This window comes from Amphiura filiformis, chromosome 7 (assembly GCF_039555335.1).
Source record: "Amphiura filiformis chromosome 7, Afil_fr2py, whole genome shotgun sequence".
NCBI classification, from domain to species: domain Eukaryota; kingdom Metazoa; phylum Echinodermata; class Ophiuroidea; order Amphilepidida; family Amphiuridae; genus Amphiura; species Amphiura filiformis.
In genome coordinates, this window is record NC_092634.1 from 5292682 (window position 1) to 5364770 (window position 72089).

General features: G+C 36.9%; 3 protein-coding genes across 3 annotated transcripts in view; 2 read left to right on the forward strand and 1 right to left on the reverse strand.

Moving 5' to 3' along the window:
- The first annotated feature begins 10034 nt into the window (after positions 1-10034).
- On the forward strand, positions 10035-34814 carry LOC140156578 (organic cation transporter protein-like). The gene is made up of 11 exons (XM_072179517.1): positions 10035-10187; positions 12292-12474; positions 13199-13429; positions 14102-14298; positions 14758-14906; positions 16832-16928; positions 19527-19661; positions 20765-20850; positions 26561-26681; positions 32118-32190; positions 34319-34814. Exons 1-11 carry the CDS (start codon positions 10035-10037, stop codon positions 34559-34561), a joined length of 1668 nt encoding a protein of 555 aa, XP_072035618.1. The 3' UTR covers positions 34562-34814.
- Positions 34815-48846: 14032 nt separating this feature from the next.
- On the reverse strand, positions 48847-59664 carry LOC140156664 (dimethyladenosine transferase 1, mitochondrial-like). The gene is made up of 7 exons (XM_072179602.1): positions 59464-59664; positions 57615-57769; positions 56312-56420; positions 54392-54543; positions 52684-52803; positions 51221-51348; positions 48847-49693 (listed from the first exon to the last, which is right to left on the reverse strand). Exons 1-7 carry the CDS (start codon positions 59576-59578, stop codon positions 49516-49518), a joined length of 957 nt encoding a protein of 318 aa, XP_072035703.1. The 5' UTR covers positions 59579-59664; the 3' UTR covers positions 48847-49515.
- A 10059-nt stretch (positions 59665-69723) lies between these two features.
- Positions 69724-72089, forward strand: part of LOC140156665 (ADP-ribosylation factor-like protein 6) — an 8168-nt gene continuing 5802 nt past the window's right edge. Inside the window, exon 1 of the mRNA XM_072179603.1 lies at positions 69724-69847. Coding sequence (XP_072035704.1) covers positions 69801-69847 — 47 coding nt within the window. The 5' untranslated portion in view covers positions 69724-69800. The remainder of the gene's footprint in view (positions 69848-72089) is intronic.

The window sequence follows — 72089 nt, forward strand, 5'->3', positions numbered from 1 at the left end:
AACGTCGCACACCGACATCGCCTGGCTAATAATTATTTGGTGCAGCAGAGACACTAAAATGAATACACGGGATCGATACACTTGAATTGCTATGCACGATTTTGATATCAGACGAAAATCTTCGGATACCGGGTTAGAAAATGATGAATATCTCCCGTAAATGATTTCGTCTCAAGAAACCAGATCTGGTCTCATACACTTGAAAATACGTGTTGAACAGATATGATAGTCGTTAGTTTGCGCTTTGAGAAACGGCCGTGAGTCTTGAACTCAAAATCTGACCAAAATCGCTAATTTTATATTGCGTTGGTCTTGTATGGACTACAGCGCGCAGGCTATAATCTGCACTCACTACTCCAGTGGAGGCAGTATGACAATTGACCGCAATGTCGTATACAAGCTTACTCACACAGCGAGAAATCAATTACCCCGGCTATTGTCAGTAGCCTTAGTCAGGTCACTTGGCTAATTATATGCGTCTCATAAGGTCGGAATAAAATGACCTTTCGTGGCTGTGGATTCAACCTACCATGGCGATTTCTACCATGGAGATATCGGGGCGATGACACTGTGCGTCGCTGTGTGAAAAATAACCAGCCAATATTAAAAGTATTCTTCTTAAATTCTAGAAAATATAGTTTTGTAACATGTCCTAAATTTTTAGCTAATTTAGATGTTTGGAAATATTCGTACTTTGGTGTTTTAGGAAGGATATGTAAACGACAGATAACACCAAAAAATATGAAGAAATTATTTCCAAACCGTATTAAGTCAACAATCATTATGTTGCTCATTTTCAAGAATGCTGGTTAACAAAAAGCAGACCATTGTCTCATTTCGTGAACAAAGGCCAACATACCATTGTTACCTTGCGTTTCCTTTATAATCGGTTACCCAACTGAAACCATCATACCAGCTCATTGCGATACCGCACAGGTAAAACCAGAGAAGATGAAAAAACAATTCTCATCTTCTCTGGTAAAACAGACACATGTGCACAAGCATGCAGAGAAGATCTGATTTAATCAGTTGAGCTGTTTTCAATGAGTGTTATCTTGGTTTAATAGCTTTAATGGGGTTTAAGTCCTGCAAAGGTCCTAGTGAATTCTACTATAGACATGACTGCATCATGTTAGGATTTTTTGATTGCAAATATTTGCGTATTTGGTCGTATTATAAAGTTTATATGCCGAGTCGGGACACCGTGGAGAAGGGAGAACTCAGTTAGTAATTACTGACTACGTGTTACAGACTAGTGAAAACACGGAGATCCCAGGTCCAAGTGATGGCGACGTGTCATCTCTCAAAGACTGCATAAATTATCATTTATTACGTTAATTATTCTTTACTATTTATTTGTCATGTTAACTAACCATTCCTTACTAAATATTAATATTTCTAATTATTACCATAACATTCCGGCCATACCATCATGTATAACCTGGCACTAAAAGGAATAATCATATAATCCGGGCACATAATTAGCCAAACATCATATAACAAAAAAGGGGATAAGACAAATCACTTAATAAGGGGATAAGATAAATCTCTGCTTTGTAGAGATTTACCTTGGTTTAACATATTTATATCATCAATTAGTAAGACTTTATGAACACGGAAGTAAAACGTTGGGACTTAAGGGGGTACTACACCCATTGATTTTTTTTTGCATTTTTTTGCATTTTGTGAAGAAATTACACACACAAAAATGGACAAAGTGGTATGCAAAATGAAGGGGCAAATCTTCTCGTTTTATTGGTGGCATCGGTATCAACGTAGCTTACATGCTTTTAAAAGTAGAAGCCAAAAGGTGGTACATCACTGATGATTTAAATTCACTTCATTTTGGAAAGCTTACTATCAACGGATTTCGTTAAAATTTTGGATATGTGTTGCTAACACGTTAGGGAAATAAAGTTGATATGTAAAATGGGAATAAGTGGTTCCTGATTTCTTTTATGACTTCATGAACTTGGTGCTCCACAACTATCAAAAAGGAACTGGTTAAAATGCTTCTATTTTCAATGTTGAGCTATATTTTGTATTTTTAACTTGCGACATTATTTCACTGAAACTTAATTAAGCCACAGGTAACAGGTTACCACAACCATACTACAGCAATGTTGAAAAAATTGTATTTCTTGTCACCTATACCACCATATTGGGTAGTTTTCCGTAAGCTTAACGTTTGTGATTTTGGTAACTATTTTATATTTATTTGTGAAATCCATCGCAACTAGGCATTCTAAATTGTACTCACCATTTACATCCCAAGGTATATTAGTATATCCACCTTGCACTTCTCGATATATATCCAGTTAAAGACAGAATATCAAAATTATTCCTCATTATGATATCACAAACTCTCACATGTGTATTCAAAATTGATGCTTAAATTTGACCTGAACCAATTGACCTATAACCTGACATACGGTGACCTAATAGCCTTTTCTTCTCCTAACAACACATTATAATATTATTGACTAATGACTATACATCCATTGTGTAAGTGTTTATATTTTTTGCATGCACCACTAGATTTTCTATAGAGAGTATAACAAAGGATTTAATGTATTCTATTCATGTACCCTACTTGAACATGCTGAATAGAATAAATCATGGTTTGTTATGAAACACGCATCTGAGTAACTAGGATACAGTAAACTAAATATATATAGGGCTAAAATGACTTACTACAATTGTTTAAAAGCACTTTTTTCTTCTTTTTTTCATATTTTTTTTTATTTCACATGATCCGTGCATATATCGCCTAGCTATAAATGAAAAAATATTTATTTAGACCAATCAAACCAATATATGGGTGTAGTACGCCCTTAAGAAATACATGAAAGGGAAAGATAACGCTCCGCGTTACAGTATTAAGACACTTTGAGAGTCTGGATTTCCAGCAATAATAACTGGTCAAAAAGTCCGAAAACTCCTCTATAAGGGTGTGCATTTATTACCTGGAATAGCCTGATAACTTGAGGAGATACTAACACAATAACATCTGGCCTATTAGTGCTCAGCTGAATTAAGAAGTCGTAACAACAAAAGATTCACCATGTTTCATATGGAAGATGCGAGAAATAAACGACTAATGAGGAACATAAGTAAGGATGCATTAGGAATGGACCCGTTGTCTTCCTACAGTGATCTGAAGAATGACATTGATTATGTTTGGATGCATCTTGTAAGATACTATTTGTTTGTTTGTTTGTTTGTTTGTTTCTTCGTTGAAAATACTGAAACTTACAGTGCAAGCATTGCCAAGCATCGCTAGCATAAATAATGCTTGGCGAGTGGTTGATTCACTCTCTATAGTGGTCGAATCACTCTCCAGGTCTGAAAGATCACACTAACTCACTGTATTTTACGATGAATCAAATACATGGAAAGTGCTGAAACTTGAATGTAATTGGATTCCATTTTGGGTGATTCGCAGCGAGCGATATTTAGTGTCTATGGCGGGTGGAAAATTGCTAGAAATTGAGTTTTTGTGAGCGATCGCTCGCCTCAAACGGCCTGTAGTTTAAGACAAGCAAAGTGTCAAGATATAATTGAGTAAACAATAAAAATGAAACTATAGATGATGATAATTAAGTATATGTAATGTAAGTAATGTTTCTATCCTGGCACGATTTTCATTGTAAACATTGAAAGTAGCTGTCGGATAATTCCATCCGTTCGACATATCTCGTTGTTTCTGTTCAACCTGGGTCCCGTCAGCAAAAATTAAAATAATGGATGCGTATGATCACACACACAAACAAAAGATACTTGGATTTTAAAAGGGCATTTCGTGATCCACAGCCTCATCCCCCCACTTTTCTCAATGTTTATGTACAAAATATTTCTTGCAGATTAATTCGTTTAGCAAAGATATCGCGAAATTTGAATTTCGTTCTGGTGCACCAGAACGAAATTACAACGTATTGTCTATGGAGCAGTGTAATACACATAATCATGCATAACTCGCAAACGCAAAATAGGAATCAACTGAAATTTTGGGAATATGCTTTTTTCGTGGATATGTACTGAAAAATGTCATAAAAAGAGGATGCTAGGATCACGAAATACCCCCTTTAATAATGCTCTGCATGCTAATCATAGGTTTCAACATAAAAAGTTTTCACAAAATATCAAGAGCTATCTTAAGAACCACTGAACCAATATTTTTCATTCTGTTTCACATATGGTCATGAAAATGTAGAATGAAAACAGAAAATCGAAACTTGTCGTCTGCAGTCAACACCCGCGTGGACATAGTTAAACAAAGTTTTAGGTTACCATTTATTGTACGATTACTTCGTCTATGAATCACCTTTTACTTTCATTAATCATGTTAAACAAACAAATGAAATATAATTCTCTCTATTTTTTGTTCGTTTTATATCAAAACAGACAATTGCTGCCAGGAAGAGGCAAGGTATCGCTATCGTAGAATCTTTGACATCAGAAAAGACAGAAACGCAGGGAGACTGCAAACAAGAGGAGACGAACGTTACGCAGAATATTAACAAAATCAGGTTTTGGTTGTGTGCCATAAAGGATTTGAAAAGTCGGTTGATGGTCAGGAGATGAAGTTTATATTAAAACTATTGTGTATAATAATGAAATGGCGTGCAAGTTTTGCCACAGACTATATCAATAACGTCTTGGCAGCGAGATGCGGAGATTTGGGAAATAATGCTGCTGATTTTGTTTTCTTCTTCAAACTATTTGTGGACGCGTGGATATGGATAATAATTTTTGAATTGAACACTCAGATTTCAACAATCTTAATTAATGATTTTAAACTTTTGATCTCAACACAACATTAGACATACCTCAAAATTTCGGTCGTAACTTCGACCTTCATTGGGAGACTGGCAATCCAAGTTTGGGATCAATGACCTTTTGGACACTTGACCCCAACACTTGGTCGTAGACTCTTGGTACCTGGTATCGGCCCCGTCACGGTTGAGTGATGGTTAGTTGACTTTGACATGTCTGATGTAGATGGCCTCTTTAACCCCCCTTTCGAAATACTTTAGTTCCCGGTCGAGGATCTTGACTTTGTCCAAGTCCATTGGTGTCCCAGGGATTCGACATGGATGTGCCTGGAGACTTCTGACGAACTGGAGCTTGGACAACAGTGCTCAAGGAATCTGGCTTTCAAAGATCGTTCTGTTTCGCCAATTTCAGATTACAAGCACTGACCTTTAAGTGTTTTACACTTGAACAATCTTGTTCAACTTCATAATTTCTGAGAGTGTAGAGATTTATACGTGTTGGTAGTAGACATCAAATAAAAGTTTAAAACTAGTCAATAACACTCACGTTTTTTTTTCGAATAATTTCAGAGTTAACATACTCCGTCATCAGCGGTGCACAGTGTCATCGCCCCGATATCTTCATGGCAGAAATCGCCATGGTAGGTTGAATCCACAGCCACGCATGGCCATTTTGTGTCGACCTTTAAGACGCATAATGAGCCGAGGGACATCCCGACTAAGGCTACTGTCAATACCTCGGTAATTGACTTCTCTAGTGTGTAAGTGAACATGTATACGCCATGTGAGTGAGTGCTCACATCAGAAAATCATAATATTTTGTCAGTTTATGAGTTCAAGACGCACGCTTCTTTCTCAAGACGCAAGCTAACGACTATCATATCCGTTGAACATATATGTTCAAGTGCAAGGAACCAGATCTGGTTTCTTTATACGAAATCATTTACGGAGATATTCATCATTTTCTACCCCGGTATCAAAAGATTTATCGTCTGAATATCAATCGTGCATAGCACATTTACGTGTATCGATCCCGGGTATTCATTTCAGTGTCTCTGGCTGTATAATGTAATTATTAACCGGGCGATGTCGGTGTGCGGTGTGATACTGGTGAATGACATACATCAGGCATTCACCAGTATCACACCGCTGATGACGGAGTATGTTAACTCTGAAATTATTCGGACAAAAACGTGAATGTTATTTACTAGTTTTAAACTCACAATTGCTGTTTAGATTACATGTTGGACTTGTGGAAAGTAACATACTGAGTAAATATAGAAGTATAATTTCCATTACTGGCACTTCCACTTAAGGAGACTCCCAAAGAGGACAGACAAGAGGACAAGAAAATTATGTAAAGCATTAACAAAATCAGGTTGGGCTGTGTGCCACTGAAGAGTCCGTTGACCAGGAGATGATGAACTGTTTTGCAGAGAGGTCCATGAGCTTCAATGGGCGTAGATCATCGGGGGAGGGTGATGACCCCCCGCCCCCAATATTTTGATCAGGGGGGACGGTCCATACAGTTAACCCCCAGATCAGAGCTTCGCAAACTGTGGGTCGCGAACCAAAATTGGGTCGAAAGCACTTCATCATCGCAGATATTTACTAAAAAGAAACAAAAAATAAATAAATGAATAAATAAAAAAAAAATTTCAACAGCAAAAAAAAAAAGCCTCAATTTGATATAAAGAATGCGTTATATTTAAATTAAAATAATTATGGTTTCCGTTTCAGATTCTCGGAACTTTGTTATCGGAAGCAGGCATATAAACAGGCATACAATTCATATTAGTTTCGGCCATAACAACATTTGTATTATATAGACGTGCAGTGTGGCCATATTTTTCTCATGAATTTGGGAGTCTTTTGGGTCACAGCAAAAACAATTTCGGAAGCCCTGCAATAGACCTATACTTTGAGCGTGTGGTGCAAGAAAAACCTAGTTGGGAAAATTGTCTATAGGGCAGCTATATTGCAGATAGGCATTTTTTGCACCAAAAAATAGACTTAGGTGGGAAAATATTTCCCGTCCCATCGTGGTAAACAGACACGCGTCAAGCGGGATATATCCAATACGTGAAGTGATACGTGGCCTAATTTTGATATGATAAACATCGATTACAGAACTTTGTACCGGTTTGTGTTTAATATGTCGACTGATAAACAATAATTTTAATGTGAAAATCATCAAACAATTGACAGGCTTAAACCAGGTTAAACAAATAAAGATGATATTTACAAATGATCACTTATCCGATTTCGTGATCTATAGGCCTACATACAGTCATTTTAAACAGGCCTAGGTTATTCTCATCGCGCCGTTAAATCCGAGTCAAGTCGGGAGTCAAGGTATATAGTGTATATGATCAAGGTATAAGGCAACTATATAAACCTTAAAACTGCGTCACATGGGCTTTCTATAAAGCAACCAACCTTCAAGCTACGCCGCCGTGCCACATGGGTTTTTCTACACATGGTAGACTGCTTTGCTGCAAATTTTCGTCTAATAGATGTCAATCTTCTCAGCTTGGTGAAACATTTTCAGAATACTAAAGTGGCTATCATTGGAAGTTGTTCATCGTGTGGACTACATAAATTATTCATTGCGAAAACTGCGATTGTGAGTATTGCTAATATAGTATATAGATAAGCTTAGGTATGAACAGCTTCTGGGAATGTAGCATCAAATTTGATTAAAATCCTGACGAATTAATATCAAGAAGTTTCAAGTTTTACGGAAAATTTTCGATTCAACTCAAAATTACCTGCCAAGTTCAAGAGATAGGCCTATAATGAAAGACAGAGATAAGAAGGCTAGTTTGCGTCTGACGTCAGGGCAAAGGCGCGCCGTGATTGGTTGCCGACCTGCGCAGTACGTCATTTTCTGTCTTGTTGTCAGAATTTCAGACGCGAACTAGTCTTCTTATCTCTGTCTTTCATTATAATCTCGCTTCTTAATCGTAATAATAATATTTGCAGCAATTCATTGCTATACATCTTTGCGAATTTTGGCGGGCCGAGAGAGAGGGGAAAAGCGATTTTTGGCGAGCCGTTTGAAATTCCCCCAGGCTCATAATTATTGCACAGCCCTTAGCCCACCAGAGTTGATGCAGGTTATGCCAAGTATATAAATTCTGCGGGGTTAGATTGTATTTTTTGGAAATACACTCTGTTCACCTTTTTATTCGTAAAATAATGTCTTTTATAATAAATAGCTCTTTATTTTGGCTTATTTCTAGATATACTACAACATTAAGGCTTTCCACGGTCTATATTATTAGCACAAACAGGAGTAAGATTTGAATTCTGTATCAGTGTGTGACCCTCAACACTGCACGCAAACGCCTCAAATTGGAGGATATGCCATACTAACTAATGTGAATCACTTGGGGGCAGTGTTAATGTCCACTCGGAATTTCCAGGTGGTGGCGGATGCGATATCGCCATTTTTGAGGTCGCCATTGGATTAACACACAATCATGAAATCTTCACAAACAATTCTAAATTTGTTATGTGGTGTCAAAGCAAAATTATCTTACTCTAAAACCGTTGGGGTACGACAATGTACCACACTGTAAGTATGTTGTTTTTCAATTTATAACTGCTAACCGTATATTTTGAATGGGGCTATACCACCTGCGGAATTCAAATATAATTTCCACTTGTGCATAATACAAACAGTTGAAAGATTTTGCAGTATTTCCAGAAACAACCCAAAATATAGAGCTATTTAATTATGATATAAATTAAAACAATAAACTAAATAGAATTGGGTACCGTTTTCCCAGAATAACACTCCGGAAAATATACACTTGGCATGGAAAAAGTATTGAAAGGTCATTTGAACTTGATCTAATCATGGACTAAAGAGCAGTACCCAGCAAACACAAAAACGTTTTAAAACGTTTTAAACCAGTTATATTTTGGGTTTTGGTTTAAGCAAAAACGTTTTAATAACAATAAAATAATGTCGGGTTATAAAACATTATTGAAAGAGTATTGAAAGGTCATTTGAACTTGATCTAATCATGGACTAAAGAGCAGTACCCACCAAACACAAAAACGTTTTAAAACGTTTTAAACAAGTTATATTTTGGGTTTTGGTTTAAGCAAAAACGTTTTAATAACATAAAAATAATGTCGGGTTATAAAACATTTTAAAACGTTTTGTATGAAAAAACACTACAACAATATTTTTAAAATGTTTTCAAAATGTTATTGTAAAACTATTTTTTGCAAACATCTTTTTGCCAAATATTTAAATAACATTATGTTAAAATATTTGCAGAAGGTTATCAACAAATGTTTTTTAATGTTATGAAAACGTTTTATACCCTTTATATACCCTTTACATAACCCAACATTTAAACGTTTTCTGACAACATTTTATAACCTTTATAACGATTTATGTCGAAAACGTTTTGTGTTTGCTGGGTAGTCTGTTGTAATGCGACCTAATCTGCATTAACTCCTGTCAGCCATGTGAACTTCACCTTTAATGTTTTTTTAGTGACGAAAGAGTACAACCTGGCTGGTTGTGACCGAAACTACAGTCATTACCATTGACCTATACATACCCTCAAATCAAAAGACTTGTCAAATGTTCACTTTTTTTTTATTTGATCGAGTTCAAGTAGGAATAGAACTGGGGTGATCTGTAATGTAATGTAAAGCACCTGCCACGGCATACACTATGGACCACAATGTCCTCATCTCAATGACATAGTCCAATAACCTCAATAAAACAATCATAGTACAAAATTTGGCCTCAAGTTGCAGAGTATGAGTTTTTGCACCCACATTTTCAAAGGTCATTCAATGAATGTGTAAATGTATTGGGGTTAAGAACTGTGCCCTGATAGATGAACATGTTGTGGGTCCTAGTGTATTATGCATCTACAGTTTAGTAACCACTAACCCTGATCATTGTAGTAATGTTTTCAGGTTTTTATCTGTATTTTCGTCTCAGGTTTTTATATAGAAACGAGAGAGAATCGACCGGTGTTTTGTCACTTGACTTTTTTTATCATATTTCAGATAACCTTGAGTGACTGAAACAACTTATAAAGTTGAGTTTGATGAAAAGCACTGAAAAGGATTTGAAATACATTATGTCAAACTGCATCATTTGAACTAGAACTTTACAGTTATCACAAGCGTATGGTATCGCATTTTTTGAACCAGAAAGGGTCTCTTGCTTGGATTTTATTAAACATTTAGATTATCAGGTGATTCAGCTCTAATGATAAAACAATGGATGTGGATGCAATTTATCGCTATCTTGGTAATTTTGGGAGATACCAAATAATGGTATGGCTATTGTTGACGATACCAGGAACATTTCTACCAGCATGGCAGATGTTTAGTTTAGTATTTACAACAGATGAACCGCCGTTTCATTGCAAGGTAAGTTTTTAGATATGTTTTCTAAACTATCCCATGAACTACTGAACCAGTACTAGGCATGTTTGTACTGTACAATTCTGACATTTCAAAATTATTTTTAAAAGAAAATTTGGAATTTTGATCTGGTCCAGGCCCCCAAAAATGTATCAAAACTATCCCAAGAACTACTGAACCAATACTAGGCTTGTTTGTACTGTATATTTTTTAATTATTTTTTAAAGAAAATTCGGAATTTTGAACTTTTGATCTGGTCCAGGCCCCAAAAAATGTAAATCCGGCCCTAAAATAATAGTATGGCCATAATTGTTGACGATACCAGGAACTATTCTACCAGCATGTCAGATGTTTAGTTTAGTATTTACAACAGATGAACCGCCGTTTCATTGCAAGGTCATAACAATTGCATTTCTATTATTTTATTCGATAAAAAAGAAACCATTAAAATACTATGAAACTATACTGTTTAAAATAAATAAAAGAATTGAGACAGACATGTAGGCTATTATGGCCATTTCCTTGCAGGCGCGAAGCCACTAATTTAGGATTGGTGGGATCACCAAAGTATGGCCGCGAAGCAGGGGGTGTCTGAGGGGGGATGTGGCCCCCCCCCCTCAGGATTGGAAACATTTTCATAATGAAGGTCCGATTGAGACCATTTGGTGGGTCTTTTTTACACTATTTATGTACGCAATTTCGTGTGCAAAACCGAAGCGAAAACTGGCATGCACTTGGTTTTTAATCCTACAGAGGGGTGTCTGAGGGATAAAGTTTAAAAATGAAGGTCCAATTGAAACCATTGTTACATGCATGCTTTAACTGTAAAGGTGTCCAAAACAGAATAGGATTTCGGTACGATCAAGTCGTATGGAGCATGGTGGCCTAGCGGAACGGGCACTGACTCAAAATCGGAAGGTTGCGGGTTCGAGCCCCGGCGAGTCGACGCCATCGTGTTGTGCCCTTAAGTAAGGCACTTTATCTCGATTACTCCTCTCCACCCAGGTGTTTAATTAAATGGGTACCGGCATTCTTAAATGCTGGGAGGGTAACAGACTCGCTGTAGAGGAGGTGTAGCGATCCCCCTATAGCAACATTACATGGAGGTGTCTGGCCCAATCGCCAATGAAAGAGAGATGGGCACTCCGATCACTGTTTATACAGGATCGTCTCCGTTACGTTTTACGATCAAATCTCATTGCGAAACTTCACCATTCTGGAGTGGTCATGAGCGATCTTACGAAGAGAAAACAATAATTATGTTGAGTTCAATAATGAATTAAATTTCATTTGTGTAGGCCTCTGTGTTCCTCAAGGCTCAATATTGGGTGCCCTTCTTAGCCCTTCTTTTTATTATTTTTCTTAATGATATTGTATGTTCTTCGAAAGATTTGTCTTTTTTTATCGAATAGCACGAGCGAAGCGAACCTGCCGCAGCCGCGACGCCCCTCAATAATATATAATTGAAGACTGAATTAAAAAGACTAGTTTGTGTATGACGTTCTGTCAGGCAGACTAAAAATGCCAAACTGCGCAGGTCAGCAACCAATCAAGTCGCGCCTTTGCCCAGACGTCAGACGCAAACTGACTCCTTTTCTTGTCCATTAAAGCCAGACACCAGGGATAGACCGATTTTTCCCTTTTTGTACTGTAGGATGTACAGATCTGTATAGCAGATGTTGTTTATGTACATGTATTATGTGGCCCATCTGCATTCTGGACACCTTTGACATGTTTGATCACAAATTCTAGATATACCATGTTGAATAGGCTTGGAGAAATGACGCATCCTTGTCTCGCATCAATTACTACTTCAAACCATGGGCGACTGGTAGATTCTTTCTTTTAGTTCGCCAATAGGTGCTTGGTTCAGCATAATCCCTTAACTTGACCATGAGCATATTTTGCTCTCTTAAAACATTTTGGCGTTGTAGCGGCTTATGTGGCCAGTAATTACACAAGTGTTACACAAAACGTTCAGGTGCTGTAAGGAAACATAATTTAAGGAAGACTGCAAATATCTCTTCGGAAATTGAGTAATTTAGTTTTCGATAATGAGGCACAATTGGTTTTCTTCGATAAAAAAATTCCATTCTTTTGTTTTTATCAGGAAACCCCAGGGTACACACTTGATGAAAGTATTCCAGCAGACATTTCTAATGGCGACCCTGAATACGCAGAGTGTAAGATGTATGAGGTCCAGAATGGTACTATATCAGACAATAGCACTGTAGCATGCGGCAATGGATGGCAGTATGAACCGCTATATAATGAGACTACCATTGTTATGGAGGTATGTTGTATAAATCAAATTGTGTAACAATTATTAGTCCGAAAAGGGTTCAGGTTATGGTTGGGGCATTTGAAGGTTAGCACAGAACACGTGCAGGGTTACAAAGAAACAATTTTAAAATATAAATTAGTCCCAGGGCTTGAAGAATGAGGGAAAATATGGGATACATGTTGGAACTCCATTTGTAAAGAACTCAACTACTATGGGAGTCTCCGGCCTCGGGCCTGACTGCCCTGTGGCCTTGATGTTTTTTGTTGCCAGTATCAACAAATAACATCAAGGCCGCAGTGCTGGCAGGTCGAAGCCTTAGACTCACTTAGTTGAGTTCTTTACTAATGGAGTTTCAATATAGAATGGCCCCGCAGGGCAAGATAACAGGAGTAACCTTAGTGTAACATTAACCAACAGAGTGGGTACAGAAGGTGCCTTTTACACTGCTTGCAAGCGGCCCGGCAAGCGGCTTAGCCTTCGCCTTTTATAGTGCTTATAAGTGTAATGAATGTATCAGCAAACGGTCTGTAATCAGCGTGATGGGTAAAGCAAAAGAGGGTGGCATACAGGGCTTGCTAACGGTGCAGCGCAGTACGGTCGACGATGATCACCGTTAAAAAATGATATGCTGCCCTTGTTCGCTAATTCCCAAATAAAATCATGCGGAACATAAACTCAAAACGGATTCATGTCGGCATGTAGTACATAAAACTCACCAACCACTCTGTTTCAGCTGGACCTTGTGTGTCATCGTGGTTTACTCGCTGAGATGTCGCAGTCAATATTCTTCATTGGCGTCTTATGTGGCTCTATTTTTACTGGTCAGATATCAGACATCATCGGCAGGAAGAAGGTTCTTCTTGGCGCTCTTCTGTTTGAAGCAATATTTGGTACAGCTTTGGCTTTCACCCATTCCTACCCATGGCTTGTTATAATATGGTTTTGTATCGGATTTTTTGAACAAGTAAGTAAAACTAAAACCCCATGAGAACTACCTGCCGATTGGCCAAAAAGAACTTTTCATTATTAATTGGCCCAATCAGCAACATTGTTGGAATAATTTCACCACGCAAAAAAAAAGTGGGTGAATTATTTGCAAAGCTCCATTCTGATTGGTGATTAAAGTGAAGATATCATGTAATTGACCAATCAGAGGCAATGTAAGATCGGCAGGTAGTGCCCAGGGGGTTAAAATTGTGAGAAAAAAACAGGAGTAAATTGAGCAACTTTTTGCAACTATTGCTACGTTGCGTCTGGAACCACCAGACTTCATCAGGCAACTGACCCGCTGGACTGGTCATGTGATAGACGTGTCAGTCTAACGGGTCAGTTGCCTGATGAAGTCTGGTGGTTCCAGACGCAACTTAGCAATAGTTGCAAAAAGTAAGTTCCAGTATTAGATTTAATTCCAAAACTCTGTTTGAAACTACTGGATGACTAAGAACATTCACTCATTTGTATCCAAAATCGTTGGCCGACTATATACAACCAATAATACATTTAAAAACGTGCATACAAACGCACGTTTAAACGGGCGGTTCACGTGCCGCGTATGAAATATCGCAATCTCTCTATTAATTTAGCATATTCCCAAAATTCATGACAATAAGACTGTTAAATAACTAATTTATTGCAGGGTGTTGAGTTAACACAGTTCGTAATGGTCATGGAACTGTTCTCTACTGAAGCACGCCTCATAATGGGCTCATTAAACACCGTGTTCTGGGGAATTGGTGTGTCTAGTCTGGCAGGCATTGCATATGTAATACCAAACTGGCGCAAAATGCATATAGCTATTTCAGTACCATGTCTTATTTGCATACCGTATTATTGGTAAGTAAATATATCCAGTGCAGTTCTCAAACCACAAATGTTGCCTCCTTTCGCGATTAATTTATCCAACAAGTTTACCTTTGACCTTTGACCTCAGTGACCCTGTACTACACCACTATATTTAAGTTCCCATATTGCAGCAATAACTCAAGTTTGGTTGCAAGTAGATTTGAACTGTTCATGTGAGACAATTTTTTCACTTTCAGCCTTTTTTACAAGTTGACCTTCAATGACTTTTGACCGCACTATTATACATGCATTATTTTTACTATTTATCTGTCATGCTCAGTGGTGTAGAGCCATGATACTGGTCGCTACGACATTTTAGATTTTCGACATATTTTGGCCATTTTCATCAAATGTTGCCCCCCCCAAAAAAAAAAGTCACTTTGCCCCTTTTTCCACTCTGTAAAAATCCTGTAAGACACTGGTCACTCTAACACACTTTTATTATTTAAGGTTGATTTTGGAATCCGTTCGGTGGTTGGTATCAACAGGAAAACATGAAGATGCTGCAAAGACGATACGTAGAATTGCTTCCATCAACAAAAAGACAATACCAGATGAGATGCTAACACCAGATATACAAGACAAGATTGATGAAAAAGGTAGATTGGTAGAGATTTTGACGAATCAGAGGCCAGGGGCAGGGGTGTCTGGTTAGGATGAGATGAGATGCTTACACCAGATATACAAGACAAGATAGATGAAAAAGGCAGATTGGTAGAAAATTTTTCTAATCAGAGGCCAGGGGCAGGGGGTGCCTGGTTAGGATGAGATGAGATGCTTACACAAGATAAACAAGACAAGATAGATGAAAAAGGTAGATTGGTAGAGATTTTGTCTAATCAGAGGCCAGGAGCAGGCGGTGCTTGGTTAGGATGAGATGAGATTTTGGAATCTGTTCGGTGGTTGGTATCAACAGGAAAACATGAAGATGCTGCAAAGACGATACGTAGAATTGCTTCTATCAACAATAAAAATTCCTTTAAAAGGAATAGGGTGGGCAAATGAAAAATTGTCAAGAGAAATGAAAGAATGAGTAAGTCAAGTTCACAATTAAAAACAGGGAAAATATGACACAACATCGATTTCCAATGGACTTACACAAAACGTATAAACAAAGTTAAAAGAGTTCTTAACTTTATACGTTTATACGTTTGTTATTCCCCATTGGAGGTTGTGTCATATTTTCCCTGATTTTAATCTGATCTATTGCTTATCCTTTGTTCTCTGCTGGTCAGTTGGAACAGATTTTCCCTGTTTTTATATTAACCCTTCACATCATAACACAAGACGTTTTATGCCATTTTATATAAAACATGGTTATAAAACTTTTGTAGATAATAGTTATGTAAAACATTTTCGTAATCATACCTTGAGTTTTTTTTTTATCATCAGATAGAAAGACTTCTGCTCATCTTCTCTGGTGAGACAACAGGGCTGGGGTATCTTTACATATCAAAGTTTAAAAATCTGTCATATCAATTTCCTCAATATGTTGTATTGCAACTTATGAGGGGAAATGTTTGATTTTACAATATTTCGATATTATTTTTTATTTTTGTAACTTTATCATGATTAACATAACTGTATTTCAAAGCGTCAAACTATATCATTATTTTGTCCCAACAAAAATAATCCAGGGAATAAAATATTCATTCATATGTTTATTTATTTTATTCAACCTGGGCCATTTCTACTGGTGCACATGCATTCTAATAATTTGTCTATAATACCTTATACAAGCATCAAAGATTTGAAAAGTAAATAGCCTATGTACACACTGAACACAATGCACATACAAGCTGTATATAAGTACATGCCAAAGCTGTCAGTATAAAATGATATATATGACCTTCACGATGCTATTAATTTAGCCCAAAGATTAGGAAAACTAGCAAAACTGGTGAACTGGTACTGTTCAAATAAAAACATCTGCAAATCTTGCTGCAATTTCCAAATAGTATTTCTATTACTTAAATAATTATTTTTGTTATTTCTTTTAATACAAACACATTACTGCCTATGACGACTTTATCGTATTACTTACATATCAAAATCAAGTAATAATTACAAAACTCGCCGTAAACTATCACCTCTGTGGGTGTTTGGGATATAACCGGCACGAATATTTTCTCAACACTGCGGCATGTGAAAAAGTAGGTCAATAGTCAGAGAATACAGGGTGGGTGCGGCACGCCGCACCCACCCAAAAAGACAATACACCAGATATACAAGACAAGATAATTGAAAAAGGTAGATTGGTAGAGATTTTGTCTAATCAGAGGCCAGGGACAGGGGTGTCTGGTTAGGATGAGATGAGATGCTTACACCAGATATACAAGACAAGATAGATGAAAAAGGTAGATTGGTAGAGATTTACATTAGAGATAACAAAAATGGTTTATACAACAAATTAGCAGTCACCTGACGATTTGTGATTAAATAGTTGAAACCTTTTTATAATAATCTATTTTAATTTGATATTCATGTGATGTATGGTCTTTTGAATTCATTTTCTTCCCATCAGATTTTGCTGATAACACAGATTCAACCAAGTATAGTGTGTTGGATTTATTTCGCACACCTAAAATACGCCAACATTCATGCATTATGTCCTTTGTGTGGTAAGTCAAAACTAATTCACTCGATTTCCTGACATTAAATTGATACTGTTTTGTTTCATTAAGGGCTGGGGTATGAACGTTTGGACAGTATTTATTGTGGGACATGAGAGCACATCAGACATATCGAATTGCATTCTGAATACGAAGAATGTCATTCAGATATCAAATAATTTTGATTTTTTTGAAATTCGCAATTTAATACTGTGATGTGCCCTCAGTAATTTATTTTGATGATTTATCTTTGTTTACAAAGTTACATGAGTTATGACATTTTGGGGGAATTCCCCTCTCAAGTTGAGCAAAACAAGTTGAATCATATCTAATTTGGAATATTTGGAAACCCCATGAGGTTGTAAAGGGAAAGTGATGTAATGGAATTCCCCTAAGGAAGTGATGTAATGAGAAAGGTTAATGTTATAAGTAAGACTTGGGAATTTCCCAGATTGAGCATAGTGTGAAGGCAGTAAATGGCCCAGAATAGAATGGGGTTTTTCCCAGGCTTGGTATATAATAAGAAAATGTAAACAATGATTCACAGTTGATAGTGTTGATCTGGGCTAGGTAGCTAAAATGCTTACAGTCCAATTCCTTCAAAGAAAGGAAATTGCAAACCAGAAATATTTTATGTAGTCAAAGTACTACTATTTGCCAGTGTTGTCCGAGAAGATCTAGAATACGTCAGAGAACGTACTTCTTCCAAGAAAGGAAATATATTCTTCTGTTGACTTGCTGAAGTCTGTTATTTTGATTCAACGCAACTGTCAAAATAAGTGGGGACAACTGCATCGCAGTCCTGCTTCCTGAAGATATTGTGTGAAAGGTGGAAATAGCACCATCCAGTTTGGAGAAAGCAGCGCAAGGAGTTTAGTATTGGAGAACGGCGCAAGGAGTAAAGTGATTTGGAGAACTGCGCAAGGAGTTTAGTATTGGAGAACAGTGCAAGGAGTTACGAATGTGTTTGGAGAACGACGCAAGGAGTTTAGTACTTGGGAGAATGTAACACCATTTTCGTATGAGGATTTTATACGCAAGGATTTATCAATGCAAGTGTACAAAGGACTTCGCTGATTGTCGCAGGACAAGTGAATAAGGATATATTACATCAGTCGTCCAGAACATTGCAAGAACTTTATGATCACCAAGAAGAAGAATGCTGGCTAAGTACTAAATAGTTAAAGAGTGATTATATTTGATTATTATGCATGTGCATTTGTTGTCATATATTGTACCAATCATAACTGGCTTTCAATTAAAGACTTAGATTTTGTAAGCTTAATCAAACAGTGTATTTGTGTTGTGCATTCGTGTGAATTTGGGTAAAAGGTGATATTGGCCTTGAGTCAAGTACGGCTCGTAACAATACACATTTTATGGCAAACCATTAAAATTGATATTTTTGATATTTAACAGTACTTGAAGTAAACTTTATAAATCTGATGATTTATACTTAAAGTGTATGTAGGTGGGATGAAAAACCGACGATCAATTGAAAATTTTGACCTTTCGTATTGAAGATATGGATTTTTCCCCAAAACACCAACAAAAATTAGGTCTTTTTGGGAAAAAAATCCATATCTTCAATATGAACGGTCAAAATTTTCAATTGACCGTCGGCTTTTCCTCCTGCTACATACACTTTAAGAATATGTCATTAGATTTATATAATTTACTTCGAGGACTGTTATATATCAAAATTTGAAAAATATCAAATTTTTATAATTTGTCATAAAATTTGTATTATATTGTGATTTTAAAACAATGAAAATTATTTGATATCAGAAAGACATGCTTCGTATTCAGAATGCAATTCGATAGGTCTGAGGTGCTCTCATGTCCCACAAAAAATACTGTCGAAACGCAATAAACGCTCATTTTAGATCCCTTAAAGCCATATGATTTAGGTGAAATTTAAAATTTGTTATATTTCACTACAAATTATGAAATAATATTTGTAATGACTCTCATGAAGGTTTTCTGTCCATTATAAGTCGTAATAAGTAGATCAAATGAAAGAAACCCCACATACTAGTTTTGATCTTGTTGGAGTGGCGCAATATGAGTGTTGGTATGCATTACAATGTATTCTACACCAGGCACAAAAAGAAACTCGTCAGTTATAGTCCTCCTTGCTCTTCAACAACCTGATAATTTGTTAATTGAACTTTGCTTTCTCATTTGACATCCTGTTCATGAAAATCAAGCAAGAATTGACCAAGATGCGCCTCCATACCCTCAAATCCCAAAATCAAAAGTTAAAATTTATCGATTCAACTGTGCCTGCCTGTTACATTGTGTGCTTTATTGATTGGTATGTGGTGTTTGTGTGCAATACAACAATGTATTTTCATTGAAAATCGTTGAAATTGCAACTTTTGATTTTGGGATTTGGGGAGTTGGAGGTGCATATCTTGATCAATTCTTGCTCGATTTTCACGAACAGGGTGTCAAATGAGAAAGCAAAGTCCAGTTAACAAAATGTATATTTGCCAAATTTTGTAATTATTTTTCTTGCATGCAGGGTTGTAAACAGTGTAGTCTACTTAGGAGTGTCACTCTATAGCGCTAAATTAGCATTCTGCTTATTTTTCTTGCACACAGGGTTGTAAACAGTGTGGTCTACTTTGGATTGTCACTCTATAGCGCCAAATTAGCAGGAAACAAATACTTCAATTTCTTTCTGCTTGGTTTGGTAGAAATTCCAGCTTTTCTTATAATTCTCTTTATCATGATGTGGTAAGTACTAACCCAGCAAACATAAAACATTTCAGAGAATAAAGTAGGTCCAAAAAATTAATCTCGGACTATATAATGGGTATGTTAAGGTTGTTAAACGTTTTAATAACATTCAAAAACGTTTTTGAAAACTTGCTGCAAAATATTCTAAAATAATGTTATTCAAGTGTTGACAAAATAATCTGCAAAAATGTTTGCGAAAAAAACTACCATTTACAACTTATTGTATGATACTGCACACAAAAAGTATCCATACACTTAAGGGCTGGGGTATGAACGTTTGGACAGTATTTATTGTGGGACATTAGAGCACATCAGACATATCGAATTGCATTCTGAATACGAAAAATGTCCTGATGATATCAAATAATTTAGATTTTTTCAAATTCGCAATGTAATACACATTTTATGGCAAATTATTAAAATTGATATTTTGATATTTAACAGTACTCGAAGTAAACTTTATAAATCTGATGATTTATACTTAAAGTGTATGTAGGTGGGATGAAAAGCCGACGACCAATTGAAAATTTTGACCTTTCGTGTTGAAGGTATGGATTTTTTTCCCAAAACAAAAAAAAAGGTTTTTTGAGGGGAAAAATCTATAACTTCAATATGAAAGGTCAAAATTTTCAATTGATCGCCGCCTTTTCCTCCCAGCTACATACACTGTAAGAATATGACATTATATTTATAAAAATTTACTTTAGGACTGTTATATATCAAAAATGTGAAAAATATCAAATTTTAATAATTTGTCATAAAATTTGTATTTCAAAAAATGAATGCAATTCGATATGACTGATGTGCTCCCATGTCCCACAAAAATACTGTTGAAACGCTCAAAACGCTCATTCCAGATCCCTTAAAACAAAAGCAATATCTTTAAAGACACTAAACCTAAGTTACCAAATAAAGTAATCAATAGACGGATCAGTTTTTTTCTGCACAACTTGACATTTGGCCGAGATGTGAATTTTAATACATTTTTAAATTCATTTTAATATCTTTATTTTAAATTTTTAAATAACGCCTAATTGAATTGAATTGAATTGAATTGAAAAAGTATAATCTCTTCTTATCTTTTCCCTCCACAATCCCAGGTGGGGAAGGCGACTGCCAATGTTTGTATTCATCATCGGTGCTGGCATTTCTTGCATAATTACAGCTTGTCTTCCAGATGAAACAGGTAAAATCTTTTCAAATGTTTAATTTTTTGGCTGCTTTCTATATACTAGCCATAGTTTGTGGATAGTATACTAAAGCAACAATCTCTGGATAGTATACTAAAGCAACAGAGGAACCGAGCAACAGAGCCCGAAAGTAGTTCGGCCACATAAAAACACTCTGCATTTGTCTCAAAAAATAACTACATACTGGTGACAAATGTTATGTATATTATAGGGGCAAGGAATCCAATTACTTCACTTAAATTTCAGTGATTAAAGAAAAGTGGTTCATTATAATGTTAAGAAATGGGGTACATTCTAGCATTCTTTTCTTATTATAAACATCGTACCGTTTGTCTTGAGTCACTGAAATTCCAGTGTAGTAGCTGGATTCCTTGCCCCTATAATAATTTTTTATACATAACTTTTGTTACCAGTGTGTTATTATTTTTTGTGAAATATGCTAAAATAGTCACAAATTTATCAAGGGTGTATCACCAGTGGCGTACCGTTGCCGCTCCTACCCGGGGGGCTGAAGAAAATCCAATTTTACCACCCCTTCCCCAACAGCCCAAAAAGGTTGAAAAAAAAAAAATTTCGGTCGTTTGAAAAAGTGAAGTGCAAAAAAAAAAGGAATTTAGGCGCTAGCGCCCTAAAGGCAACACAATTTTGATGTATAGTACACTTTTTACAAAATTTTCCGCCCTTTTTTCTTTACTTATTCTTTTTGCCGCCCCTTCGTTTTTGCCGCCCCTGCTTTTGCCGCCCCTTCTTCTTCCGCCGTCCCTTCGTTTTGGCCGCCCCCTGCTTTTACCCCGGAGGGCTGGTGCCCCAAAGCCCCCCCCCCCAAATAAATATGCGCATGACCACCTTAACTAAACAAATGTCAGGGTGGAGTCGGCCCATAAATTGCTGGCCCGTAATATTCACTTTTGTGTTAATGTTTGCGCCAGTTTATTTGCACGTTGTTTCTGATCAAAATTAGTAATTATTGTATATGGCATACGTTTGTGAAGATTATCATTCATCCAGGTAGTAAACAGTATTAATATTAAACTATAATCTAGTCAACTGGACTTACTATTTTTGAGTGGGAAATTTTCACGTCAATCCTGAACGCATCATCAGCCCTACTGATGTTGTGGCGGCAAAAGTTCATTGACCTGTGAAACGGATGTTGTAGTATCACAGGTCACCACCTTTGAGTTCAACGGTAGGAACATCACTATCCCCTACATCTCCGGACTTTCAGAGAAACTCCGTCGGATTTTTCGTGACAAAGGGGTACCGGTATCTTTCAAACCCAAGAACACTTTACGTCAAGCGCTAGTCCACCCCAAGGATAAACAACCTAAAGACAAGCAAAGCAACATCGTTTACGCGATTCAGTGTCAAGACAGTGGATGCGAAGAGCTGTACATAGGGGAGACTAAACAAACGCTTGCTAAACGCATGTACCAGAGCGTGTTTCTACAGAGCCAAATACCGTTTTGGAAACGGTATGGAACCGCTAATCACTCCTGTGGAAACAGCCTCCAACGCCTTTTTGCAACGCCTTTTCATCGCCAACGGAAACCTCGTTAGAGTAGGTTTTTGCCGTTGACGAAGCGGGTAGATTTTCTGTAGAAACAGACCGAAGCGGTAACTTGCCGATTATTGAGCAAAATCAGGCAAAATGGCTGTTAATCAACAGGTTAATCATATTAATTGGACGGACGACATGACAAAAACCTTAATAACCATGATAACAGTCTGGGCAACATAACAAGTCCAAATTATTATGTAAAGCCACGATTTCTCCGTGATACAGAATTCGGGGTTTGCTCACGGAAATTTGTAAATGCCACAAAATAGTGAAAAACTGTGTAAAATGTCAAACTTTTCTGTTGATTTTGCAAAATATAACAAAGAAAGGTGATTATTTAGCAGTAATCAACCAATTAAACAACCCATTCTAGCATTAATTCTAGCCCTACGATGCAAGATTCTGGCCATACTACAGGAAAGGTATACACTTTTAAAACATGTTTATTGGTACGATGCAAAGGGTAGAAGGACATTACATGATTAAACGGTATGAACACGCCAACGGCAAAAACCTGTCTGTGGAAACAGCAGGTTAAACGGTAAGATAACGGTAAGATAGCGTTATCCATTTAGCGGTAACTTAGCGGAGCGCCTGTAGAAACACGCTCAGACGAGCCAGCACTGGTTGCGGGGACTCCGCCGTCTATACGCATTTGGACATTACAAAGCATTCTTTTGATAACAAGGATGTGAAAATCTTGGACAGAGAAAGCAGATGGTTTGAGAGAGGGGTCAAAGAAGCGATTTACGTGAAACGGGAGGAGCCTTCACTTAACAGGGGAGGCGGCCTACGTCACAACTTGGCCGGGGCCTACAGTTCAGCGATCAGGAAGATACCTCTCAGGTTGAACTCAAAGGTGGTGACCTGTGATACTACAACATCCGTTTCACAGGTCAATGAACTTTTGCCGCCACAACATCAGTAGGGCTGATGATGCGTTCAGGATTGGACGTGAAAATTTCCCACTCAAAAATAGTAAGTCCAGTTGACTAGATTATAGTTTAATATTAATACTATTGTATATGGCGTAAATATGACAAGCCTGAGTACTAGTTACATTCATTTGCCAGGTATCGGCTATTAAAACGATATGCCAGGTGTTTTGATTGTATATACCCGGAAAGACACCCCTTTTTGGATATCGCAGCTCCAAAAGACCCCTATAGTTGACCAAAATAGAGCTCCGAAAGACCCTTGATTCTTGATTTCAAAATTTTTGTTGTGCCCCTGTCCCCCCCCCCAGTGTATATATTTCTAACTTTTTTCTTGTGGGTCATACCTTGCAGCTTTTTGAGATACATGTATGTCCATTTAAAGACCACAATGGTGGTCACTAAATAAGTAAGCAAGTAACGTACACGTCTATAGGGTGTACCTTCAATTCACCAAAAAATACCGATTTGGGAATCTTCCACTTTATTATAAAATGATTTATGATCATGATGATGAAAAAAGTCAACTACCTCGGATGTGGGGAACAAGCTAGAACCAAAACAACACTCACTGTTATCACAACAACACTCAGTATCATCACAACAACAAGTGTTATTATAACAACACCCAGTATTATCACATCAAATTTTGTGTTGAAATTCAACTCAAATGGTGGAAGACAAACCCGTCACTGATGGACAGGCCGGTGTTAATTTTCATTATATAAATTATATGAAGCTATATCATGTGTCTCAATTGTGTTTTGTTTGGAAATATTCGTACTTTGGTGTTTTAGGAAGGATGTGTAAACGACAGATAACACCAAAAAATATGAAGAAATTATTTCCAAACCGTGATCGGTCTTCAAACCACCATGCTTCTCATTTTCAAGAATGCTGGTTAACAATAAGCAGAGTATTGTCTCATTTCGTAAACAAAAGCCCACACAGAATTGTTCTCTAGCGTTCGCTTTATAATCGTTCACCCAACTGAAACTATAATACCAGCTCATTACTCCATTGTACATGTAAAGCAGAAACATATGTTGTGTGTATTTAACCAGAGAAGATATGATTTAATCAGTTGAGCTGTTTTCAATGAGTGTTATCTTGGTTTAATAGCTTTTAATGGGGTTTAAGTCCTACAAAGGTTGTGGTGAATTCTACTGTAGACATGACTGCATCATGTATTGTTTATCCATTTGGGAAAGAATGTGTTTGGATTGGAAAAATTGTGAAAAAGATGAAGTTTCATCTGCATTCAAGGTGAATGAGTTTATCATAAGACTTAATTTTTCTGACCCCTTCTTCCGTCGACCGTATGGTCCTATTAGCAATGTTAGAAATGGCCCCTTGGGCTACAGAGCACTTCCAACAATGCATTTCTTCCATTTCAATTTTCTGTACTCATTTGTGGTTTAAATTTAGAACAACATGGGTCGATAGTGACAAAGTGTATACTTCACATATCAAGATCAAAATATGGCTATTTTATGACTATCGATCTATGTTGAGCCCGTCTATTCTCAAAATGAAAACAAAGGGATGCATGAACAAAGTAACGGGAGTGTCATTTAATGAGGTGATGAATCATGTTGCATGGAATTCTGGGAAGGGAAAGATAACTCAACTTGAGCAGGTGAAAATCATTGCAGTGCTGCTCATATCTAGGGACAGGTAAATGGCGAGTTAAGAATGGGCGAGTTAGATGAAAAGCGAGTTAGATTGACGAGTTACCCCCTGCGGAGATTAAAGAGTGACCCCTGCTGAGAATACGACAAGTCCCATCGGCGAGTTAAGATTTACAACAAGTCCTGCCGGCGAGTTACGACAAGTCCCATAAGCGAGTTAAGATTTTTACGGCAAGTCCCACCGACGAGTTACGACAAGTCCCATTGGCGACTTGATGGTGTTGTCGTAACTCGCTTGCAGGACTTGATGGTGTTGTCGTAACTCGCTTGCATGACTTGACGTTGTTGTTGTAACTTGCCGGTGGAACTTGTTGGTGTTGTCGTAACTCGCCTTTAGCTTACTTCGTGGGGGGTAATTGACAAAAAACCTAATCTCTGTGGGGGGTAACTCGCTTTTCTTTAACTCGCCTTAACTCGCCTAGTTACAGCTCCCTCATATCTACCCTGTAAGCACGCAGAGCCTGTGATTTTTTGGTTACCAAAGTCACAACTTAGACGAATCCAGACTTCAAAATAAATCCTTCCTTGCTTGTTGTTGATTTGACTAGGATCCACAACATGCTCATCTATCAGGGGCACAGTTCTTTAATCCTAATACATTTGTACATTCATAGAATGACCGAAAATTTGGGTACACAAACTCATATTCTCCAACTTGAGATGACTTTTGCACTCTGATTGTTTAATTGAGGTTATTGAACTATGTCATTGGGATGAGGCCATTGTGGTCCATAGTGTTGCAAGTGTCACGAAAAGTGGACCGATATAACGTTAAAACCTCATGTGTCAATATTACAATTGAGCTCGGACCTGTTAAAATTTCTGAGGGCCTGTAGATTTTCTTACCTATGGGCCCTTTGGATATATGTTGGCTTATTTGTACACTGATTACAAGATTCTTTATGCCATGGCATGGGTGTGGCGACCACTACCATAAAACCTCGTCTACAAGCATAGTGCTACTGAAGAAATGAATGAATGGAAATGATACTGGATATTTTAAATCTTCTTTTTCGTACAGTGGGTTGAAGTTTGGCACAAGCTGAGTAATGAATTAAGAAGCTCAACAAATATGCAGACTTTCAAGCAAAGATTCAAGTCCTAAAAGTTTGTGCATATACTTGTAGCTGATGTGTTCTTATTTGAAAATTGTATGTATTTTTGTATTTTAAATTTGTATCTACTAGTTGTATATACTATATAAATTGTATGTTGATAATTGTTGCTTTTAAATTATTGTATATATGTGTAGCAGGGTAGAGCTATTTGGCAGAATTGGGCTACCCTGGATAAATATGATTAAAATAAATAAGAAAGCTAAATTAATACAGGTGCCATTATGGAATTTGAGCAAATAAAGCCACAATTGTTTCTTACTTGAAATTTAGTTTAATTTTATTTAAAAAATCAGTTTATAAAAAGTATTTCAGTTTGCAGAGTCATTTCACTGAAATTAATTATTATCAAACAATAGGTCTATAATCTAATAACAAATATTCTGCAACTTTTTTAATTCCAGCATCAGGAACAGACCTCTCTATGGCCATTATTGCTACTGCTGCTATTGGTAAATTTTGTATCAGTAGTAGCTTTGGAATAGCCTGGTTGTATGCAACAGAAATATTTCCTACTGTAATCAGGTAAGACATGAATACCTACCCACAATGCAATATGTTTTGGAATAGCCTGGTTGTATGCAACAGAAATATTTCCTACTGTAATCAGGTAAGACATGAATACCTACCCACAATGCAATATGTTTTGGAATAGCCTGGTTGTATGCAACAGAAATATTTCCTACTATAATCAGGTAAGACATGAATACCTACCCACAATGCACTATGTTTTGGAATAGCCTGGTTGCATGCAACAGAAATATTTCCTACTGTAATCAGGTAAGACATGAATACCTACCCACAATGCAATATGTTTTGGAATAGCCTGGTTGTATGCAACAGAAATATTTCCTACTATAATCAGGTAAGACATGAATACCTACCCACAATGCAATGTTTTGGAATAGCTTGGTTGTATGCAACAGAAATATTTCCTACTATAATCAGGTAATACATGAATACCTACCCACAATGCAATATGTTTAGGAATAGCTTGGTTGTATGCAACAGAAATATTTCCTACTATAATCAGGTAAGACATGAATACCTACCCACAATGCAATATGTTTTGGAATAGCTTGGTTGTATGCAACAGAAATATTTCCTACTATAATCAGGTAAGACATGAATACCTACCCACAATGCAATATGTTTTGGAATAGCTTGGTTGTATGCAACAGAAACATTTCCTACTGTAATCAGGTAAGACATGAATACCTACCCACAATGCAATATGTTTTGGAATAGCTTGGTTGTATGCAACAGAAATATTTCCTACTGTAATCAGGTAAGACATGAATACCTACCCATAATGCACTATGTTTTGGAATAGCCTGGTTGTATGCAACAGAAATATTTCCTACTATAATCAGGTAAGACATGAATACCTACCCACAATGCAATATGTTTTGGAATAGCTTGGTTGTATGCAACAGAAATATTTCCTACTATAATCAGGTAAGACATGAATACCTACCCACAATGCAATATGTTTTGGAATAGCTTGGTTGTATGCAACAGAAATATTTCCTACTATAATCAGGTAAGACATGAATACCTACCCACAATGCAATATGTTTTGGAATAGCTTGGTTGTATGCAACAGAAATATTTCCTACTATAATCAGGTAAGACATGAATACCTACCCACAATGCAATATGTTTTGGAATAGCTTGGTTGTATGCAACAGAAATATTTCCTACTGTAATCAGGTAAGACATGAATACCTACCCACAATGCAATATGTTTTGGAATAGCTTGGTTGTAGGCAACAGAAATATTTCCTACTATAATCAGGTAAGACATGAATACCTACCCACAATGCAATATGTTTTGGAATAGCTTGGTTGTATGCAACAGAAATATTTCCTACTGTAATCAGGTAAGACATGAATACCTACCCACAATGCAATATGTTTTGGAATAGCTTGGTTGTATGCAACAGAAATATTTCCTACTGTAATCAGGTAAGACATGAATACCTACCCACAATGCAATATGTTTTGGAATAGCCTGGTTGTATGCAAAAGAAATATTTCCTACTGTTATTACATAAGACATTCTTTACAGCTACTTTTTCAAATTCCAAGGAAGAATACCTTCCCAGGAAATTTGGTGAAATTTGACCTGAACAACACCCTGTATTAACTGGCACACAAAATGCAAAATGTGTAAATTAAATTTGGTCAGGAAGTTAGTGCTTGGAGCAATAGGGGACGCACCATTAGATATTATCGGGGGCTAGGGAGTTAGGGTCAGGCAGATTTGTTTTTGTTTTTTCCGCCGGAATGTTTTTGTTTGTTTGTTTGTTTGTTTGTTTTTTGCTGCCTTTGGGGAAAGTGGCGGCGAAGTTGTCTTTTTGTTTTCAAGTCATCTTATCATACTGCAGTTACTGTCCGTTTTCCTATACACAATACACAGTGCTCTCACCATTGACGCGTGACCTCTACAAATGATGTATGTTGGAAGAATGGGCACTTGCCTAGTTAACATCACTGTGTGAAAAATAACCAGCCAATATTTAACTTATTCTCCAAACTTCTAGCAAATATATTTCTCTAACATGACCTAAAATTACAGCTAGGTTAGATGTTCAGAAATAGTCGCACTTTTGTAAAATATGAGTGAGGGCAATTAGGCATAGCTAGCCAACTCCCGTGTTAATTGAATGGAGATTTGACCGAAAATATTGGTATCGGACCGCTCACTTCTGAAGGATGCCACAAAAAACGGTACAAGCTACATTTAAACTATTCTCTGGCAATCATCATGATGAGTTTCTTATATAGTATGCGAAATTGGGTACTGTAGGTGATTGACAAAGGGTCGCACTTTTGTGTTTTAGGAAGGATATGTAAACGACAGATAACACCAAAAATATGAAGAAATTATTTCCAAACCGTGTTAAGTCAACAATCATTATGTTGCTCATTTTCAAGAATGCTGGTTAACAAAAAGCAGGCCATTGTCTCATTTCGTGAACAAAGGTCTACATACCATTGTTTCCTATGCGTTTCCTTTATAATCGGTTACCCAACTGAAGCTGTATTATAGCAGCTCATTGCTATATCGCATATATAAAACAGACACATGTGCACAGCCAGAGAAGATCCGATTTAATCAGTTGAGCTGTTTCAATGAGTGTTATCTTGGTTTAATAGCTTTTAATGGGGTTTAAGTCCTGCAAAGGTCGAGGTGAATTCTACTGTAGACATGACTGCATCATGTTTATAAGAGCGTGTTTCTACAGAGCCAAATACCGTTTTGGAAACGGTATGGAACCGCTAATCACTCCTGTGGAAACAGCCTCCAACGCCTTTTTGCAACGCCTTTTCGCCGCCAACGGAAACCTCGTTAGAGTAGGTTTTTGCCGTTGACGAAGCGGTAGAATTTTCTGTAGAAACAGACCGAAGCGGTAACTTGCCGATTATTGAGCAAAATCAGGCAAAATGGCTGTTAATCAACAGGTTAATCATATTAATTGGACGGACGACATGACAAAAACCTTAATAACCATGATAACAGTCTGGGCAACATAACAAGTCCAAATTATTATGTAAAGCCACGATTTCTCCGTGATACAGAATTCAGGGTTTGCCCACGGAAATTTGTAAATGCCACAAAATAGTGAAAAACTGTGTAAAATGTCAAACTTTTCTGTTGATTTTGCAAAATATAACAAAGAAAGGTGATTATTTAGCAGTAATCAACCAATTAAACAACCCATTCTAGCATTAATTCTAGCCCTACGATGCAAGATTCTGGCCATACTACAGGAAAGGTATACACTTTTAAAACATGTTTATTGGTACGATGCAAAGGGTAGAAGGACATTACATGATTAAAGCGGTATGAACATAGCGGCAAAAACCTGTCTGTGGAAACAGCAGGTTAAACGGTAAGATAACGGTAAGATAGCGTTATCCATTTAGCGGTAACTTAGCGGAGCGCCTGTAGAAACACGCTCTAAGGCAACATTGCAAACTGTGTGTGATTCACTTGCATTTGTAAAGTTTGTAATTTAGTAAGTTTAGTAAGCTGGCAATTCAAACTCACCCTTGGATATCTGTGGGTATATATCACCATAATAGTTTGAGGACAAATAAATCAGGCAAAATTGGGTTGCTTGTGAAAACAGTTTGGGAACCAGACACAGACTTTAAGGTACATATTTCGAGGTGCATAACAAACACCAAATTGGTGTCATATGACCTTTGACATGCATGCATTCTTTTGTCGAGAGTGACATGGTCTTTCAATTCGTGCCGAGTGTCCTTGGCAGACTTGACTATGCTTCAGTGGTCATGAAAGGATTCAATAGATACTGCCCCAATAATCCCAAGCTATTGTCTGAAACTGCACCTCGGAAGATGTATGGTAAGAACTAAGTCCTCAAATGATAGTCATATAACCAGGGATGCAAATTGTGCGGGAGCGGGGAGCACCGCTCCTAGGAAATGACAGCCAAAATTGAGGAAATGATACCTTGAGAAGACAAAAGAAAGGGAAGGGAAAAGAGGAAGGGTGAAGAAGAAGAGAGGAAGAAAAAAAAGAGGAAAGAAGAAGAAGATGAGGCGGCGGAGGAGTGAGGCAGAAGAAGACGAAGAGGGAAACATATCTCAGCAAAGATAACAAGTTAGGTGAGGGTTGTGAGGCAGTGAAGCTACTGAATGGAAGAGAGGAAATCTCAAGACACTGGTTGTGTAAAATTGTGAGGAATTCATATGATTGTTCAAGAAATAAGCCCGGAAATAAGAACCTTAAAAGAGGAAGGTGTTTGTGTTATAATATGGAAATGGGTAACAATGCATATTTGAGGAAATTTACAATTCATCTCCAGAGGAGGTATTCAATGTGTATAATTTAACAAGAAAAAAGGAGTTGGGTGAATGCAGGTGGAAATACAACACATATCTGAGGACATGTACAGAGGTGACAATGAGGATGTTATGGAAAAGTCATATAAAAGGAAATTCAGTGTATCAATACTGAGAAATCAGAAGCGCCAGTGAGGGAGGCCGACCTGGACTGAAGAGTGGTGACAAAACACAATACTACATACCCAATATACCATGACTTTGTCAACAAGTTTATCAAATTAATATCAGATGTGGTTTCTGACATCAGATTTGGGAAGAAGTTTGAAATAGTACTTGAAGCAATGCCCTGCAGGGGGTGGGCATGATAAAAAAATAAAAGAGAAAATTGAGGGGCAAAGGAAAACTGGAAAAGGAGCCTGTGTCCCATCAAAATTCACCGAATCATGGGCCAAACTATAGTGTAAAATACCAAATTAAAAGGCTTACGCTTTTAATTTCTAATAAAGCTTTTTTTTGGAAGTTCAAAGACTTAAAATAGAGTCTCTCTAAACAACATGCTATGTTAATATTCTCATCTTTCGAAGTGCAGAATAAAGCTATTTTATGTCTGGAATGATTGAGGAAATCTTGAGCCTAAAACCTTGCTCCTGAGGAAGAAATCACAATTTGCATCCCTGCATATAACGACCAAAAGATAAATGACTGACTATCATTGAGGACTGAGTTCCGCAGTCTATTTGGGAACCACTGGATTAGTTATATACTGCCTGTGTTTCTAAAGTGACATAATATTAAATAGACAAATACTAGGAAATTAAATTTTCTTCCACATTACCAACATGACCAATGGAAGCTGTAATAGTTGACCTTGGCATATGTATGAGCAGTGTTGCATGATGGGATTGCTTGTTTACTTTTAAGCAAATGTTCTCATTCTTGTCCCCCCCCCACTGTCTTGAATTGTTAAGTGACTATTAATTAGAAACATTAAAGTCTATAGCTCTGTATGCGAAACCATTTTTAAAAAATGGTATTAAATTTATAACTCTATATGATGATATTGCCATAAAAATCTTCATGGACACAAATAAATATCCTCTAGAGACTAATTACGGTTTTAATTCATTTTATATTTCACAGGAATGTTGGATTTGGTGCTTGCTCCTTCTTTGCACGAGTAGGCAGTATATTGGCACCATTCGTCATATATCTTGTAAGTAGAATAAACTTTACCTGTGGACATTTTTTTCTTTCTTAGTGTAGCACTATATAGGGCATTTTGACCATGGCAATCCATTTAAAACACTCTATCAGGGAAATGCTAAAGCCCAGTGACCACTCCCAATTTTCCCCCAAGTGGCACAGTCACTGGGTTTTAGCGGTTCTCTGGGTAATTTAAATGTGTTTTAAAGGCCGTATGATATCTTTAGGTCTCTTCAATAATTATATATGGCGTATAATTTGCTTTATAATGGCATGTTCCAGCTATGGTGACACCTTGTAATTTAATGCTGGACAAATTCCATTAACTGTCAGAGGAGGTTTGTGTGTGTGAATGCAATAGAGCCCTGCAGGGGGCTCACTCGCATACTAAAATGGTACCCATACTTCTCACAGCATCTCAAAATTCGACTCCAATGGCAAATTCAATACCCCTTATTGGCGTAAGATATTAAAAATTTTACCCCCTAAATGGCAGAAGACACTAAAACGGACCCCTAAATGGCATAATGTGTAACATTGTGTAATGACAATTTTCTCACTTAATATGAGTACTAATAAAGAGAATACACTGGAACTACATCGATTCATTTTCTTTGTTTTGGTTTATTACTTGTGTACCTGAGTACCATCTCCAGATCAGATGATGAACACTCCGTGAATAAAGTGACCCTTAACATCAAAGAAAGGTTGAAATTACAACCTACACGTTCATGATTACCGTTAAAAAGTACCCCTTTTCCAGACATCGTCGACGCCTGCAGATCAAATTTCGACCCTTTTATCAATGTCACGTGACAAGATGCATACCAAATAATATCCAAAGTGAACCCCTGGAATTGAGCAAATAAATCTGCAATCAATACATCAATTGATTGGCTAGGAATTGAATTGGGCAAATATGGTTGTTACCTAGCTGGGGTTTACACCCCCAGCTAGGTATTCTAATGCTATCCGATTCTGCTTCTTTCTGGCAACAAAACTTCAAAATGCTTCTCCTCCTACATGTTACGCCCTACAATTACGTAACTTACACACATGTATCGGCTATATCCAGTACCCATAAGGTGTAAACGAAAGGTCAAAGGTCATTAAAGGGGCATTTCCGGTATATAACCAAATACCTTCAAAATGCTTCTTCTGCCACATATTATATAGCACAATGACATCACTTGCACATGCATCGGCTATACCCAGTGCTCATAACTTGTTCACAGAATTGGGGTCAAAGGTCATTAAAGGGGTATTTCTGGTATTTAACCAAATACCTTCAAAATGCTTCTTCTACCACATATTACATAGCATAATGACGCGTCACTTGCACATATGCATCGGCTTTACCCAGTTACCCATAACTCGTACACAGAATTGGGGTCAAAGGTCATTAAGGGGGTAAAATCTTACAATTGTATTATCTGGACATCTGTAAGGGGTATGGGGCTCAAACTTGGTGACAACAAATCTCGTGACCAGGGGAACATTTTGCAGGGGTCAGGTCAAAGGTTATGCAGAGGTCAAATTTTAGAAATGCAATTTCTGGACATCCGATAGTGGTACAGAGCTCAAACTCTGTGACAACAAACTTAATAACCATGGGAATATGTTGGAACACATTGCAGGGGTCAGGTCAAAGGTCATCTGGGGTCAAATCTTAAAATTCAAGTGACAACAAATCTCATGACCAGTCGAATATTTTGCAGGGGTCAGGTCAAAGGTCATGCAGAGGTCAAATTTTAGAAATGCATTTTCTGGACATCTGTAATGGTACAGGGCTCAAACTTAGTGACAACAAACTTAATGATCATGGGAACATTTTGCAGGGTTCAGGTCAAAGGTTATCTTGGGTCAAATCTTAGAATTTTATTTTCTGGACATCTGTAAGAGGTACGAGGCTCAAACTCGGTGACAACAAACCTCATGACCACATGAACATTTTTGGAACATTTTGCAGGGTCAGATACCTCCAAGATACCAACATGCCCAGCTAGGTTTGTGGTCTATGACCACCATTTGCCACTAGTTTCTATTTATGGTTCATCCATACTAGGAGGCATATTTGGTGCAATGTCACTAATAGCTGCCATGTGAATATTTACTGTTATTTCTATTTGCATCCATAGGAGGACACCAGTCACTATCTTCCCTTGGGCATATTTGGTGTGATGTCACTAATAGCTGCCGTGTTAGGTCTCTGGCTTCCTGAGACAAGAAACCGAGCACTACCAGAGACTATTGAGGATGGGGAAAACCTACACAATGCACCTATGCTATCTGATGTACAAAAACCTGCTGAAGCAAAGAGTCCTGATCAACTTGGTGGTTATGAGCACTTGGAAGCTAATGATAGGGAAGCCACTGTATGATATGGCTAACAGGACCGGAGACTATTCAGGATGGGGAATGCACCTATGAAAACTATGATATCTGATGTACAAAAACCTGCTGAAGCAAAGAGTCTAGACCAACTTGGTGGTTATGAGCACTTGGAAGCTAATGAAAAGGAAGGCACTGTATGATATGGCAACATGCCCGGGGGTCTCAAGGATTTCTGGGTTCCCATGCTAGATCTGGGGTTCCTGGAGGTAACCACTATCGAGACTAGTTTTAAGTGAGAATATACCCCTAGCGGGACAAGATTGCTAAACATATACCCTTCTAGTGGGAACAGATTTCTATAAAAACATACCCATAACAGGTCTAGTTTTCACCGAGAGTTTCGGTGAAAGTCGCCCTAAGAAGACCAAGTGCACAAATATGTTATTATTGTACCAGAAATGACATTTGAAAGTCAAAAAGTTGCATTTTGTGTTATTTTTTTACCAACTATTACAAAACAAATAAGATATGTGGGCATGTATTAATGTAAGCAGTAAATTTGATACCCCTTTGGAGATTTAAAAAGAGGTAACTTGAGGTTATGAATTTGTATCAAAATATACTTATTTTCTCTGCCTGATATACTGATCGATTCCATTGTAATATTGCTATATTTCAATTTTTTTTATGTTATTGTTTTGTTAGTTTTTATGAGGATAGGAGTAATGAATAAAATCAAATTGAATTGCAAATATTATAGCACATTAAGCTACTTGCACGGTTCCGCCATTATGCACTATGTGCGGGAGAGCCTCGAACTGGCAGCATACATGAATGGGAATTGAACTAGTCATAACGTTCTGTGTAAGGTTACATAATTATTCTTCCTTTCATGTATGCTGCCAGTTCGAGGCTCTCCCCGCACATAGTGCATAATGGCGGAACCGTGCAAGTAGCGAATAGGGGCTTCTTGTTGCTCTCAAGTAGTTTATTGTACCGGGTATTACTATTACCATAAAAACTCGATAGTTATATATAGCATATGAGCTTACTATCGAGCGCTTTTAAAAATGCAAACATGAAGAGCCATCCACAAAAGTTTAAAGGGTTTTGAACAAATCATTGATACATATAGTTATATACGAACAAGTAAACCTACAAATTTGTGTCTCAACTCCATTAGCTCAGTTGGTAAAGCGCCGGACTATGGTATAATTTCATGTTTTCAAAAGTGCTTGATAGTATGCACATAATTATGCTAACTATCAAGTTTTTACTACATTCAGAATGAGATGCATTATTTGCTCTAAACAAGTTATTTGAACTGTAACCCTTTATCAGCAAATTACTGTAGCGGTGTCTGTCTGCTCTGTCTAGGTCACACGATGCTACGCAGCTTCACCAGCGAATGAGGTACCAATGTGATAATGACGTCAGTCGCGGATCCAGGATTTTTGAAAAGGGGGGGGGCACAAACTTAGAATCATTGGTGCGGCAGCAGCGTACGTCGCGCTTGGGCGACGCAAGGGGGTGTCTGAGGGGGGATGTGCCCCCTGAGAAGTGAGAAACTTTTGCAAAATGAAGACCTAATTGAAGCTATTTGGTGGATCATTTCGGCACTATTATTGTGTACAATTTTAATTTGAAAATTTGCGAAATGACGGTCCAATTGAGGTCATTTGGACCTTATAAAACATAAAGTGTACGGATGTCCAAAACAGAAGTGAAAACGGTCACCTGTTTATCTCGCCTCAGAAGTTGGAAAATGGTGCAAAATGAAAGTCCCATTTAAATCATTTGGTGCATCATTTTTACACTTTTATCATCATGATCATTGCTTAAAACAAAAAAGGCCCCGAACTCAATTTGCAAAATTTTTAATATAAGGGCTTATACTTGTCCCGACTGACAGTTTATTAGGCCTAGCATGCAGGGATTGGTGTTGAAGTCAGCAATTAAGTTAAGTCCGTCGTAATACTGATGTTGGTGATAAAATGTAACGGGCCCTGCGTATCGGCGGGCCCACAGTAATTTCACAGGCTTTCGGACAGAGGACCTGCCTTCAAATAATGCCTAAAATAATCACAGACAAGTATAGGCTTGGGCCCACTCAATTATTTGCAATATTTTCCCCCTTCTTCTCACCTGGTCTGCTCCATTTTCTTTCTCTCATTTTCGCCTTTTCTCTTCTCTCCTTTCCTCATTTTTTTAGCTGTGAAATGGGGCGGGGCACGGGCCAGTGTGTCCTTCCACCTGGATCCACGCCTGGTCCAAAAAAAGAAGCCTATATTGACTTCTTTATCCATACGCGGAGGGAGGGTGTCTGAGAAAGGATGTGCCCCTCAGTATTTGAATAAAAATAAAGGCCAAATTGAAGCCAATTCATGGACCATGAAAGGGGCACGGCCCGGATGTGCCCCTGCATGGATCCGCCACTGGCATGGGAGGCCGTTCATGTAAAAATGAAAAGCAAAACAAAGGGGTTTTATTTATTTTTGTAAAATTGTAAAAAAAATAAAAAATTAGGACCCTCGACCGGTGTGCCCATGCCTGGATCCGCGCCTGGATGACGTGATTCAATGAGCTAATCAGAACCCCACTTCCATGCACGCTATAAAGTGCACCAAATTGACAGACCGATAGACATGATGGAAGAACCGTGCTGAAAGCTATAGTTAGACTATCCCAGGTACATCATTTGCACTTATGCATGTTGGAACATGCTTGTGCAACATATCTCCCATAGATGTACCTTAGACTTTATTTCAAGCAAGTAAATTTATTTGCCGTCTCACAAACCATTTTCTATTTTTTTAAGGGTGTAGATGACCCCTGGGTAACCTTTGACCTAACTGTCCTTTAAAAGGAAAACATCCCACTTGGCCCTCTCCATTGGTAGTATTTTAACCTGTTACTTCCAGGGAAAAATTTAGTTTAATTATCTTTTAACAGCAATATATAGTTTAACCTAATTGATCTTTTGGTACAAATTTGTTGAACCAAGTTACAGTAGGTAATAAATAACTACCATATTATTTCTCATGACAGGTCCTGTATTCAATTTCATCTGTGATGTTGATGTTAGGTGTAACTTTATGCTACCAAAGTAAGCATGTTGCAAAAACAAAAGGATCAATGTCATGCCCAGTGCCTAGATCCACTCAAATTGAGCAATTTTGGGTTATTCCAGTTGAAATATATATACCCCCTATGGAACACATTACCTGAATCGCCCACAATGGGAGTATAGATTTCAAATGGATTCACCCATTCGGCAAAACAATTTGAAATTCACACTCCCTCTTTGGAAGATTAAAGTCATGTCTTTCATAGAGGGTGTATGGATGTCAACTGGATTGGCTTAATATAACACCGTTTTGTGTTCTACATCCGGTAAAATGATATAGTGTAATATAATGATATTGATATACTCTATTCTGCTATTTATTCCTAATATGCAAAATAAAATAAACTCATATTGGATGAGCCGCTGTTCTTAAAAGCTTAACTTCATTGTAAATTACATTTAGCATTTTGGACATGCTCAGATATTGAAAGTTTTCTTACATGAAACAGGATACTTGAATATTGCACTTAAACTGAACAGACAAAGTTGGCAGTGTGGAATTACTTCATACATCAACCATGGACAGAGTATATGAATTACTATATATGCTCCGACTGCCACGCCCGTGTGCTGCCTTCAACCAGTATTGCGAGAGGAGCAGAGTCGATGTGTAGAAGATCAAGGTGAATGAAGAACAATTAGGATTTTGTGAGATCTACTTTGGCCAAAATTTGCACTATAACTGCATGCCATACCATGTTTTGCAACTTCTGAATTTTGGATGTTGATATCTCCTGAAGCTTCCTGACTGCCACATGCATGTTTCCTATTCAACAAAGAGTAAGATTAGTCAGAGGAGCCGTCAGGGTGTGTAGCTGAGGTGAATGAAGAAGAGCTAGGTTTTTTGATTTTGTGTGATTTACTTTGGCTAATTTAAGCGCTGTCTGCCACACCCATATTTCACATTTAATTACTGGACCAGTGTGTTCCGGGCAGTGTCTTCATGTACGAGAGGTGAATTGAAAATGTTTGTATGTTGCAAGATCTAATTTGACCAATTCGAATTTTGGATGCTGTTACCTACTGACCGCCACACCCGTGTTTCATATTCAACCATTATTGTGAGAGGAGCAGTGATAGGAGGTGAGTGAAGAGGAATAAGGTTTTTGGATGTTGTGAGAGTCACTTCGGCCAATTTATGCGATGACTTTCAAATGCAAGTTTCGCTGTGAGAACACCAGTGTCTTATGGTAAGAGAGCAGATTAAAAACAGTTGCATTTTGGAAGCTGTAATCTAACTGCCACTGCATTTGATATAATTATTGTAATTTACAAGATTTAACACTGTGTAAACGAGGGGAGTAAAGAAGAACTAGGGATTTGGCTAATTTATGCACTGACTGCCACACCCATTTTCCCATTGAACTCTTACTGTGAAACGACCAGTGTTGTTATGTTATGAACTATAAAAGTTATCTACTGACAACCATGCCCATGTTACTGTGAAAGACCAGTGTTATGTCATGTTATGTACTATAGAAGTAATCTACTGATGACCACACCCATGTTTCACATTCAGTGCGAGAGGAGCAGTGATGTTTTGTAGATGCGGTAAATGAACTGGATATTGTGTGATCTACAGTGACTAATTTATGCGCCAATTGCCATGCCAGTGTTTTGAATTCAACCAGTATTTCTAGAGGACCAGTGTAGTAAATAAAAAATACTTTGAATTTTGAATGTTATTTTATACTGACTGCCACACCCTTGTTCCAAGAATTTTTGCACGAGGAGCAGTGATGTTATGTACGTGACGAGTGAAAAAGAATAAGGATTTTGTATGTTATGTTATCTACTTTGGCCAATTTATGCGCTGATTGTCACACCTGTTGAACTGCTTCTGTAAAAGGACCGGTGCCTTTATGTACACAAGATAATTAAAAAACAAATTCGAACCTTGGATGTTAATATCTACCGATTGACTGTGTTTCATATTCACCATTAGTGCAAATGCAATAAGAGCAAAGACATTGTGTAGATGAGGTGAGTACAGAAGATTAGGAGTTTGGATGTAACGTGATCTACTTGACAAATTTATGCGCTGACTGCCACACTATTATTTCACATTTGATAATAATAAGCCCAATCGGCATTGGAAGTTTGCAATGCATTGTAGGACAGTTTTTGCAGTTTTAGGACACTTTGTCCTTTGACCTTTCAGAAAATTCAGAAATATTGGGTTTTTGTACGTACAAAATATAATCTAAAAATGTTTTACAATATTTAAAACAAATATAAAAAATATTAGTGTTTTATAAATTAATTATTTGGTATTTTTAATGATCAAAATTGTGACAATAATAAGAAAATTAATAATAATTACGTAAATTTTCCCGATATGTCAGAGGTCAAAGTGTCCTAAAACTGCTCTCAAAAACCGGAGTAGAATCGTTGATACAGAGGAGAAGTCATTTTTTTTTAAATAGTTTAAATTTTTGATTTTGTTATCTACTGACTGCCACATACATATTTTGTATCAACTTTGAACTCTTTGTTTTTGTTTTGTGATTTTACATATTATGTACATGTATCTTTTACTATTTTTATTAAGTTGTTTTGCCGAAGTTGTAAATTACTTTGTAGTAAGTTTGTAAATCTGCTACTGTTTTTGTTTTCTGCATCTAATTAAGCACCTCCCCATAGCTGGGAACTGGTGGGCGTTTGCAGTGAACAGATAATAAGTTATTTTTGTTATTTTACATTATCTTACATAACTTTTTTATAAGTTTTTAAGTGTGTTACTGTTTTGGTTTTTACGCCTAATTTAAGCAACTCCCCATCAAACTGTTATAATTATTATTGCTACATTGAAATTTGTGTGTGAGAAGAACAGTGTTGTTGTGCATGAGAGGTAATATTAATAGACTTAATTAATATGTGCTGGCCATAGAAATCAACACAAAAAGTCCCAAGTTCTGTGATATATTCCCAAAATATTAAGATCTATCTCAAAAACCACTGAACCAATACTAGGCTTATTTGTAATCAATTTAATGCATTTTTCATGCTGATTCTAAATATAATCTGAAATATTTCAATTTTACAAAGACAATTTGGCACTTGTCGTCTGCAGGCAACATCCGTGTGAGGGATTTAAAAGAGAGCTAGGATTTTGGTTGTTGAGAGATTTAAAAGTTAAGGGTTCAAGCTTGTATTTACAGGCCATAGCGCCAATCTCTCTTGTGAATTGATTCGAGGTCTCTCACATTCCAGCGCAAATATTCACCAAATATATGTGGTGAATACAACACTGCTGTTTCTTATTCACCCATTATTGTGAAAGGGAAGAGTTTAGTATTCATATTTTCCCCATATCTTTGCCTAAATATCACTAGCACTATGGCTTGGCTTGGTTACAGTGAAATCTCAATGTGGATGCTGCTGCTATTCTTTACAGTGCTTGGTAATAACACTGTTGCAGACGAACATCCAGAGCACATGTCCGTAATATGTGAAGAGGAGGATATTACCAACTGGTGGTATGAATATAAATACAATGCACCAGGTGGTAATGGTACAAAATGTCACATCCACTGTCCCTTACACTGTACCTGTATCCTTGGTAACTATACAGTATCAAGCAACTGTACTAATGGAGACATAGCTGATACTACAATCCCATACCCATCTTATGTGAGGTATCTGAGCTGGGCTGACACCACATTGCATGGTGTCAAACCAAAAACATTCTCAATGTTTGCTGATATATTAGATGGATTATATCTAAACAATATCAGCCTCCGGTACATTCAGCAAGGAGCTTTTGATGGGTTAACTATTCTGAGATACCTATTCCTACACGATAATGATCTTAATGATATTACACCTGGTGTTTTCAGTGAGTTGACAAGCTTGAAAGGGTTATACCTTTACAACAATAATCTTAATGATATTACACCTGGTGTATTCAGTGAGTTGACAAGCTTGGGATCTTTATCCCTTTCACGCAATAATCTTAATGATATTACACCTGGTGTATTCAGTGACTTGACAAGCTTGCATTGGTTATCCCTTTACAACAATAACCTTAATGATATTACACCTGGTGCATTCAGTGAATTGACAAGCTTGGGATGGTTATACCTTACAAGCAATAATCTTAATGATGTTACACCTGGTGTATTCAGTGAGTTGACAAGCTTGCACAGGTTAGACCTTTCAAGCAATAATATTACTGATATTACACCTGGTGTGTTCAGTGAGTTGACAAGCTTGTATGAGTTACACCTTTCAAGCAATAATCTTAATGATATTACAACCGGTGTATTCAGTGAGTTGACAAGCTTGAGATTGTTATACCTTTCAAACAATAACCTTAATGATATTACACCTGGTGTATTCAGTGAGTTGACAAGATTGTATACATTACACCTTTCAAGCAATAACCTTAATGATATTACACCTGGTGTGTTCAGTGAGTTGACAAGCTTGTGGGAGTTAGATCTCTCCAACAATTATCTTTCTGTGATAAAACCTGGCACTTTCAGCAGATTATTCAGTCAATTAGTGCCATCATATTATAATGATGAATGGGTCGATATATTACGCCTGACATTGTCACAAAATGACCTTTCTATGTTACATTCTGGCACATTTCAAAATCAAACCGAACTCAGATATCTTGATATTGATCACAACCAATTGCAGTTCCTTCCACAAGATATTTTCCACAACCTGAGCCAGTTGCGACAACTGGACCTGTCGGGAAATAAATTGATTAGCATTCCTGCTGAGCTGTTCTTTCATTGTTTATATTTGGAAAGAGTTCACTTGCTTGACAATCCTATTTTGTGGATTGAGCCAAATGCTTTTGTAGGGCTGCTGAATGAAACAGATTTAATTGTAAGTGACCCTTCGATCTGTTGTTTTACATTGGCTAATTGCATATGTGACAAAGCTCCATCTCCATTCCTCACATGCAAACGTTTGTTGCCATATTTTGGCCTTCGAATAGCAGTATGGTTGGTATGTGCTCTTGCTATACTTGGAAATAGTTTGGCTTGTTACGTTAAATACAAGCATAAACAGCAAAGTAATAAGGTCCAATCCTTGCTGATCACAAATCTGTCAATATCTGATTTCTGTATGGGTATATATCTGATCATATTAGTTTCAACAGACATGTATTACACACATTATTTTCCATCATTTTCTGAATCATGGAGATCTAGTATGTTGTGTAGAATAACTGGTGCCTTGTCTGTATTATCCAGTGAGGCATCAGCTTTCTTCATAACACTGATCACTATTGATAGGTTTCTGGGCGTGAAGTATACATTCAGGTATCAAATAAGCACTAAACTTTCCCGTGTTATGGTTGCCCTGCTGTGGTTTGTAGCATTAGGCATAAGCATAGCAACATTGGCATTATCACAAGGCAATCCTGATATCTATGCAGTATCAGAAATATGTGTGGGTTTACCCATTTCAAGAACAATTTCTTATAGCACAAATAAAACATTGATACATCAAAATTCGTTTACTTTTGGGCAGTTTACATCTACAGATTTATATGCTGTACGTACAGGGAGCAAGGCAGCTATGTACTTCTCAATTGCAATATTCACAGTCCTTAATCTAGCATGCTTTTTTGTTGTAGGTTATTGTTATGTGGCTATTTTGATCTCTGCTAGGCAAACAGCTAGGAGAGCTGGTCGTTCTGCCAATTTAAAAGAGGAACTCAGAATGGCTATGAAAGTCTATCTCTTAGTCTTTACAGATCTTTGTTGCTGGGTTCCAATAGGCATATTGTCCATCCTGGTCCAAGCTGGAGCAGTAGAGGTCAACCCAATTGCCTATGTCTGGATAGCAATATTTGTCTTACCATTCAATTCCGCCATTAATCCTTTTTGTATACTTTGGCTTCTTTTATTTCAAGTAGCAAGTTTTGTAGCAAACGAAAGAATCAACAAGAAAATATTTCTCTCAGGCCAAGAGAGTTAATTAAATATTAAGATATGAATAAATAATATGATACTGACAGGTCTGTGATTATATGAATTGAGGCTTTCTTGCATGCATTGAGTCATTGTCTGGAGCCCATTGATACAACCAAACAAATACAGCGATTAAAGCTAGTTGTATGGACATAATTGTGTGAAATTGCAGAGAGAAATGTTGGAAATTGTCTGGAAATATATTATATTGCACAGTATGTAGAACATTTGATCAACTATTGAGTTGATTTTTGGTACCATTGAATCCAAGCCATTTTCACTGATTGATTATTAAACAAGTCATGTTTTCCTGATTCACCAAGTAGTCACCAAGTAATGGACTATTCTGGTTGAAATCCATACACCCCTTATGGAAGATGCAATCTTAATCTCCCACACAGGGGGGGGGGTCAATTTTAAATGGAGTCACCCATTGAGGTAACTCCATCTGATATTCATGCTCCCTGTGTGGAAGATTAACGTCATGTCTGTTGTAAGATTTCAACTGGTATAACCCAATACGGGAGCCAATAAACATGTAGACTATTCATCCCTTGTCCTATTATGACTACACAATTAATTGAGATTGTGTTAATGTCATATTTGATATGTGCCATATTTTACCCAATTTTAATCATTTGAAGTCACACTATTATGCTCATGATATCACATTCATGTTGATTGGCAAGTCGTTATTAATTGAGATTTCAAAAGCTATCAATTAAATCTGTGTTGATTGTTTCAAATATGTTACAAGTAGCTAGGATAAATTTGTGAATATTCTCAGTCATCCAGGTAGATAAACATAATAAAATGAAGATTGAATCTGTTCATCTGGACTTACTATTTTTGATAGCGACAGTATCGCGTCTCATCCAAGACGCATCATCAGGCTGATTGATCAGATGATGAACCATTGACCTGTGACACACTTGATGGTGTGACGTCACTGGAGAGTTTTCAGTCAGCCTGACGACGTGTCTTGGTTGAGACACGATACTGTCGCTATCAAAAAAAGCAAGTCCAGATGAACAGATTTTTTTTAAATGACCTGTTTCCAATTAAAATCCATACACCGCCTATGGAAGACATGACCTTAATCTCATGTACAGGGAGCATGATGTGAATATCAAATGGGGTTACCTGAATGAGTGATTCCATTTGAAATTCATACTCCCTATGTGGGAGATTAAAGTCTGACTTTAATAGGGGGTGTATGGATTTCAACTGGACTAGCCCAATTTAACAAGTGCGATGATTTCTTGTGTACTTGCTTTAATTACATGTTTTGGTACTGTATTTTTGTATATATTTTTTTAATATATAAAGTGTTTATGATATACCAAGTTTTAAATATTATTATTATAATCAATATGGTTGGCGGTTTGTCATATGAAAAGGTTAAGCTTTTCTATGTGGTGATTATTGAATACATTTTTATGTCAAACCACCAAGTTCATGATATCATATGATTGTGATTCCGCAAACTGACAAATAGCAGAGGTATATACCGTCCCTATAAAATGTCCCCTATAGTCATTCTAATACAAAGGGACTGGTTCATAGTTAATTACTGGGATTCATCAGCATGCAGTGATAATGATATGATAAATTTTGTTAAGCAAATTTTGCATGTTATTTAAAAAACAATTGTAAACATCTCAAAAGAAATAAGTCCCCCTCTGAACATGTCGTCATAACATCGTAAGGTTTCGTTTTGTACCAACAAAACTAACTTTGAAATAATTATATGACTGTTTACTAATTATAAGTGCTGTGTGAAAATGAGAGATTTCCATGACTTCAGGGCTGAATGAGCCTAAATTGAAGACAAAAAGTGCCCTTTCCAAAAGTCACAAAGTAGGCCTATGCTTGTTAACTGCAAGGCGTATTGGGACAAGGAATGGAACTGACCATCTTACAACTCACTGTACTGAACTCTGCACCAAGGGGATTTGCATGGCTGAATGATCAAGAATCGATGCACATTACAGTAAATGTTCACTTGGTGAGGATTTTAAACTGCACTCAAACACATGGGGTTTTCCATTAGTAACAAGCCATGAATCAACTTTTGTGACAAGCATAGGCCTACTTTGTGACTTTTGAAAAGGGCAGATTTTGCCTTCAATTTAGGCTCATTCAGCCCTGAAGTCATGGAAATCTCTCATTTTCACACAGCACTTAGTACACAGTCATATAATTATTTCAAAGTTAGTTTTGTTGGTACAAAATGAAACCTTACGATGTTATGACGACATGTTCAGAGGGGGACTTATTTCTTTTGAGGTGTTTAGTAAATTACTCTGTGTGATCGCCGTTTACCAAATTTTAATTGAAATAAAGTCAAGCTACCTATGATAACAATTTGGTTGGCACTTTTATTAGGTAAATTTAAATTTAATGTGTGCTATGATTATTTATCACATTTTACTTTAATTAGAGTCAACCTACTGAGTGTAGGATAGTGATATCAAAATCAATTTGATTGACAATTCAGTTGATTTAAATTTTAAAAACTTTTAAATTTAATCTGAGCCATAATCATTTGAAAATTTCCATTACATCAATGTCAAGCCACCAAGTCTATGATAAAATATCACCTGATCAATTTGGTTGGCAAGTTGGTTAACTGAAATTTCAAACACTCAACATTAATCATGTTTTAACTAAATTACAGTCAAGCTTCTCAGTTTAGGATAATGATATCAAATGACCAATTTGATTGACACTTTGCTTGAATGAAATCTCAACTTGTACTTGTAAATCCATTGTGTGTAAATCTAAACTGTGCAATGATCATTTACAAATTTTAATTGAATTACTGTCAAGCTACTACATTTATTATATCACATGATCAATTTGATTTCCAGTTTGGTTAACTGAAACTTTATAACTGTTGTCTGCAAATACAATATGTTAACAAAATGAACTAATGTCAACTACGCAGAGTTAATATATGTATTCACTTTGGAATTGGAAGAATTATGCATTATTCTGAAATAATGTTTTATTTTTTTGTTTTTTAATTATAAATGCACATGAACAATTAAGTGTACTTTGATAACTTATTGTATTAACATTCAGTTGTTTTTAATATATATTCTTCTTATAGGAGCCTGTTTATTTGATGTTCTGGTTCTCAAAAGCCCAGTGTTACACCAGCTTTAGGCTGAACTGGGATACCCTGGGGTTGGGCTATTAACCATTTGAAATCCAAACACCCCCTGTGGAAGATATGACCTTAATCTCCTATCATGGATCGTGGGTTTGCCTGAACGGATGACTCCATTTGAAATTCACTCTCCCTGTGTGGGAGATTAAGGTCATGTCTTCCACAGGCGGTGTATGGATTTCAACTAGAAAAGTCCATTGTTATAAATCACATAATATCCAGTAAATATAAAATACTAGCTATTTATTCTATTGTACTTTCATTTACAATTATCGGTGATAAAGATAACAAAACAAAAGAAAAAAGTTTGTGTTGTCCTCTTTCTTGTCTTATTCTTCACTTGTCTGAAACAAATAATAGGCTATTCCAGTTGAAATGCACATCCCCTATGGAAGACATGACCTTAATCTCCCACACACAGGGTGAATATTTTAAATGGAGCCACCCATTCAAGTAACCTCGTTTAAAATTCATACTCCCTTTATGGTAGATTAAGGTCATGTCTTCCATACAGTGGGGGTGTATGGATTTCAACTGGAATAGCCCAATTGCATACCATTTGGGGAGCAGCCTATCAGGCCAGCAGACAAATTTAACCTCCCTCCCCTCATCAAACTTCCAAATGCAATATGCTACTACCATGGTACCTGGATCCTACCTGCCCCTGGGTCATATAAGGGCCTTACCAAGGAAGCCTTTTATGCTTTGGCATGCACAATATAACAGATACTTAGGCAAAAAAAGAAGAGTGTCTCAAAGCTTGCCAAGATTTTAACCCTCTCAATGCTTATTGTTTTTGCACACACAGGTACAGTCTACTCCCCATTCCAGTAAAATACAGCACTAATTGTTTTGGATTAAAAAATATCATCCTGTTTTGCCAAATGAAGCATTGCTAAATCCTAATCCTTTAGATAGTTCTAACTGGTAATAAAAGTCAAATTTTAATATTTTTGCAATTTGAGGGAACATGGTCCAAAAACATGCAATTTTGCATGTTTTCTTATAATTCAAAGTGTAGTCACAAAATTGTAAGACTTGGCACAAGTCTAAGCATTCAAAATATTGAGTATTCTGTCGGTCCATGTCACGTCACTTCCGGTTGATAATGTTCGAGTGAAAACAAGTCCCTAATTTGATTTTTGTTGATGATTTCTGTCATTGGTGTTATGTAAATTTCGATCGCAAATAGTCAGTGGAATCAAACAACCGTTTCTAAGTCTTCAGAGTGAAAGAAACTTACTTGATTTACCGTTTATATACTGACAAACTTAAAATTAAATTCCATGGTCGAGTGTCGTTTTTTCCGAAATTGAATGCCACTCCAGCAACATCGCTATGTAGCCTCCTTCACAGCCGGTTTCTGTTGTTTACAACAAACCATGAGCCACATGCAGTTTGGGCCCGAGACTAGAGATAGCCCGGATGTCCGACCGACAGAATAGGGTAAGAGTTAGCTCAAAATTTTAATATGTTATTATTGCTAATTGGTTATGAAAAAGATTGGAAAATGTGTTTTCCAAAAATTAGAATGCATAACTTGAAATTAGTCTTCGTTCAAGTGGGCTTGATTGTCACAGAATACGAAAGAAAGAGGTTGAAAAACACCCTAAAAAGGCATGTTTTTGGCCCTTATTTCCAAAAATTGACCAAAAATTTAAAATTTTACTTTCATTGCCAGTTAGTACTAACTAAAGGATTACGATTTAGCTATGTTTCATTTGGCCAAACATGATGTTTTTTTTAATCCAAAAAAATTAGTGCTGTATTTTTCTAGAATGGGGAGTAGGAGTTGATCTTTGGGGCAAGTTTTCAATTTGCACTCCTTCAGGAAATTTGGCCCAGTATGTCAGTTTCCAATTCATACTCTCCTGTTTCATTGGGAGTGTGCCAAATGTCTTTGTAAAAATAAAAACTGTGATTATTTGGCTTATTCACTGATGACCCCCACACTCCCTCCAAGTCAGCAACATACCTGGAAAGAATGGGAATCCAGCTTCAGGAAGTACCAACATTGGCATCAGAAGGGAAATTCCTCTTCATAAGCTAACAGAACTGAACTGAACTGAAATTGTGAGAAATTAGAAAAAAAAGTCATTTTCTTTCTGGGAAATGTACATTTTTCCAGGTCTGATCATCAATCAATATGCAGTGGCATAGCCAGCTTATTAGTGTGAGGGGGCAAAGCCAAATTTTAATCCCCATTTGTCAATTTTTTGTCCCATTTTTAGTCATTTTAAGAACACTTTACTTTTTGACATCCCCATTTTATCCCTTGGGGAACTTCCCCCAGCCTGGCTACGCCACTGTCAATATGTGAATCCTGGGTTTGTCCTCCGGAAGTCAATCTGACAGCAATTCCTTATTGTCTATTGAACATGGATGAATCAAACCATTCAATATAAAGTGTACACCTACTAGGCTTTATCCATTCTCAAGGGCCAAAAGTAAATATGAGGTGTTTCCTGCATGTACTTTTGGCCCTTGAACATGGATGAAGCAACCTCGTCAATATAAAGTCTACACCTATAAGGCTTTATCCATGTTCAATGGCCAAAAGTACATATGAGGTTTTCCCCTCCCAGTGACCATGTGTAATGCAATAAAAAAAACACCTCTGAGCTGTAACTATTGTTATAGGCCTACAATATGCCTAGTTACCTTTGTTTGGAAGAAATATCGGTACAAACCTGACTTCCCGTAGAAAAACCCAGGATCCATTTTAAGTAACAAAATTATGATATAATCTTAGTACAGTCTATGCTACCTATAGTTATAATCAATAAGACCAGGTATCCTATCACAAATAGCACTGTAGGCTAAACACAGACCATTAATCTCCTCCATGCTGAGTGATGGTGCTATACGAGTTGGATCCACACCAGATGATTCAAATACTTCATTGGTTAACTCTTTCATCGTTGGATACGGAAACAGGATTCTGTGTGATATATAAGGAACAAAGAAGTTGCATTTAGCATTTAGTTGTACTAGCCTGAAACATCATGGCCCTACTTATTCCTTCCTTAGCCTAAGTCCCATGGCCCTCTCTTGCAACTAATCAAACATGGTGGATAATCATGACTATGCGTGAGTATCAGGGTTCACAAGATGTATGCCTGCCCCCAATACATTTTGGTATAATCCAAAAATGACTTGATTAATGCTGGTTTCATACTTTCCTGCCGCTTGCCACTTTGCGGCAAGCTGATATGTGATGCGATCAAGCAAATTCAGTCGGAACTCGGAAATATTAAATATTCAGTTTCTTATAGGATAGTAAAGAGCATTCACAAAGCTGCATTTTGCAGAAAAGCCCATTGAAATTGAGCAACCTGCTCCAAATATATGAGCAATTAAAGAGTTTCCCAAACAAAAGGAAACAAAAGGAAATATTTCCTTTGTCTGGCTATATCTCAAAATAAATATTTCCGAGTTCCGACTGATTGATCGCATCACATATATTGATCACTCCACCGCTTTGCCCAAGCAACAGCATTGCTGCGAGTTGAATTCAAGTCAACTCGGAGCTGTGCCACTGTGACGTATGACAACAAAAATATGACTTTAGAGCAGTGCTGAGCGGCAACAATGGCTTTCAGAGTCATGCCACTGCCGCTCAGCAATGTGCCGCTCAGCTTGCAGACAAGTGCAAACGGCATGATGAAGCGTCACACCGTTCAGCGGCAAGCGGCAGAAATTATGAAACCAGCATAATTCTCTTGTTTTAAGCTTTGGACTAACAGACTAATTAGTTATGCATCAAGTGAGTGGGTTTTTGTTGCTACCTTTTATCATTTTTACTGAGAAATACAGCCATTTGTGGAATTTTCAGCCAAAAACAAATTGCATTTTTCTACATGGATTTTTTTATGCATCACATTTTAAAAGGAGGTTGTCCCAGACAGTGTCAAGGTCTAACTTTTTGTGATATCATCGGACTCAACATTACTAGCAACTGAACAATAACATTCACTGAAGATGCCGGTTGAGCCGGTGAAAACACTCCGGGGAGTGTACCATTTAAAGGCTTAATGTACGATTTCCTTCAAATTTTAAATTTGTCATTATATACTCAAAATGCTGAAATAATACTAGTAATAATGATCGGGAATGGTTTCTGTCCATTTTGAGCTGAAATAACGAGGTAACGTGAAAGAAACACTGCTTGTTATTTTGGCCGTTTAACACGCAGTTCTATGGGTGGACATAAAGTCATAATTTCTTGAATTATGACTTTATGTTGAACTTTGCTCTGTTTACCTACAAACACAACAAATTTGGCTGATTCCATTTAGGTGCAAGTTGTGACAGGTGTAAACATTACAAAAATGCCAAAAAATCAGGTTTGAAAAAAAAAAAAAAAAATTCATATTATAAGATCGTACATTATGACTTTAAGTAGCTTAACTTTCTATAATTACATCATTATAACTCCAAAACAGAAAAATGCTTTAAGCACACTTACTCTACACCCTTTCTGCAATACTTTTGCCGGAAGTGAAATACAGATCTGACAACTTTTTCCACCACATGAAAGGGTAGCTTGATGAGTGGTTCTTTTAGAGGTGTAAAATGCACCACACCAATGTCAACCTGGAAGATAATAAACATCACTATGATCAAGATAATACACCAATGTCAACCTTAATATGAATCGGACATTACCAGGGTCAGAATTTTGTTTTGCAGTGCGAGAATCAATCTTGATTCTTGTAAAACAAATTTGCGGCAATTGTTTGATTCTTGCAAATCAACTTCTGTGTACACTACAAAAGTTATCAGAATCAACTTTGATTCATGCAAATCTGTTTACGAGAATCTTTGCGAGAATCAATTCTCAGATTCTCGCCGAAATTCTGACCCTGCATTACTTGTTATCAACTGGATTTGATCAAATGTTTGTCATTATGAACTAAATTCACACTAATATCTTCATGCATCCAATGTCTCCTGTATGTCAACTTGTTTACTTCCATCTACAAACAACTGTACCCAAGACAAACACATCATATGTGATGTGATCAAGCAAAATCAGTTGAAAGTCGGAAATATTGATTTTGAGATTATCACCGGCTTGTCCAGGATGTTTTCCTGTGGGGGGCTCAGAGGGACTTTCAGAGTTTTGCGGGGGGCTTAATGGCTAAAAAACGGCTGATTTTACACGATTTTTAACAAAGTGCGGGGGGTTCAGCACCCAAAGTCCCCCCCCCTCCCGGACACGCCACTGATTATAGTCAAACAATAGATTATTTCCTTTTGTTTCCTATTGTTTTGGAAACCCTTTAACTGCGCATATCTTTTGAACTGGTTTTTCAAATTCAATGGGGTTCTCTACAAAATGTAGCTTCGTAAATACTGTTTACAATCCTAAAAATTGAATTTGTCCGACTTCAGACTGATTCAACACACCACATATAGAGATCATTCTGTTTTGGTTTCTGCTCCTAAACTCAAAAACTCTTTGCTATTAAATATTTGTACAATAACATCACTGGATATCATTAAAAAACCGCATTTATTCCAGTGGCAGATTCTAATCAGTGCATTTACACAGTTGCGACACCAGCGTACGGCAAATCACATCTCTATGCATGTGTATACGGCCCGCGAGATTAGGTTAACAAGCGCAATTTGAAGCTGCCACTGCAAAATCCAACATGGCGTTACTTAATCTCAACTAGAGATGAAACAGACTATATACATAGTTATCCCTATTAGAACTACCTGCCGATTGGCCAAAATGAATATTGTGTCCAATTTTGAACCAATCATGGAGAGTATTAATAAGATCATCTGCAAATGCAAGTTTGACCATAAATAGTTTAAAGCTTAGTCATAATTGGCAATTGAAATGAGCATTTCAAGTTATCAACCAATCAGAAATGCTGTTAGATGTCCAGTAGTGTCCAGGGGGTTTTAGTTACTTACATCCGGTGTTGGTACACATGCTTTCCCTGGTATTGTGAAGCAATGTTTAACTTGACATAAATGCTGCGCCATTACTGATGGACGACTTCTCTGTGGGTGATTTGGAGGGGCTGTTAACCTCTATTGTAAAAAGATAAGAAAACATAGAAAATAAAACATAATTATCAAAGTAAAAAACTACACCAGATTTGTTTCCTGCATTGATGAACAGAATATACATTGTAGTGTAATAATAGAGGTGACTCCATTTGAAATCTACACCCCCTGTGTGGGAGATTAAGGTCATGTGATCCATAGGGGGTGTATGGATTCCAACTGGAATATCCCATTTGAAGCATCTTGTGATTACCTATCCAAGGGTTTCCAGATTTTGCAGAATGACATCATATTCATAGCCAAATGTTTACTTACCTGCCGATCTAATATTGCCTCTGATTGGTCAATTACATGATATCTTAATTTTAATCACCAATCAGAATGAAGCTTTGCAAATAATTCACCCCCATTTTTTGTGTGGTGAAATTACTCTAACAATGTTGCTGATTGGTCCAATTGATAATGAAAACTCCTTTTTGACCAATAGGCAGGTAGTTCTCATGGGGTTAAGGGATCTGGAATGAGCGTTTTGAGCGTTTCGACAGTATTTTTTGTGCGACATGAAAGCACATCAGACATATCGAATTGCATTCTGAATACGAAGAATGTCTTTCTGATATTAAATAATTTTCATTTTTGAAATTCACGATATAATACAAATTTTATGACAAATTATTAAAATTTGATATTTTCACATTTTGATATATAACAGTCCTCAAGTAAATTTTATGAATCTAATGATATATTCTGAAAGTGTATGTAGCTGGGAGGAAAAGCCGACGATCAATTGAAAATTGTGACCTTTCATATTGAAGATATGGATTTTTTTCCAAAAAAAACTGTCCCCCTCGATCCCCAGGATATCTTATAATTATTTTCCTAGAATGTCAAGAACTAGCAGAAACATATTTATACAAGGATGTTTTAGCCAAAGGTTTTCTTGCTTCCAAAGGTTTCATTTCTGCCTGAATTGGTTAATTTATGAAAACAGTTTTTATCAACACAAATTTCCACATACATAAATGACAGCCAGTGAAAATAAATTCACTGACCATCCAGGATTTGAACCTGGGACCTTCGGATCACCAAACCGATGCTCCATAGTACTAACTGTGTTCGGGATAAGGTTAGGCTAGCGTTTGGGTCAGAGTTAGAATTAGAGTCAAGGTTAGGTTTAGGGTTAGGTTAGGAATAGGGTGAAAACTTGTTTAAAAACAAGCCTAAAACTGAGGAGATAGCACTCTAAATGACCAGTCTCTTCATAGACTTGCATGTAAACCCTGCTGTAAATAAACTGTTTACAAAAATGCCCACACACCAAAACGAGTGTTTGTTTTTCATAAAAATTGCACACGTTTATCAAACATATGTCCCGCAATAGGTCACTTATAAATGCGACCTTGGAACCTTTCTTTATTGGGCTATTCCATTTGAAATCCACACCCCTATGGAAGACATGACCTTAATCTCCCATAAAGGGGGCGTAGATTTCAAATGGAAGTCACCCATTCAGATAACCCCATTTGAAATTCTCCCTCCCTCTGTGAAATATGAATTAAAGGTCATGTCTTCCATAGGGGGTGTATGGATTTTAACTGCAATAGCAACATACCTCAGCAACCTCTTTCTGGAAAGTGAGTAACATACGACTCCTGCCATAGACAAATGGTCCACTGTGATTGGACACTGCCGCTAACCATCGGATTATCAGTGGTGTAGACACATTGAATGGTAGGTTACCAATGATATGCACATCTGGAAGATCTACAGTGGCAGGGAAAAATGAATACAGTATTATTAGCCTTCGAATGGTAAATGAATACTAATCAAAGGGTATCTTAGCCTTCCTGTTTGGTATGGTAGGTTACTAATGATGTACACATCTGGAAGATCTACAGTGGCAGGGAAAAGAATAGTAACGACCACTATCATCACTATAATCGAAGGGTATCTTAGCCTTCCTGTTTGGTATGGTAGGTTACTAATGATGTACACATCTGGAAGATCTACAGTGGCAGGGAAAAGAATAGTAACGACCACTATCATCACTATAATCGAAGGGTATCTTCGCCTTCCTGTTTGGTAAGGTAGGTTCCTTATGATGTACACATCTGGAAGATCTACAGTGGCAGGGAAAAGAATAGTAACGACCACTATCATCACTATAATTGAAGGGTATCTTAGACTTCCTGTTTGGTATGGTAGGTTACTAATGATGTACACATCTGGAAGATCTACAGTGGCAGGGAAAAGAATAGTAACGACCACTATCATCACTATAATCGAAGGGTATCTTAGACTTCCTGTTTGGTAAGGGAGGTTACCAATGATGTACACATCTGGAAGATCTACAGTGGCAGGGAAAAGAATAGTAACGACCACTATCATCACTATAATTGAAGGGTATCTTAGACTTCCTGTTTGGTAAGGGAGGTTACCAATGATGTACACATCTGGAAGATCAACAGTGGCAGGGATAAATGAATAGTAACGACCACTATCATCACTGTAATCGAAGGGTATCTTAGCCTTCCTGTTTGGTAAGGGAGGTTACCAATGATGTGCACATCTGGAAGATCTACAGTGGCAGGGATAAATGAATAGTAACGACCAATGTCAATACAATATTAGCCTTCAAATGGTAAATGAATACTAATCAATGGGTATCTTAGCCTTCCTGTTTGGTATGGTAGGTTACCAATGATATGCACATCTGGAAGATCTACAGTGGCACGGAAAAATGAATAAACAAATCATGATGGGTGCAGAAAAGTTGTGCTGGTAGGTGACAACTGATAATTGTCCTCTGACCTGTTATACCTTTACAATTTCACATTTTTTGGCTACCGCTCTGACAACAATTTTATGTCAATCAGCCTAGCAAAGCCGGTGACTAGGGGCAAGGAGATATATATCGATCACTCCACTGCCTGGTACAAAGCAGGCGATCGCTAGGAGTTGAATTCAAGTCAACTTTGAAGCGTTGTCGCTCTGACGTATGAGAACAGGATATGGCTAATTTTGACAAACATTCTTGAGCAAAGACCATTATTGCAGGGGCGGATCCAGGAATTTTCAATAGAGGGGGCGCCGAGCCACCGCGGCAGTGGCTCGGAACCCACATAAAGGCAGGCACCGCTATGCAAAAATACACATAGTCAGGCGCCGCTATGCAAAAATTAGAGGGGGCGCGCGCCGGGTGCGCCCCCCTCTAAATCCGCCCCTGATTGTAGTACAAACTCATATTTCATGCTTCATAAACTTATACATTTTGTGTATAACCTTAAGTCCACCAATGCACAATTGTAAGGTACTGATTGAAATAATGAACAATGTTAAAGATTCCTCAACTTTAATTTCCTTGAAATAAAGTTTGAGAGAGATTATGCAAGAGAGAAAAACATCACCTTTAATCAATACTAATCATTCAAATAACTTTTTGTTATAAATCTAAATTAAAAAAATAATTTCTTTTTCTACTTTTACTATACAAAATGAAAAAAAAAAATCAAAATAACGAGGTATGCATCACCTCCATGCCAGTCCTTCTTCACTGTCTCAGGGAATATATTTTCCATGTTGAATTTCAGAATGTCATCATTAAACACCTGGAGTCTACCCTCTGAAGCTTCAGCAAGCATCTGTAAAGAATAGAAGAAACATTCATATTAACTTCAAAAAGTGGCATCGCCAGTTTTCGGAACAGGGGGCACAAACTTGTGAAGGTACCAACAGAAATATTTTTGTGAATTGAGCGAACTGAAATTGTGAATTGTTGACCCCAAATTTTTTCCTAGGGTGCTCAAGAATCTAAAAAGTGGAGGGGGATACACAAAAGGAATTTTTAGAAATTTACATTTACATTGAACGTAAGCAGGTGAAAGGGAATTAGCAGCACGTCAGTTTTAGCAATGGGTTTACCCCTGGACAACCGGTACACACAACATTTGTTCACCAGGGACCATCATGTAGCGACGACCCCACTGGCTATGATAGCCAATTTGGATGACCTAAGCCAGAACTTTCCACTTATTTTCAAAGTAAGTAATCAAAGGACAAACCCCAAGTTATCCTTCACAATGTAAGACATGAAGTAAGGAAGTGAGGTCATAATTGGGTACAAATTGAAGTTCGGACTCTTGCAATGGTGTTGAATTGTACAGAGCCAGAACCTGACTACACTTTGGAGTTAATTGACAATGAATTTTGATAACTATTCACCATCATAGTAAATATGCCATAACTTAGTTACTTGTTCACGCTTGGTTTGCACACATAATAGCAACCTACTGATTTTGAATTGTGAACATTTTGATTGTGGTTCCAAACACAGACAGCGTGAACCAGAAAGAACTTTTTTGCATGAAGTATAGACATCAGGTACTGAAGATTGTACACTGCATTGATAATGAAAGTTACTTCTTTTTGGCCAATTGACAAGTAGTTCTCATGGGGTTAAGAAGCTTGGTTTGTGCTGACTAGATGTGCCCTTCAAAGCTGCTTTAAAGGCATTGAGGGATGGCAGCTGTGCTTGCTCCAATTGGAGTGATTTACAGTCTCTCAAGAGGTTCTCAAGAAGGAGGACAACAGGAAGATTTGCAAGCTGCAACTTAAAGCAGGTGTTATGACCTTGAAAACCCACAAATTATGGAAATGTGAAAATATTTTGCAAAATTTGTTGATTTTGCTCCCCCTGAAATTCACTTTGCCCCCTCCCATGCCACCCGGAAAAATCCTGGTGCTGCCACTGCCCATAGAAACCACTGGTTAAGAGAAAATTTGACCTGTAATCCTAAAAAGCAATCCTAGAAGGCTAGAAGCAACTTATTACGTACCTGTAAACTTGGCATAAAACGTTTATCTTTCTCCACCACCACCACTTGACTTGCTCCTCTATTTAAGATGGATCTGGTAATCCCTCCTGGTCCAGGACCAACTTCACACACATATGCCCCTTCTAGATTTTTCCCAGCATACTTGACAATTTTATCTGAAATATTGAGGATAAAAAAAAAGAAATATGGACATTTATGAGCTTTCATTCTTCAGACAAATCCTGCTTGTTTGTTTTATTTCTTCTTTAACCTGGGACACTCAATCAGTTGAAAACACAATTAATCATCTGTTCTTCCTTGAGGCCCAGGGAACTGAGGAGAAACATCAGGAACAAACCAAAAGGTGATGACATCCTATTTCATTTAAGGGATCTAGAATGAGCGTTTATGGCGTTTCGACAGTATTTTTTGTGGGACATGAGAGCACCTCATGCAGATGTATCGAATTGCATTCTGAATACGGAGCATGTCTTTCTGATATCAAATAATTTTCATTTTTTGAAATTCACAATATAATACAAATTTTATGACAAATTATTCAAATTTGATATTTTTCAAATTTTTGATATATAACAGTCCTCAAAATAAATTTTAAATGATATATATTCTTAAAGTGTATGTAGCTGGGAGGAAAAGCCGACGATCAATTGAAAATTTTGACCTTTTATATTGAAGATATGGATTTTTTCACAAAAAGACCTTATTTTTTTTTGGTGTTTTGGGAAAAAAAATCAATATCTTCAATATGAAAGGTCAAAATTTCAATTGATCGTCGGCTTTTCATCCCACCTACATACACTTTAAGTATATCATTAGGTTTATAAAGTTTACTTCAAGTACTGTTAAATATCAAAAATATCAATTTTTAATGATTTGCCATAAAATGTGTATTACATTGCGAATTTCAAAAAATCAAAATTATTTGATATCAGAAGGACATTTTTTTCGCATTCAGAATGCAATTCGATATGTCTGATGTGCTCTAATGTCCCACAATAAATACTGTCCAAACGTTCATACCCCTTCCCTTAAATTTGTTTGGCTTTTTATAAAGGCAGAAAAAATAAGACTCTTAACACTGTGTATATACATTTTGTAGAATGGCATTCACGCAGTTGGGCGCAGCTAGTACTTACGCTAGTTGTGCGTAGCTTAATGTGTGACTGGCGCACACGTTTGTATTTCCACGAGCATGAGAACTTTGTGACTTTATTGATGTGCATAGTAACAAAAGATGAATAATTTTCGCCTTACATACGCAGAACAAACTTCAGAGGGGGAGGGGTCGAAAAGTTCAATTACGTTTGTAAAAAACTAGTTAAATATCGGTCAAACTTGACCTTTCAGGTTGGAATTTTCAACATGTCACACTTAGGTTCAGAGAAGGAGGAAGGAGAGGAGGGGTCATCTTCCTAATGTCAGAGGTGTCTGCAGGTTTTCAAAAGTGGGGGCCACAGGTCTCGATCCCCCGACTGTTCACTAAATTTTGGCACGCAAATCCCCGGCTGTATTTTCCCTGACTGACTTAATCCCCCTTTCATGTCAAGAACATTGACAGTTTTCAATGTTGTCAATATTATTTGAAAACATTGACTAGTCAATACCGTATTCAGTGGTATTGGAAACACAATCATTGAAACATTGCAATGTAACAGTCAATGTTCACCTTTTTAAACACGAGCGAGGCGCAGAAAATGTCACCGCCGCTCAGCCTGATCTACCAAAAAACCAAAGATGGGACTCTAACCTCAAAAGTGAGCACATCTATTTTGCAAAAATAATTTTACTTGACATTAATTTTAGGAAACATGAAATCAATACATGTAAGCTTATCTTTTTTTAAGCTTACCTGTCAAATTGAGATCTAAAATGAAATTCTGTGCCAGCTGCTTTTCAGCTCGTAACCCATAGAGACGAATAATCTCACGAAGTGTTGGTAGCGGAGGTAAACGAAGAGGGCTCATTTTACTAAAATAACCATGTTACAAATCACATAAATCATGAAATCAGACTTCACTTTTCACGCACATGTACTTGTTTACGTGACCTTTTGACCACCCGGAAGTTGTGGTTGTCAAGAACGCTGGGATACATTTCTGCGGACGGCTCTTCGATGACACGGAACTGGATCTTTTATTTGCTGGTAAGCTGCTAGGGACGATAATATAACACGTATAAAGAATGGTATTACGCTTTCAATAAAGTTGTTCTACATTTCTATGTGTGAAATATTTTTAGAACGATGTTTTTGTCCCATTAAAAGCTGACCAAATTTTAGTTGTACGGGGAGTGCAAAATTCGGAAACCTTGAACTTCCCACTGACGTTTTACTCGAAAAGTCTAGCTTCAAATTAGCTCAGTTCCATGGTTCCTGGGTGTGTAGCCTGATTCACTCTTTACGAACCGGTAATGAAGGCCTCAATTTGAAGTTCGGCTGAATTTATGTACCGCTAAGTTTAAGCTTTTGGAAAGCGATTGGCAATCACAGAATTTTGCGATAATCGATCATGTCGATTCGATGGCCATGCATTAGTCCGAATAATCAGACCCAGAACAAATTATTAATTTCTGACATTATCGTGTACTGGGTCTGAACTGTTTTCATTCGAAATCTTGATGGCAAATTGGACAATAGAAGCACATGGTGCTACTTCACAGTTTTTTAATCCCCTATTCATGTTGCGTGAATCACTGATTTAGTCTCTATTGTGGACCATCCTTTTGATACTTGAGTATTTGGACAAGCGGAACAGGTTTGACAGGCCCCTTTGTCTACCTCTCTGTTTGTAAACAAACGAGGAGGTCGAAATCGTCCTCCTCGCCGAATACGAAAGTCAGCGTAATAGTACGGCACTGGCCATGCATAGGCTCCATAGCCCATGGCTTATTGCATATATAATGCTGGTTTCATACTTTCCTGCCGCTTGCCGCTTTGCCGCTCTGAAGATGATTTTACTTCACTGCGCAATCTCACCAAAAACGCTAGCGGTGACCAGCGGCAAGCCGATATATCGATCACTCCACCGCTTTGCCGCGGCGGCAGCACCACTGGGAGTTGAATTCAAGTCAACTCGGAGCGCTCAGCGGCAAGCGGCAGAAAGTATGAAACTAGCATCATGTTTATACTTATCACGCTGATAGCAATTCTCGCTATTCGCAATAAGGGCGCCGCCAGCGGTTTGCGATGTAATCGTGATTTATCATGATGTATCATGGGAAAAGTTCGACATCAAGTCCGCATAATACGAATATTACCATGCTATTACATAGGAACACGTGACAATATTTTTTAGTTTGTCAATATAGCGGTATTATTACGCCAAATCGATAGAGAAAAAATTAATTGTGCACATTTCAAATCACAGTATTAAGTATTACTGAGTATCGATTCGCGTGTAACACCTTTATTTTGACAAACTAAAAAAATATTGTCACGTGTTCCTATGTAATAGCATGGTAATATTCGTATTGCGCGGACTTGGATGTCGACCTTTTCCCATGATACATCATGATACATCACAATTACATCGCAAACCGCTGGCGGCGCCCTTATTGCGAATAGCGAGAATTGCAGACAACAATTATAATTATTCTAAATGCCACAAAATACATTTTTAGAACTTTCTCTGCTGTCAATAATTATTACCTTGAATTGAATTAAATTCATCACCAAAAGTTAATTGTTAAATTGAGAAAGGTAAATTAATTAGCAAAATAATAGATCCAGTTAGTTGGATCTGGATCTGGATTAGTTACTGCCCAACGCCACTGGGAAGGGGTCACACGAGCAGGGTGGTGCTAATCTGCAGATGCTTTGGTTGCTTATTTCTTGCTTTCTTTGTCTTTGATGTGCTGTTTGACTGATGATTTAAACTTGTCCTTGTCCTCTATATCTGTGATTTGGTATGGTTGGTTGTTCCAGTCTTTAATTGTACGGTTCATGAATGAGAATTTTAAACAGTTTTTTGATGCTGGTAATTGTGTAAATCTACTATGTCGTGAGGCGTGTTGGACAGGGCGCAGGATATTATGCATTGGAGTGGCAAGGTGACCCATCAGAGCTTGCTGGAAGACTGAAATTCTTGTTGTCTTCCTCCGATCTTCAAGAGGCTCCCACTCAAGCTCTTCTTTCATTGATGTCACACTGCTGTACCTTTCGTAATCTGCCATTACAAATCTTGTTGCCCGATTCTGCACAGCTTCGAGCTTTTGTATGAGTTCCTGTGTATGTGGGTCCCACACGGATCCACAATACTCCATCCCTGGACGGATGAGAGATTTGTAAGCTAGGTTTTTTATTTGTCTAGAACATGAATAATGCCAGTCAAGCGATATCGCACTGAAGATGGAACTCACAAAAGCGATGTCGTTTTTGCCCAGGTGATTTGTATCGATTGATCGACTTGACACTCGGAAAACAGAAGTAAACACTGCGGATGCATGAGAATCACATTTCTGCAAAAGCGATCGAGTATAAATTCAGCTTTATCAGTCTAAGCAACCTCAGACTAGCTTCAAATTTGCTCACCGTACCATCTACCGATAACATTCCACTCCAATCATTGTCCAACATTGACCTTTTTAGCAAATCCCATAACTTAGCCTTTACGGATTGAGATGTCGTCACTCCGATGTGTACATCTGTTCTAAGTTCATTCCTTTGCTCTATATCCTGTGAAGGGTTATGCTGAGTATCAACATAGTCTAAACGATCAACACATCTTCATTGATGTGACATCAAATGACGACATCTTAGAATCAGGTCTACCCGCAAAGACTTTTATGGGATTTACCGAAAAGGTCAGTATCAAAATCTTAAGTATTTCATTTGGCAAAGTCCTTCATAAATTTATGCCAAAGTGCTGTTGCTGATGATTATCGTACATGAACTACATGTACCGTAGGTCTAGGACGCATATAATGGTGCACGCGATGGCTGCTATTATCTCTGATTATAATAACACTTTGCTTGAGAAGTCTAGCCACAGATTTGCTCACTGATAGATTTCACATTTGAGGTTAGAGACCATTGTATTCAAATTCTACTTAGATTATAATAACACTTTGCTTGAGAAGTCTAGCCACAGATTTGCTCACTGATAGATTTCACATTTGAGGTTAGAGACCATTGTATTCAAATTAGAGACTGACCGATCAGGTCCTTATCTGGCTCAAAATAAGCTAAGGTGTCATAAAAGTGTAACACACAATTATTTTTCCAGCTCTTTTCTTTTGGTCTCCAACCAGATTTAAATTATAGTATGCACATATATCGTTCATAATACACTAAAAGAAAGATAAGTTATAGACCATTTACTTCACAAATTTAATTTTCTAGCCCTTGCGTACGTTATATTTGACAGACACAATTTTGATGATTTTCTGCAATCAAATAAAAATTTATAAAGTATTACATAAGGTATTTTGTGGTTATTTAGGTGTAGGACTTACAGCAACTGATTGTGGAAAAAAATGTGTCCAAATATTACAATAAGGAGGATAAATTGTTATAAATAAAATATGTGTGTCTGTCAAGCCATAACATACGCAAGATGTCTGTCAAATGTAACATACAGAATAATAATTTGGCAAAAACAGTAGTTCAAGATGGGAAATTGAATAAAGATCACATGCAGTTTATAAATCACATGTTTTAAAACACTTTTATAAACTCTAAACTATCATCATAATGTGAACATCAAGTGATTTTTAATTTTTTTAAACGTATTGCGTATGTAACATACGCAATACGTTTAAAAAAACACTTTTATAAACTCTAAACTATCATCATAATGTGAACATCAAGTGATTTTTAATTTTTTAAGCGTATTATGTATGTTACTTTTGACAGACACATACAAATCTTGCATACAAACTTGCGTACAAATGTTTGACAGTATTTATTTTGGGACATCAGAGCACATCAGACATATCGAATTGCATTCTGAATACGAAGAATGTCATTCTGATATCAAATAATTTTGATGGCAAATCATTAAAATTGATATTTTTGATATTTAACAGTACTTGAAGTAAACTTTATAAATCTGATGATTTATACTTAAAGTGTATGTAGATGGGATGAAAAGCCGACGATCAATTGAAAATTTTGACCTTTCATTATTGAAGATATGGATTTTTTTCCCAAAACACCAAAAAAATTAGGTCTTTTTGGGAAAAAATCCATATCTTCAATATGAAAGGTCAAAATTTTCAATTGACCGTCGGCTTTTCCTCCCTGCTACATACACTTTAAGAATATATCATTAGATTTATATAATTTACCGAGGACTGTTATATATCAAAATTTGAAAAAATATCAAATTTTTATAATTTGTCATAAAATTTGTATTATATTGTGATTTTCAAAAATGAAAATTATTTGATATCAGAAAGACATGCTTCAGATTCAGAATGCAATTCAATAGGTCCGAGGTGCTCTCATGTCCCACAAAAAATACTGTCGAAACGCAATAAACGCTCATTTTAGATCCCTTAACTTATAATTCATAATGCCTCTTTCTGTTTTTTGGATTGGTTTACTGCACCATTTTGGGAAACAGGTCACATGAATTTCTATAAGGATCCATAAAAAAAATTAAAAGCTGTTGAAAAAAGGCGTCTCTTGGCATGTTACAAATAAAAGTGTAAAAATAGGCAGTTTTACAGCTATTTTTTATTTTTTTTATTATTTAGAGTGAAAGGATTTTACTTAAATTGTGTATGCTATGTCTTTACTACCTAAACTTGCCACTAAACTAGCAAATATTCCATTTCTATAATTATTATTTTTAAAAAAAGATGTCAAAATATATGGCTATAATATGACACCTTAGCATATTTTGAGCCATCTGAATCGGCCGATTGACCGATCAATTCCCTCTTTGATCTGCCAATTCGATCACCGATCACCGATTACCAATTCCCCAATTGTAAACAATGGCTGCCATCGCCGTGAGTAAATTTCACCCGTATGTTGAAAGGGTACTTGTACATGTACGATCACGCAAAGTATTACCATATAAAACACACTCCCGTATTCATTTAAAATACTTAATTTGACCATGATTATTATCAGTTCAATTTACCTTTTCCCCCTGATGTCAGAGTCCGTCGAATCATTCGATCGATCGCCCCATTTTAATATTGTGTTTACGTTCAAGTCAGTGTGAGTTTTGCTCTCTCCAATCTGACATGCACATGTTTATCCCGGAAGCACAGCACTGTGACCCGGAAGTAAGAACTACAATTGCACATGTTCATCTGTTAGCCGTACGGTGTACGTACATGTATATGCGGGGAATTACCGGTACATGATTATCTCAGCTGCGTGCCTGAATCACGGTATGATTATAGGTTTATCGCCTACAAAGCTTGTTCTTTTGCTAAATTTCGCTTGATTTAACTAGTTTATTTCGAAGAAATATACCAATTAATGAATACTTGTTAAGCTTCAACAATTACTTTCATGATATTGGGTGATCGGTGCATTACATCGGCGGATGAAGGAAAAGTCGGCCGATGCAGATCACTACCGATAAGCTAATAATCGGCCAGATTCGGAAGCTACCGATCAGATCGGTCAGTCTCTATTTCAAATTCTACTTAGATTATAATAACACTTTGCTTGAGAAGTCTAGCCACAGATTTGCTCACTGATAGATTTCACATTTGAGGTTAGAGACCATTGTATTCAAATTCTACTTAGAGGTTAATGACTGCGCATCAGTTGTTTTTAGGGTATTGTAAAATATCTAAACATTGTGCTTTGGAATAGAGGAATATAGGGATATTTCAAGGTCCAAAGCACAATGTTTAGATATTTCACAATATTATATATACTGGTACCCGAAAAATAAGTGATGCAAAGTCATTAACCTCATTCATAACCGTCACTTTTCACATTTTTCAATTTACGTTAAATTTTCTACTTCTAAATTTGAAAACAAAATACAATTTTAACTGTATCTTTCATTTTCCCTGTGAAAAATCGAATAGCCCATTAGGGAAATACCGCTAGCAAGCAATCACACTAGCGCGCAATCAGGCGAAGTCCAAATACGGCGGTCAGCACTCACATAAATTGTTCGAATGCACAACACGTCATGCAACAGTCATTGTTAAGCGTAATTTTAGCTAATGAATAGAAATCGATGAAGCATGACACAGAGTAGAGCATTGGAAGTTCGGAAGTAAAACACAGCTGATTGCTATGGATGATGCAGACATGCCAACTAGTACGGTTTCACCGTATTTTGTACGGTAAAACGTGATAAATACGGTAGTACGGTCACCCCCAAAATAATACGGTATTCCAGAATTTTGACCAAAATAATAAAATGTTGTGTCTTAAAAAGATAAACAGCTGCAAGATTAGACTACCGACTGAATTACTGGTATCATTTGACCACTTTCTTGGTCTGTTAAAGTGGTTGCCTACATCGTTTTTCTCTCGACTTTCGGTGATGCATGCACATAAAAAAATTATTATTTAATAGGCCAACAAGATGCTTTCCGAAATAATTTTCTTCCGACATTAATGTTTTTTATTATCCACCTAATGCTAGGTCTTCTGAAGGTATTTAGTTAACTATTTAGCTCTTTTGGTGCAAAAGAATAAGCATAAAAGAAGGTTTCCGACCTCCTTTTACTTCCGACTTTCGCACCATGCATGCACATTAAAGAAATATTTAATAGGCCTACAAGATGCTTTCCGAAATAATTTTCTTCCCACTTGCAGATTTTTCATGCACATTAATGTTTTTTATTAACCGCCTAATGCTATGTCTTCTGAAGGTATTTAGTTAACTATTTAGCTCTTTTGGTGCAAAAGAATAAGCATAAAAGAAGGTTTCCGACCTCCTTTTACTTCCGACTTTCGCACCATGCATGCACATTAAAGAAATATTTAATAGGCCTACAAGATGCTTTCCGAAATAATTTTCTTCCCACTTGCAGATTTTTCATGCACATTAATGTTTTTATTAACCACCTAATGCTATGTCTTCTGAAGGTATTTAGTTAACTATTTAGCTCTATTGGTGCAAAAGAATAAGCATAAAAGAAGGTTTCCGACCTCCTTTTACTTCCGACTTTCGCACCATGCATGCACATTAAAGAAATATTTAATAGGCCTACAAGATGCTTTCCGAAAAATAATTTTCTTCCCACTTGCAGATTTTTCATGCACATTACTAATGTTTTTTATTAACCACCTAATGCTATGTCTTCTGAAGGTATTTAGTTAACTATTTAGCTCTATTGGTGCAAAAGAATAGACATAAAAGAAGGTTTCAACCTCCTTTGACTTCCGACTTTCGCACCATGCATGCACATTAAAGAAATATTTAATATACAAGATGGTTTCCGAAATAATTTTCTTCTGACTTGCAGATTTTTCTTGCACATTAATATTTTTTATTAACCACCTAATGCTATGTCTTCTGAAGGTATTTAGTTAACTATTTAGCTCTATTGGTGCAAAAGAATAAACCTACAAGAAGGTTTCGGACCTCCTTTTACTTCCGACTTTCGCACCATGCATGCACATTAAAGAAATATGTATAGGCCTACAAGATGCTTTCCCACTTTATTCAGATTCAGATGATGATGATCAATGATTTTCTGAACTTGAAAGTTTTAACAAAGCATGCTTCTAACAACATTAGAAGTAACAAAACCCAATTTGTTTGGTCTACATACTTTATCCAATTTTGTAAGGTCAAAGGTCACATACAAGGTCAAAGGTCGACTGAGGTCACCAAATCTTTTAAAATTAATTTTCAACTGTGCATCATATATCCGAATTCAGCTTGATCAGTTATGTAATTAAGGAAATATGACGACTTTAAGATGGCCGCATTCCATGTAAAGTATAGCAAAGTAGCACTTTCAATGAGTGATAACTCGTAAAGGAAGCATCTTTCTGTATTGATTTATTACTTTGATGGAATGGTTCTTTGGTATTGCCAAATTTGATTGCAAATTTGTAAAGTGGGCCCTGGACTCGGGTTGAAGATGTGCTCGGTCGCACAAGTGCTCCCTCTCAATTATGTGTTCTACTTTTGGAGTTTCTGGAGTTGGCAGGTATGCAAAAGGTACATATTTAAAAAATACGGTTTTAGGGTGCAAAATACGGATTTTTGTTCTTCTGAGTACGGAAATCTGGATTTCAAAGTTGGCATGTCTGGATGATGGCATCAAAAATGTAATTACAAAATTGCACTTCAACTCAATTTTAAAATGTTCAAAATATGCAACCTTTTCTCCAAGATACAGTTGACTCATCAAAAGAGAGTTCATCCAAATTTTGACATCAAAATAAATACATTTGTAACAGGCATTGCATAAAATGTCAAAACTGTATGGAAAACATGATATTTTTTATTGGAATTATACTTGAAAACTTTTAAATCTGAATATGGTATTCCTGATGAATCTCTTCAATATTAATCTCAACGCTTTTCTACCAAAAAATGATAGCAGCCGACTCTAGCATCGAATGTGTAGGCCTAATTATTGTGTGCAAATTCGAAACTAGAGTAAAGAGTGCTTAATCTTGCGATGTTCAAATAATGTAGTTGAATGTACGTAAATTATTTGTTCGCATAGGATTGTAAGATACGCTTGTGTGAAAATCATTATACTTATAATTACAGCCACACGCGGAAGTCGTTAATGTTATGTGGAAGTCCGCTGTTGTAACCACACATCACATTTGTGTTTTGGCAAATAAATTAATTTGAATTGGGTCTTGTGCATTGCGTATATATACCATATCCACAAGGTTATGAAGATCATATCCATATCCGATTTTTCTCATACCATCCTGAAATTTGATATTCCAAATTGACATATTTTTGAAAAATTGTGAGAAAAACCATTAAAATTGTGAGAAAAACCATTAATAAGTCTATTTGTGGTATACCACACTACCCACACCTATTTCCATTGTGGGTAGGTTCAGGAATTTCTCTTTGATGGTTTTTAGTTACCGTATTAAAATAATATTTCCGGTACATATCTTCTAAGAATGAAATTTTAATCTCCTCTATGGCGTGATAGAGGATACAAAAATTCACATTGTTTTATTTGCTAACTCAATATTTTTTGTAGCCTACACATTGTTAGTTACATTTCCAATTTTCTTTCTTTTCTTTAATTTACAGAAATTGCCCAAGTGTCTTCTGATATTCAGCATTGTCACACTTCTGTATCGCCAATCCATAGATAAAGATCATCATCTTAAGAGTAGGCCTAACTCATCACCAGCATTATGTGGAAAAGCTTCTGAGAAAGAATGTCAGCTTCAATCAAGTCATGAAAGCTAACTGAATCAGCAAAATCTACAGCAGCATTTCTGATTTGAAAATATTTCAACTGATTTCTTTGATGCTAATTGAAGACTAGTGTAGTTTATCATACCAGATTGTTTTACTCGATTTTAAAAACTTTTTCTTCACGTAAGATACAACAAACACCAAACTTCCCAAATATGGGTTTGCTAGATTTTTTTTCCAAGTTGTTTGGCGGTGGCAGCAAACAGGCTCAGGTGTTATGTGTCGGCTTGGACAATAGTGGCAAGACAACGATTATTAACCAACTCAAACCTAAAGATGTAAGTGTCTTTAATATTTTATTTTACAGTACCATACAGCAAAAATTGTTCAACTTTTTCATATTGTCAAATTTAGAATACTTGGCCCCTAGGTCTAAATATAAAGAAGGGTGCAGTTTTGAAAAAGGTGCCGAGCTTTGGGAACTAAGAACTGATTTTCAGGCAAAATAGCTAGGGGCTTGATGAACTGAAATTCTTAGGGTCTATAAAAAATTGGGCCAAATTATAGGATGTACATTGTAGAGCTGAAAAATTCCAAATTTGAGATAAAGTTTTCCAAATTTGAGATAAAGAGCTACAATTTGTCAGTGTTTGATCCTCAAAGAACTGGAGCATGATCCAAATGTGGGTATTGAGGAACTGCAGAAGAGCCTGAATACATGATTTAGAATTGTGATGTAATTCCACTTGCCCTTCCCATAATGCATAAACTTCCTTGGCTATATTTTCTAATAATATGTGCCATTACATTTTTTTCTTCGTTTTCACAATCAGAGGACATAGTACCAACTGTTGGTTTCACTGTTGAGAAATTCAAATCCTCAGCAGTCAACTTTACAGTGTTTGATATGTCTGGCCAAGGAAAATACAGGAATCTATGGGAGCATTACTACAAGTAAGTACTAGGTAAAAATCGGGGGAGTGGGGGCACTCACCTAAAATTTTGGTAGCTGTGTGCGACGCCAAACTTTAGGAACTAGGAACTGATTTTGGGCAAAATACGGGCTTGATGAACTGAAATTTCAACATTTTTAATCTGTCTAATTGTGAACTAAAATTGACCCAAATTATAGGCTTTGGAGCTAAAAAATTTCAAAATGTTCCAAATTTTGGCTAAAGAGCTACAATTGTCAGAGTTTGAGGCTCAAAGAACTGATTCATGATCCAAATGTGGGTCTTAAGGAACTATCAGAGAGCCTGAAGGGACTCCACTCCACCTAGAGCGCCGCATATACCCATGCCGCATTTATATGTGAGTGCCCCTCCGCCGGGTAAAAATTGGATGAGGAGAAAACCAGAAGAATTATGGTCAGCTAGAATTCAGTATTGAAAAAAATGACTGACTTTGTTTGTATGTGTTTCTAAAATTGGTAAATTGTAATCATTGATTTTATATAGATGTGAAAAGGGCCGGTGGTCTATATTTACAATGTTATAAAACTCTCCAAAAAAGTCTCCATTTGGGGAGGCTGAACTGAACTGAACTGGTCAGCTAGAAAAAAAAAGAATATTTTGATTTTGATTGCCCACTATTATTCTAAGAAAACCACAATCTATTGCGCTGTTTTGTAACAAAAAACGAAACATGTACATTCCATTTTAGGTGAGAAGAAATCTGAATCTCAAGAATATGAAAAATGGGCTATTCCAGTTGAAATCCATATACCCATATAGAAGACATGACCTTAAACAGGAAGCCCCGCTTGCCCAGTTCTCCACAGAAGAACTAACAATACACCTGTTACTTTGATGTCAGACATAACAGAGTTTACATGAATAAATTTTAACCTTGACTAATTTCCCAAGGAACTTGAACCAAAAGTGGGGCTTTCACTTTAATGTTCTACACAGGGATTGTGAATTTCAGATGGGGTTACTTGAATAAGTGATTCCATTTGAAATCCACACCCCTTAAGGTTACGGAGGGTGAAAATTCCACTCAACTTGTCTTTTGTTTTTTAATTTTTATTTATGAAGTATATGTATATATTAAACATCTCAGAGATGTAGATTGAAAAAATTGTATCAACAAAGTATTTTTTAAATTATTTTTGTGTATCAATATTTGCTCTAGATATCCCACAGCACTAATTCTTGGGTAAAGACAGTTCTTGTTTTAAGGGGACACTACACTAAATCCTTCCGCATTTGGTGTAACTCATGGAAGAAAGAGAAGGTGTGAGGGCTATCATTTTCTTTGGAAGGGGGAATCCCAAATATACATGGGGCCCGTGGGTTAGATTTTAAAAGGTATGCCAACATTTCCTGTCATCCTCCCCTGGCCCTGCTCTCGCCAGCCTAACTTTGCCAATGTGGAAACTTTAAATGGCCTAGATATTATGATGCAGATTTGAATGTTTCTGTAGTGTTTCCTAAGCGTTATAAAGATGCACTGTAAATGTTTGCCAAAAACTGCTCCCCCCTCCCCATTCTACTCCCCCAGGACTCCTAATTATTATGCACCTAGTTACTTTATTGTATTTTCACATGTATTTCAATGGGACATTTATTTAGTGATGTGCCCCTTATAGTGATTATTATTCCAGTGCATGAACTGGCAACCCTATCATTTTCATTTGATTGCTAAAATCACTGAAGCATATGCACAGTGGAGCATGAGTATTCAACCAGCACTATACTAGACAAAATCAATAAAATAAGTACCATCACCTTGGCCCTGGCAACACTAACTAGCATTGTAAACAAGTTAGCACATGGTTTGAACATGATAATAGATAGTGTGGAAGTTTTGGCAGAAATTTGTCAATTTCTGCAAGTTTTGTGAAAATCAATTGATACTTCCCATGCAGTAAGGATTATCAGTAGTAATACAGGAGCACTGCACCTGGAATATTATGGGATTGTGAATTGATACTGTGAAATAGCAGAAAATGTGAGTACTTGAAACTAAATGTGTGGATATCTCAGAACTCCATTTTGGACCATTTGGCCTGATATGCTGAGATGAAATAAATTATTTTTAATGTTTCCGTAGCTGATTCATAAAATTTTGATATGCATGTGTTAGCTGATACTTCAAAGAAATAATGTAGGGAATAATTGTGTCAATATATTGGCACACTAAATTAATATTGTTGTTGCAAAAAAGACGACATTTACCCCATCATTTTCATTGA

What these genes read in the sequence shown, in the direction of transcription:
- LOC140156664 (XM_072179602.1), bottom strand. Translation starts at nt 59,578, where the DNA reads ATGAGCCCTCTTCGTTTACCTCCGCTACCAACACTTCGTGAGATTATT. An exon ending in TCCAGAAAGAGGTTGCTGAG is followed by an intron (nt 52,804 to 54,391) that starts GTATGTTGCTAT and finishes TTTTTACAATAG; the next exon opens with AGGTTAACAGCCCCTCCAAA. An exon ending in CATGTGTACCAACACCGGAT is followed by an intron (nt 51,349 to 52,683) that starts GTAAGTAACTAA and finishes ATTATCTTCCAG; the next exon opens with GTTGACATTGGTGTGGTGCA.
- LOC140156578 (XM_072179517.1), top strand. Translation starts at nt 10,035, where the DNA reads ATGGATGTGGATGCAATTTATCGCTATCTTGGTAATTTTGGGAGATAC. An exon ending in ATTTGCATACCGTATTATTG is followed by an intron (nt 14,299 to 14,757) that starts GTAAGTAAATAT and finishes TTATTATTTAAG; the next exon opens with GTTGATTTTGGAATCCGTTC. An exon ending in ATTCTCTTTATCATGATGTG is followed by an intron (nt 19,662 to 20,764) that starts GTAAGTACTAAC and finishes CCACAATCCCAG; the next exon opens with GTGGGGAAGGCGACTGCCAA.